This window comes from Capra hircus, chromosome 28 (genome assembly GCF_001704415.2).
Source record: "Capra hircus breed San Clemente chromosome 28, ASM170441v1, whole genome shotgun sequence".
Taxonomy (NCBI): domain Eukaryota; kingdom Metazoa; phylum Chordata; class Mammalia; order Artiodactyla; family Bovidae; genus Capra; species Capra hircus.
Window position 1 is genome coordinate 1,301,074 of NC_030835.1, and position 72,089 is coordinate 1,373,162.

General features: G+C 43.5%; 1 protein-coding gene and 2 pseudogenes across 1 annotated transcript; 1 reads left to right on the forward strand and 2 right to left on the reverse strand.

Moving 5' to 3' along the window:
• On the forward strand, window positions 28,519-31,519 carry LOC102168977 (annotated as a pseudogene).
• On the reverse strand, window positions 42,944-45,336 carry LOC102168697 (annotated as a pseudogene).
• LOC102185631 (olfactory receptor 13A1) lies at window positions 55,672-56,658 on the reverse strand. Its single transcript, XM_005699365.2, has one exon. The coding sequence runs from the start codon at window positions 56,656-56,658 to the stop codon at window positions 55,672-55,674; it is 987 nt and encodes a 328-aa protein (XP_005699422.2).

Sequence of the window (72,089 nt, forward strand, 5' to 3'; positions counted from 1 at the left end):
TTTGATCCAACAGGATATTCACAGTGCTGTGTGAGCGCAGGCATGCCTTCGAGTGCCGCAGTAAAGCGAAGAGCACGGTCAAGTGCGTTGCATGGACTTTCTTGGTTTCCCAGTGTGTAGTGAAGCTGTGTCTACGCCATATTGTAGTCTATTAACTGCAATACCATTATGTCCAAAAAACAATGTAATACTGTAATTAAAAATACTTTATTGCTAAAAATGCTAACCATCATCTGAGCTTTCGGTGAATCATAGCAGTAACATGAAACATCACCTATCATGTAACAAATATAATGAAAAAAACAAATATAATGAAAAAGTTTGAACTGTTGCAAGGATTGCCAAACTATGACACAGGAACACAGTGACTGCGTTCTGCTGGGAAAGCCGCACTGACAGGCACTCGGTGCAGGGCTGCCAGAAACCTGCCACAAACCTCAGTTCTTTTTTTAAAGGAATACAACAATAAAACAAGGTATGCCTTACAAAGTGATCACAGTTATCTTTTACAAAAAACATTGTTTAGATTTTACTGATTGACTTACTAGGTCTTTGGATGCAGAAAAGCTGTTGAATTAAATTTAAAATTGTCAGCAGCAAAAGTATTACTCAGATTTAAAGGTGAGTTCAATTTTATTTTGACTGAGTTAGTACTCTTGAAAGAAAGTTACACCTATAAAGGACAAGGACCATTTAGTAAGTTCCTAAGGGAAATTGAAGTATTTGTTTGGACTTCTGACAGTGGGAGTATGTCTTCAAAATAAAGATACACAGCTGCAAATGCTGTTTAGGCCCCGTGATAGGGAAGGAAAGTGCTGTCATTCTGTTGAGAAGATAAAATACTTATTGAGAACTGGCCGTGTGTGCTTCTACCAAAGACTGGTGGAACTGGTAAATTTTAAGTGAAAGTAAAAAACAGGTAATGACTATGCCGTCTGATTGCCATTCAGATTGGGAGGATTTTCATCAGGTGCAGGGAGGAGGGAAGGGCCCTTGGAGCAGATGGCATGTACACTGAAGGAGTCGAAACCCTGGAAGTCTGTGGAGGTCAGGCAGCTGGTGTGAATGAGCGAGGTGGGAAGAGCTGTACCCTGAAGCGCACTTGCCCGTCTAAAAGGGTCACCTGACTCGGTTTCAGTCGTGGCCGTCGGAGGATCAGGCCCAGATAGGCCACATCTTGACACTTTCCAGAGAAACCAGAAATCCAGATTTTAAAACCCACAGAACTTCTGAGAATTTACCACAGCTGAACTCTCTTTTCAAGGCCCTGTGTGTGGCTGGCTGTGGCGGAGGTGGAGAGCCTGGCGTGGTGAGAGGTAGGGGTGCGTGACGGAGTGGACGCTGCGCAGCACAGAAGGGTCTGCCCGGAGAACAGCAAGTGGCTGCCCTGTTGACGTGTGGTGTCCCTGAGGGTCAGGACAGTGATGCCGGGCTTGGCCCCTGAGCCGCGTTTTGGAGAGGGTGGGGTGGGGGCAGGTGGTGGATCTTTTCTGGCTGGTGGGGCTCTGGACCTCGCCAGTGGTAAAGAATCTGCCTGCCAAGGCAGGAGACGCACGAGACACGGGTTTGATCCCTGGGTCAGGAAGATCCCCCCAGAGAAAGAAATGGTACCCCACTCCAGTATTCTGGCCTGGGAAGCCTCATGGACAGAGCAGCCCGGTGGGCTACAGTCCATGCGGTCGCAAAAAGGGGGACGTGACCGGGCGCGCATGCACACGGCTCCGGGCCAGCGAGAGAGGCCGGGCCTGATACAGCAGTGGCCAGAGGCATCCCTTCCTCAGCCGGCTCCTCCAGACGATACACTCATCCAGGGAAGATGGTCCTGAACCCCATACATCGCTACGGCAACCTGAAACTCCAGGATTGCTGACGCCACCCCTGGAATTAGGAACTGGGTCCTGAGACCTGCACACTCTTCAGACACGGGAGAAAGGGCTGTGCGCCCCTCTTGCACGCAGAGTGTGTGTGTCAAGGCCGGTGCACAGCACGGTGCACAGCCACCCGGGGGCCCGCCTGTAAGGGCGAGACCCTTTATTGCACAGGGGATGGGCCTGCTCCCCCACCGTGACGTCAAAGCGATGAGTCAGCTTGGACAGTGAGCACCCTGACCACCGCCATGGCGAAGACTAGAGGACGCTCCTCTGAAGACCAGGTGCCACATGAGGCCCTAGGTTGTGGTGCAACTCGAGGCGCTGCTAGTGCTAAGTCACTTCAGTCGTGTCCGACTCTGTGACCCCACAGACGGCAGCCGACCAGGCTCCCCCGTCCCTGGGATTCTCCGGGCAAGAACACTGGAGTGGGTTGCCATTTCCTTCTCCAATGATGAAAGTGAAAAGTGAAAGTGAAGCCACTCAGTCGTGTTCAACTCACAGCGACCCCAGGGCCTGCAGCACCAGGCTCCTCCGTCCATGGGATTTTCCAGGCAAGAGCACTGAGGGGACTACAAAACCAGGATTGAGCCTGCGTTCTCCACCACCCTGGAGGTGAAAGGGGCTATCCATTCCCTTCCCTTTGTTTTTTTCCCTCAGGTAAAAATGTATTGAGCTGATTCTTAAACTCAGAGTTCTACGATAAAACTCATCACCCAGAAATGCTTTTCTGTCCGTTTTAGATACAGCACGGGCTTATCTGGTAAAATAATTAGTTTTCCTTCATTTTTCATAATAAGTGAAAACTAATCCGCTCCAGTTTGAAACATAAATTTTGCTACTGAAAGATGAGAAAAGATGTGAACTAGAGATACAATTCTTGGTCACATTCCTTGGAGGAAAAACCAGGTACACGTAGCAGTGTTGTCTAAATTTAAGTATAATAAGATGAAATCTTCTGTGATTATTTTAGGAGGGGATGATTGATATCTTTCTCCTTTGACCCATTTACTTGGCAATGTATTGAATAAGTTCTAGAAAGTATACCTACTAAGTAATAGGATTTTGTTGCTAGTGCTGTTTTATTATTAGCATTATAACATCTGATAGTGTTTTATTCGGAGTTTTATGCATCCGCATACGTGAAGTAACTGCTATAAGTTTTTTCTTATGTGTTATCTTTGTTGTAAAATACTTGGCTGTGACTCCACATCATAGTTTTCGAGAAAATGGGCCAAGATTGTAGTGGCTTGTTCATGTGCCATTCTGCCTCCCAGTTTTTCAAGAGACCTCTCAGGCACAGATTCTTAAAAATTCAGAAGTTGCGGATGGCGTGTTGACTTATAGCTTCTGAGATGAGGATCTTTCTCAGATCTCAGAGAACCCTCCCGGTCATATCTTTATGTTCAAGGCAGTCTTCTGGCACGTAAGAAACGCCTCTAAATTCAGTGAGATTAAAAGGCTAAGTGTCAAAGTTTGCCCAGGTAAGTCAGAGAGAGGTCAATATGATGATTTGGGGGCAGCAGTCATGGAGAGAAGTCAAGGTCAGTTGAAGGCCACAGTCACTCTATTTATTCCGAGTATGGAGAGTTTTAGTCTAGCTGATTTAGTTCACATTCATGCTCCATTTCCTCGTGCTTTCTTTTTGCGTTTTAGTCCAATTTTTGTTTAACATTTTACCTGCATTTAGTTTTCTGTATTAAAATTTGGTGTAGTTTTCTTTTCCTCATTGGACTTTGACTGAAACAACGGTCGAAACGGAAGCAAAGCCAGAAGTGCAAGGGGCTGTCGTTTTCTATCTGCCGGGTTGGTGTCAAAAAGTGTGAACGCTGCTCCGCTGGGAAAGCTAGGGAGAACCAGCCAAACTCACGCTTTGTTGGTGGGGATACAAGATATTGGAACCTCTACAGAGGAGAACTTGGCCATATCTAGCAGATTTGTATGTGGGTTTACTGTTTGGCCTTGGAGGAACTGGTCCCAAAGACACAGTAACAAAAGATACAATGCACATGCGTGGCAGCACGCTCTTATAGAAAAGGCCGGCCTCTCGCTGGAAGACGCTCAGCTTCAGTGCAATCGCACATGCATCTCTTCAGCGGTGGGCTTGTCTTTCGTGATGGCCTCGTGGCTATCTGCTTGCGCTTTAGTTGAATCCCACTTGTCATTTTCAGGGGTCTGCTTGCCTCGTAGAGGACCCAGAAACACGCTTAGTAAGTGCTCTGGAGGAGCTGAGTGTCACCACTGGTGCAAATCAGCAGATCAGATTCCGAGGCTCAATCAGAAACGCTCCAGGCCAATGGGGGCACTGCGCGGGCAAAGGACGCGGAATGTGCTCGGTTCCTGGAGTCTTCATTCTGGGATGCTGGCCGCCTTCATTTGTTTGCATTACCTGGAACAGTCTCTAGAGGGCAGCAGAGGACATGAAATGGAAACCAGCCTCCCTACATTGAACTTGTATTTTCCCTTGAAAATACCGTACTCAAAACGCTAACAAATTTGAGGCCACTCTTTACAGACAGCTAGGATTTAGGAAAATGTCTTTAAGGATACAAACTGGATTTTTTAATTTGAGCATACTTTAGGCAAATTACCTGGATGTCATCTCCATTTCCACCGTAACTTAGACATTAAGTATATACGAAGCACAGGGATATAAGCAAGTCCCTTTCTTATTTTGGTGGGAAAGCAAATCATGGAAAGTGTTTTTTTTTAATTATAGCCATTTTCTGTGCTCCCCTCTCTTTGTGCTCCTATACAGCCTCCTCCTTGATTTTATATTTCTCCCTTTACGTACCTGGCATTCTTTCCTTAGCCAATTCCTTGTTAAAATCCACCAGGCTTTCAATACTTCTCTGCTCAGAAAAACTGTTTCCAAGGATTCTCTGAAAATTCATTCAGAACAGTGGCTCAAGGCCACTAAGAGGAAGGCTCAAAGGTAAGGCCAGAACCCTTGCAGGGAAGAATGCGGTTGAAGAAACCAACGTTAGAGAACGTTTCAGAGTTGAACAGTTAGTTTGCGCTCCACAGTTTGAACCTTTGATTCAGTACAACTATTTTAACTTTTTGCCTTGTGAATGCATTATACTTACAATTTAAATATAAATGTGAAGCCAATTACACTCCATAGCGAGATGGAGACGGGGAACAGCTGGGGAATAGGCAGTGTGGTCCCAGAGCGGTGCCCCGGCACTGTATCACTAAGGGCTAAGCAGCATTCACTTCAGAAACTCACCACCTCATCTAGAACTTGCTGCTCTCATCCTTTCCCTGGTATTTTATTTTCCCCCACTTCTAAAAGGCTGAATTACGTCACAGAGCCTACATGTGGGAAAACTGGGTATTCAGTGGTCGTGTGCATCTGGGGCGGGGCAGGGAGAAAGGGGCTATTAAATACAAGAGGCGGTGAGGCAATGTGACAGAGAGAGATTTCTCGGCATTGGAGTGATCAGTCCTGAGCTCTAGATCCTTTTCTGTGGAAGACCCATGTGCCCTTGGGCAATTCAGTTTCCTCTCTGGCCCTAAATCTGCTCATCTATCAAAGACGAGTTTGGCAGTTAAGCCAGTTGTTTCGCTTATGATTCTATGCTTCTAAGTTGCTGAAACTGATTTTAGCCATCTAAAGAAAAATCCAGTGAAGTCAAGTTGGCCTTCGGGAGCGTTACTACAAACAAAGCTAGTGGAGGTGATGAAATTCCAGTGGAACTATTTCAAATCCTGAAAAATTATGCTGTTAAAGTTCAGCCCTCAATATGCCAGCAAATTTGGAAAACTCAGCAGTGGCCACAGGACTGGAAAATGTCCGTTTTCATTCCAATCCCCAAAAAGGGCAATGCCAAAAAATGTTCAAACTACCGCACAACAGCACACATTTCACATGCTAGCAAGGTAATGCTCAAAATCCTTCAAGCTAGGCTTCAGCAGTACACAAACCAAAAACTTCCACATGTAAAGCTGGATTTTAACAAGGCAGAGGGACCAGAGATCAAGTTGCCAGCATCTCTTGTATTATAGAAAAAACAAGGGAATTCCAGAAAAAACATCTGCTTCATTGACTGTGCTAAAGCCTTTGACTGTGTGGATCATGACAAACTGGAAAATTCTTAAAATGATGGGAATACCAGACCACCTGACCTGCCTCCTGAGAAATCTGTATGCAGGTCAAGAAGCAACAGTCAGAACTGGACATAGAACAACAGACTGGTTCCAAATTGGGAAAGGAGTGCCTCAAGGCTGTATATTGTCACCCTGCTTATTTAACTTCTATGCAGAGTACATCATGAGAAATGCCAGGCTGGATGAAGCTCAAGCTGAAATCAAGATTGCAGGGAGACATATCAATCACCTCAGATAGGCAGATGACACCACCCTTATGGCAGAAAGTGAAAAGGAACTAAAAAGCCTCTTGATGAAGGTGAAAGAGGAGAGTGAAAAAGCTGGCTTAACACTCAACATTCAAAAAATGAAGATCATGGCATCTGGTCCCATCACTTCGGGCAAATAGATGGGGAAACAATGGAAACAGTGAGAGACTTTATTTTCTTAGGCTCCAAAATCACTGCAGGTGGTGACTGCAGCCATGAAATTAAAAGACGCTTGCTCCTTGGAAGAAAAGCTATGACAAACCTAGCAGCGTATTAAGAAGCAGAGACACACTTTGCAAACAAAGTCAGTCCAGTCAGAGCTATGGTTTTTCCTGTGGTCATGTATGGATGTGAGAGTTGGACCATGAAGAATGTTGAGCACCGAAGAATTGATGCTTTTAAACTGTGGTGCTGGAGAAGACTCTTGAGAGTGCCTTGGGCTGCAAGGAGATCCAACCAGTCCATTCGAAAGGAAACCAACCTTGAATATTCATTGGGAGGACTGATGCTGAAGCTGAAGCTCCAATACTTTGGCCACCTGATTCAAAGAGCCAATTCATTGGAAAAGATGCTGGGAAAGATTGAGGGCAGGGGGAGAAAGGGACAACAGAGGATGAGATGGTTGGATGACATCATAGACACAATGGACATGAATTTGAGCAAACTCCAGGAGACAGTGAAAAACAGAGGAGCCTAGAGTGCTGCAGTTCGTGAGGCAGCGAAGGGTCGGACAGAACCTAGAGACTGACAAACAGCGACGCGTGCTCGACAGTGAGCTGCGGTCCCTGATATCAGTCTTTCTTTGCAATCTATTTTTGCGTCTGTTTTCCTTTCTAGTAAATCTATCAATGTTGCTATCTATGTTTCCTTTCTAGTAATCTATCAATGTTTCTATCTGGAAATGTGTCAGTTTTATTCATCTATCAAAAAAGTTAACTTTGGCTTGGTTAAATTTTTCAAATTAAGACTATGACTTTAGAACAATTGTGGGTTCACACAGCAAAACTACGGGGAATGTACTGAGATGCTCATATCAGCACGTGAATAGGCTATCCTGTTATCAATCTATTATTCAGATTGGTTTCTTTCACTTAGTAATATGCATTTAAAATTCCTCCATGGCTTGGTAACTCGTTTCTTTTTAGTGCTGAATAATATTCCCCTGGATATAATACAATTTATTTTCCACTCACCTATTAAATGACATCTTCGTTGCTTCCAGGTTTGGGCAATTATGAATAAAGCTGCTTCGAATATCTGCATGTAGGTTCTATTGTGTGTGCGTGCTAAGTTGCTTCAGTTATGTCTGACTCTTTGTGGCCCTGTGGACTGTAGCCTGCCAGGCTCCTCTGTCCGTGGGGATTCTCCAGGCAAGAATACTGGAGTGGATTGCCATGCCCTCCTCCAGGGGATCTTCCCGACAAAGTTGAAAATACATGTCTGTGTTTCTGTGTAGACATACATTTTCAGCTCCTTTGGGTAAATGCTCAGAAGTACAATTGCTGGATTACATAAGAGTGTTTGCTCAGACTGTCTTGCAAAGAATGCACCTGTTTTCCAGTAGTGTGGTGGGTATGCTCTAAGATGGCCAACATGACCCTCACCTCCTAGTGTTCAGGCCCTACGTGATCTAACTTTGAGTGCAGATGACCCTGACTTGCTTGTGACCAACAGAATATGGCAAAAATGATGGTTATCACTCTTGTGATTACATTACATTGTACAAGACCTTATCTTACTAGTACTTCCTCCTTTTCCATACTGACTTCTAAGAAGCAAACCGCCACATTGTGAGGGGACCTACAGAGAGAGCCACAGGTCAGAGAACTGCAAACAACCTTTAGGAGCTCAGAGTTCAGGTCAGTTCAGTCGCTCAGTCGTGTCCAACTCTGCAACCCCATGAATCGCAGCACGCCAGGCCTCCCTGGCCATCACCAACTCCCGGAGTTTACTCAAACTTATGCCCATCGAGTCGGAGATGCCATCCAGCCATCTCATCCTCAGTCGTCCCCTTCTCCTCCTGCCCCCAATCCCTCCCAGCATCAGAGTCTTCTCCAGTGAGTCAACTCTTCTCATGAGGTGGCCAAAGAATTGGAGTTTCAGCTTCAACATCAGTCCTTCAAATGAACACCCAGGACTGATCTCCTTTAGGATGGACTGGTTGGATCTCCTTGCAATCCAAGGGCCTCTCAAGAGTCTTCTCCAACACCACAGTTCAAAAGCATCAGTTTTTCAGTGCTCAGCTCTCTACACAGTCCAACTCTTACATCCATACGTGACCACTGGAAAAACCATAGTCTTGACTAGATGGACCTTTGTTGGCAAAGTAATGTCTCTGCTTTTGAATATACTATCTAGTTTGGTCATAACTTTCCTTCCAAGGAGTAAGCATCTTTTAATTTCATGGCTGCAGTCACCATCTGCAGTGATTTTGGAGCTCCCCAAAATAAAGTCTGACACTGTTGCCACTGTTTCCCCATCTATTTCCCATGAAGTGATGGGACTGGATGCCATGATCTTCGTTTTCTGAATGTTGAGCTTTAAGCCAACTTTTTCACTAATCTCTTTCACTTTCATCAAGAGGCTTTTTAGTTCCTCTTCACTTTCTGCCATAAGGGTGGTGTCATCTGCATATCTGAGGTGATTGATATTTCTCCCGGCAACCTTGATTCCAGCTTGTGCTTCTTCCAGCCCAGCGTTTCTCATGATGTACTGTGCATAGAAGTTAAATAAGCAGGGTGACAATATACAGCCTTGATGTACTCCTTTTCCTATTTGGAACCAGTCTGTTGTTCCATGTCCAGCTCTAACTGTTGCTTCCTGACCTGCATATAGGTTTCTCAAGAGGCAGATCAGGTGGTCTGGTATTCCCATCTCTCTCAGAATTTTCCACAGTTTATTGTGATCCACACAGTCAAAGGCTTTGGCATAGTCAATAAAGCAGAAATGGATGTTTCTCTGGAACTCTCTTACTTTTTCCATCATCCGGCAGGTGTTGGCAATTTGATCTCTGGTTCCTCTGCCTTTTCTAAAACCAGCTTGGACATCTGGAAGTTCATGGTTCACGTATTGCTGAAGCCTAGCTTGGAGAATTTTGAGCATTACTTTACTAGCATGTGAGATGAGTGCAATTGTGCGGTAGTTTGAGCATTCTTTTGCATTGCCTTTCTTTGGGATTGGAATGAAAACTGACCTTTTCCAGTCCTGTGGCCACTGCTGAGTTTTCCAAATTTGCTGGCGTATTGAGTGCAGCACTTTCACAGCATCATCTTTCAGGATTTGAAATAGCTCAACCGGAATTCCATCACCTCCATTAGCTTTGTTTGTAGTGATGCTTTCTAAGGCCCCCTTGACTTCACATTCCAGGGTGTCTGGCTCTAGATGAGTGATCACACCATCATGATTATCTGGTCAAATAACCTTTAGGAGCTCAGAGTGGCCTCTAGCTAAAAGCCAGCAAGAAGCCAGGCCTCAGTCTTAACAGTGACAAGGAAGTGAATTCTGCCAACACCTGACTGAGTCTGGGAGTGGACACATGACCAGTCAAGTCTCTGGATGAGAACCAAATCCGGGCCAACACCTTGAGTGGAATCTTACAGAGCATCTACCTAAGCCATCTATACTCAGACTCTTGACCCACCAAAAACAAAACAAAACAAAACAAAACAAAACACAACTTTAAGATAATTATTGTGTGTTGCTCTAAGTTTTTAACTTTGTGATAATTTGTTACTCAGCCATAGAAACTTAACACTAGTAATTAATTGAAAAAAACCGGCTTTGCTTGTTGAAAGGAGGAATTTCCTCTCAGTTCCTGATGCTTCTGTCCGTGCAAAGCTCCTACCATTGTAACACATTTGCTTTCTTCCAATCTCATTCACTCTTCTCCCACCGAGCCATGGGTTGGGAATGACCTATGTTATTGGTGAATTTTAACGGAAAAACTGAGCAGGTATGTCCCGGTCCTTTTCTTTCCCTTTCTGCTTAGAAGCGAGCTGCCCCATGATCCTTATTTCTCCAGGGGCAGTTCCCCTATTTCTCTAAAAGAAATGTGGTCAAAGGATAGGAGCAGATAATAACAAAAGAAATTCAAGTGATAGTACACAAGTGAAAAACTCACCTCATTGTACATCATTTAAAAGAGCAAGATCCAGACGTCGCCTACGCAATGGCAAAGGCCCAGATGTGCATTAACACATGCTTTAGAGTGCTTATATTTTACTTGCTGACTTGGATGATCCTTTACATATTAATAATATTAATTCTTTCTCTCCTATAGTCCCAATAGTTTTCAATATACAGAGGTTTGAATTTTTACATAGTTAAATCTATTATCTCACTAATTTTCCTTCTCCTTCTTCAGTTTGGTGCTTAAGTTATTTGCCACTAAGTGAAGTGAAGTGAAAGTCACTCAGCTGTGTCTGACTCTTTGCGACAGGTTCCTCTGTCCATGGAATTCTCCAGGCAGAGTACTGGAGTGGGTAGCCGTTCCTTTCCCCAGGGAATCTTCCCAACCCGGGGATGGAACCCAGGTCTCCCAATTGCAGGCAGATTGTTTACCGTCTGAGCTACCAGGGAAGCCCATTTGTCATTAAGAGATTAGTTAAATAGACATCATACCTTTCCATGGTTTCATTTTCCATGTTTAACTCTTTAATTCAAATAGAATTGATTTAATGTTACATTGTAAAGTGAGTACCTATTTTTATAAATATTTCGAACACCAACACTTACTTGTGAAGCTATATTTGCTGCATATTAATTTATTAAATATTTATAGTTTGTTTGAAGGCTACTTTTCTTTCTATTAGATTATAAGAATTTTATTTGGAAACCATCAGTTCAGTTCAGTCACTCAGTTGTGTCCGACTCTTTGTGACGCCATGGACTGCAGCGTGCCAGGCTTCTCTGCTCATCACCAACTCCTGGAGTTTACTCACAGTCATGTCCACTGAGTCGATGATACCATCCAACCATCTCATCTTCTGTCGTCCCCTTCTCCTCCTGCCTTCAGTCTTTCCCAGCATCAGGGTCTTTTCCAATGAGTCAGTTCTTCACATCAGGTGGCCATGGTGTTGGAGCTTCAGCTTCAGCATGAGTCCTTCCAATGAATATTCAGGACTGATTTCTTTTCGGATGGACCGGTTGGATCTCCTTGCTGTCCAAGGGACTCTCAAGAGTCTTCTCCAACACCACAGTTCAAAAGCATCAACTCTTCGGTGCTCAGCCTTCTTTATGACCCAGCCCGCACATCCACACATGACCCCTGGAAGGCATAGCCAGCTGATCATGTGTCTGTGCATGCTAAGCTGCTTCAGTCACGCCCAACCCTTGGCAACCCCATTCGCTGTAGCCTGCCAGGATCCTCTGTCCATAGAATTCTCCACCGAGAATACTGGAGGGGGTTGCCATGCCCTACTCCAAGGGGTCTTCCCAGCCAGAGAGCGAACCTGCATCTCTCAGCATCGCCTGCATTGACAGCCAAGTTCTTTGCCATTAGCACACCTGGAAAGCCTAACCCCCATCGTGCCAGCTTTCAAAAGCACAGCTTTTATTTCAAAAGGGGACAAATGCATGCTGGGCTCCTCTGCGGTTTCACGCCACTTCACAACAGAGAGGTTTCAGAGGCAAAGCCGCTTGTGACACACACATGGCAAGCAGTTAGAGAGGTGTTCTCCGTGGTCCTGCTTCATGTGCGCTGTGTCTTTCTGACTCTCTGTACAGACACAGGGTCTCATAAAGTTGATTCCAGCTGAGTTCCGTGGACCTCACCTCGTCACACTAGCTTCATAACATTTACTGTCTTTAAAGGGCCATGGCATTCTAATTGCCAGAGAGGTGGTAGAGAGACATGGGAGCTGGGCTGAGGGGAATACAGTTTAGGTGAGGGTCAAGGAGGAAGACCCTTATCAGCACTACACGTCTCCATTTAGTCAGCAGCGAGCATTCTAACCCCTGCAGATCAGGCGTTTGCAAAAGCCTGCTCACTAACTTGAGGCATCATTAGCACAAAGGTAAATGATTCCCCAAGCAAAGAGCCCTTTGGGGCCTCCATCTCTCCTGGCGTGCACTCACTCCAGCCTGTAGACTTTTCTCTTAACTATCGTAATTCCCCTGGAACCCACACGTCTCTGATCTACTAGAAGTTTAACAAAGGTTCACAGAGTCGTCTCTGGCCAGAAACGGTCCCTGAAAACTTGTCCCAGAGCCTCTGCGCTCCCTGGAAGCACCCACTGGGAGACCTGCTTCCGCGAGATAACAAAGCCCGCAGAGACAAGCAGATAATGGCTGGATCCCAGATCGCTGGAGGCATGGCCAGGACTCAGCCTCTGTCTCCAAGATCCAGAGACTTCTTTCTGGCCTCAACCCACACTTTCTGGGGGTGATTAATACTCAAGAGAAACATCAGTAAACTTCAGAGCCGGAGCTCCAGGGGGCAGGCCTCCAGGGTGAATCTGTTTCGGGCCGGGGGCACACAGGCTTCTCTCCACATTGGCGCGTTTGTGCCCGCTGTCCCTCCTGCTGCTTCACTGCGTGCTGGGCTCTGGGAAACGCAGAGTGCAGAGAGGGAGCTGCGAGCAATCGCAGCAGAAAAGCTGAGGTCCTCTTGCGGAAGTCTCACGGTGTTTCCACATTGCTGTGTTTTAATATCGATACCTAATTTGCAAAATGTATTTCCTATATATTAGCCTTCATCCTTGCAATGGCCTCAAGTACACGTCATCGTCAACAATTTGCTAGTGTGGAGGCTGTGTCTGGGATACAGATCTTTGCCCATAGATTTCTACTTACTGGGCCTTAAGCTTTATAGGATGGCTCTCCCGTTGTGATTACTGGATCATGTTCAAAAGGTCCTGCCAAGTTCTATTTCAAGAGATCCACGAAGGCTGTAGCAATTCACACATCCACAGCAGAGGAATGGGCCTTTGTCCAGTATCCTTTGCTTACACTTACTGTTACTGTTCTTTTAAGTGTTGGCCAATGTGAGATAAAATGCTATTTCAATATTATCTATTATTTACTTGGCATTTTTTGATTACAGTGTATTTCAGATGAATGTTGCCTCCTCTGAGCTGCATCCTTCCCATTTTGCCTCTAGCTCTTCGCCGCCAGAGATTCTCATCCCAGCTCTGAGTTTACAGTCAGCCTGGAAAATCCCATGGACGGAGGAGCCTGGAAGGCTGCAGTCTATGGGGTCGCTGAGGGTCAGACATGACTGAGCGACTTCACTTTCACTTTTCACTTTCATGCACTGGAGAAAGAAATGGCAACCCACTCCAGCGTTCTTGCCTGGAGAATCCCAGGGACTGGGGAGCCTGGTGGGCTGCCGTCTATGGGATCGCACAGAGTCGGACACGACTGAGCGACTTAGCAGTAGCAGCAGTAGTAGTGGCTATTTCTGAGACACGCTTTCTGTCTCAAGCATGGCTTATTACCCAACACTGTTGCACTTATTTCTTTGCTCAGATTGTTCCAGCATTGTTCTCTGAGAGCTCTTTCAGGTGGCTTCTCTTTCCCGTTGCCATATCCCTATCATTTGGGGACTTTTTAAAGCACGTCCTTTTTTCTTACACTGCAAGATGTTCTTTGCTTCTCTTGTATATTTCCTGTACCGACCTTAGAGTCAGCCATTTCTCCAAGGAGCCCTGGTGGCTTCTGTTGAAAATAGTGGTGGGAACCGTGGCCTGGGAACGCTGGCTCATTGCTCCTGGGGTGTCACTGCTGCTAAGCCTTCTCAGCTGACAGATTAAGGAAGCATGTTTAAAACCCCAAAACAAACAAACAAATCTTTCTACATGTAACCATATACATCTTCATTAAGCTAAACCTCAGTTCATATGGATCTCTTCCACATGAACTCTAATCCATAGCTACAAGGATCACCCTAGCTTTCTTCCCCTGGTTATCTGTATCTCCAGCTCCAACAACAGGTAACCTGGCTCCCGCCATCTGCCAATCACTCAGTTGTTCAGTCCCATTGTATATGTTCTGCTTTCAGGATTGCTGACCGTGCCCCCGAGGCAGACAACTTCACCACCCAGAGTGTGGTGATGCGTAGCGTCTTCAGCCTTTAGTCTCACGGATTATCTCACATCACACTTTCTCAGGTCAGCAGCTTCTCCCCTCTGTGAAGTTTTCATATACATTTGTATACAGTTAGACTCTTTAGTCACATTCTACATTCCGTTCTGGGATACTCTGACCTCCTAACGATTTTTAACTTGCGTACACCAAGATTTATTCTTTGTACTGTGAAGTGCTATGAGTTTTGACATATATGTGTCATGTAGCTGCATTTGTAGTATCATATAAAATAGTTTTACCATGCTAAGAAATCCTCTGAGCTTCACCTGGTAAACTGATCCCTCCCACTTTTCCCCTGAACTCCTTGCAACCACTGATCTGTTTATAATATTAATAGTTTCGTCTTATTCAGAGTGTCATATAACAAGAATCACACAATATGTAGCCTTTTCTGATGGGTTTAACTAAATAATATGCATTTAAGATTTATCCCTGTATTTTCATAGCTTGATGGCTCATTTTTTTTTTAATAGTGAGTAGTGTCCCATTGTATGGATATACCACAGTTTGTTTGCGCACTGACACACTCAAGGACATGTTGGTTGCTTCCAGTTTTTGCCAATATTGAATAAAGCTACTATAAACTTTTACGTGCTGGATTTTGTGTGGATATAGCTTTCAAACCATTAAATACCCAGGAGTGCAATTGCTGAATTTTATGGTGGTATTACAAACTGCAAAATATTCCCAAATTATCTTCCAAAGTGGCTGTACCATTTTCCATTTCCGGCAACACTGAATGAGAATTCCTGTTACTCTGCAGCCTCACCAGCAATTGGCATTATCAGTTTATGGTTTGGTCATTTCACATAACTCACTGCTGAGTTTTCAGTCCCCTAACGATGAATGATGTTGAACATCTTTTCACATGCTTTTTTGCTTCCTGAAAATCTTCAGTGAGATATCTGTTCAGATCTGTTGTCCAGTTTTAATCAGATTATTACTGTTGAGTTTTAGAAGTTCTTTGTAGATTTTGGATACAGGATTTTATAATGTATATTCTGCTCTTTAGCCAGGAAAAGCATTCTGTAATTGTCAATTGATCTATTTAGTTAATGGTGGTGTTCAGCTCTTTCACATACTTGCTGACTTTCTTTTTCCTAGCTGAATTCATTATAAATAGAGGAGTCTTGAAGTATCCAATTATATTTGTGGATTTATTTCTCATTAATTCTGCCCCTTTTGTTCTATGCATTTGAGGTTCTTTGATATGTTTAGGAATTTTGCATCTGGTGAATAAGTGTTTTTCAGTATATAACATTCCTCTTTATTCTTGGTAATTTTCCTGCTTTCCTAGTACACCTTTTTCTGATATTAATATAGCCACTCCAGCATTATTTTGATGAATGTCCACATACTACATTATTTTCTGTTCTTTTGCTTATAACAGCAGCAGCAGCATATGTGAAATTAGCGTCTTGTAAATCACATACAGTTTGGTCATGCTTTATTTGTGTATTTGTATTTTTAAAATTAATCTGATACTTTCAACTTTTTATTGTGGTAAAAAAATAACATATAATTTACCATCTTAACCATTTTAAGTGAACGAAAGTGTTAACTCTATGTACATTATTGTGTAATAGATCTCTAGAATTTTTAGTCTTATGAAACTCAAAGTCTATATCCATTAAAAAAACTCCCTTCTTTCCAGCTCCTGCTGCTGCTGCTAAGTCGCTTCAGTCGTGTCCAACTCTGTGAGACCCCATAGACTGCAGCCCACCAGGCTCCCCCGTCCCTGGGATTCTCCAGGCAAGAACACTGGAGTGGGTTGCCATTGCCTTCTCCAGTGCATGAAAGTGAAAAGTGGAAGTGACGTCGCTCAGTCGTGTCCGACCCTCAGCGACCTGGCACCCACTAGCTCACTTTGTTTTCCTAAGAGAGTGACTCCTCTAGGTTCCCCATGCAGAACCTTACAGTATTTGCTGTGACAATCTGTCTTTCCACTGGTGAGTGTAGGTCATTTCAATTTAATGTGATTATTGATCTGCTGGGATTTGGGTTTCACCATTTTATTTTATGATTAATGTGGTTTCCCTGTTTTCCCTTCCTTTGTTTCCCCAATTTTTGCCTTTATTTGAATTATTGGTATATTTTTATTAATCTACTTTACTTGACAAAGTGTGCTTTAGTGTATCTCTTTGTATAGATCGTTTTTGGTGAATACTTTGAAAATTACAATTGACATATTTAACTTCTCACAGCCTAATAGAATTAATACTTTACCTCTTAAGTGACATTTTGTCTTACAACTGATATTTTGTCTTACAACTTTTACCCCCTGTATGTTATGGTTGTCTTTTATTTAAATTTTTAAATTATTTTTTAAATTTTTTAAACTTGCAGGTGGTGTTTTACATTTTGCTTTCAATCATCAAATATATTTTAAAGAATTCAAGGATAGAATAACCTATTGTATGTACCATGATATTTACCGTTTCTCTCGCCTATTATCCCTGATGCACTGTTTTTTTTTTCTGGTATCATTCCCCTTCAATCTTCTTGAAGGGGAATTGTTAAACTTCCTTTAACAATTTCTTTACAACAGGTCTGCTGGCAGCAAGTTCTCTTAGTTTTCCTTCATCTGAAAACACCATTTCGCCTTCATTCCTAGGGCCCTTCTTACTAAATATAAATTTTTGAGCTAACAGTTCCTCTCTTTCAGCAGCTGAAAATGTCATGCCACTTCCTTCTGCAGTTTCTGGTTAAAATGAAGTCATTCAAATTGCTCTCCCCCTGCACACACTGTGCCATTTTTTCCCGTGATTTCAAGACTTTTGTTTGTCTTTCATTTCAATAGTTTATTTTGATTGATCTCAGCATGGAATTTCTTCGGGCTTATTCTGTTTCAGATTTGTTCAGCTTCGTGAATCTGTAGGTTTAGGTGGTTTGCCAAACTTAGGAAGTTTTCAGACGTTATACCTTGGAATATATTTTTTCAGCACTCATGCTGCAACTAAGACCCAGTGCAGCCAAATAAAATAAATAAATAAAATACATTCAGGGATTTCCCTGGTGGTCCCAGTGGCTAAGACTCCACGTTCCCAATGCAGGGGCCCCAGGTTCAATCCTGGTCAGAGAACTAGATCCCACATGCTGCAACTAAGACCCAGCACAGCCAAATAAAATAAATAAGTGTGTAAAATATTTTCCAGCACTGAAAGCTTTCTGCTGTCCTCAGACTCTGATGACAAGAATGTTATACCTTTTGTTGTTTTCCTACAGGTTGCTGAGGCTCTGTTAATTTGCTTTAAATATTTTTTGATTTTATTTTCCAGGTTAGATAATTTCTATTGATAAATTTTCAATTTTACCTATCTCCATTATGTTTTTAAGCTCATTCAATGAGTTTTATATTTCAGTTATTATATTTTTCTGTTCTAACATTTCCATTTGATTCTTCTTTACACATCATTTCTGAGTCCATTTATCTATTAATTTTAAAAGTGCTTGCAATTTCTTGATAGAATATTTTAAATAACCAATTTAAAATTGCTTGATAGAATATTTTAAATAACCAATTTAAAATCTTTGTCAGATAATTCTAACATCTATGTCCTGTCAGTACTGATGTCTGTTGATTGTCGTTTCTCATAAGAACTGAAATTTTCCAATTTCTTCATCTGCTAAGTAATTTTGGACTGAGATGTCATGTTTTCAGGCTCTTTAGGGTTTTTTTTTTAATCCTTTGAAAAATGTTGATATGTTTATTATGCCAAAAAATTGACCAGATTAAACTCAGGCCGTAAGTTCCCTCCCATCTCCTATAGGCTGTGGTTTCAGTGTCAGCTCAGTTTTAAAAGCCTTGCAGAGCCATTCAGAACTGTCCCACACGTGCATCCAACGGTGGTCTGGGTTCTTGCCAGACATTTTTCTGGAAATTCAGATTTCAAAATCTTTATTATACTGATTAGGATCATTCATATCTAGTCATGCACAGCTTGGGAGTAATTCTTGGAATTATTTAACAGTTTAACAGGATTTCTTTCCTGAGTTTCCCGGCTCATCATAATCGCTTCAGTATATTTCATTTCCTTGAAGTGCCTCTTAGGTTCCATACCCAGGAACATGGGGCTTTAGTTACTCTTCTCTGCTGCTCACATTTGTTGATTTCACCTGTGTCATAGAGTAAGCAGCAAGAGGACCAGGGGATAAAGAGAGGGCAGACTCACCACTGATCGGATGAGGCTTTACCCTGGTCTTCTCTCCAATCCCCCAGCTACTGCTAGCGCGAGTCGTCTGACAGCTGCCCCACCCATTCTGCTTCAGAGCTGCACAGCTGCCCCTCTAGAGATAGGGTGGAACATGTTTTCTCCAACTTACCTGGAATAATTCCTAGAGTTACTTATTTACTCTTTCTTTCTGCATATCACCTACATCCAATCCTGCCTCGCCAGTTGCTGAGCACCTCTGATCCTGGCTCATTTCCCTTCTCCCCCGGTCGAAGGACTCAGGCTCAGTGTCATTAAGTGACATGAATGCCTCTTACATTGTAACTGCTTGGTCTAATGCCTCTTACCTTGTAACTGCTTGGTCTAGCTTTGCTCCGAGTTCAAAGAGCAGACTGAGTATTGGCTGTGTGGGGGGAGGGGATGCCTGCTAACCACTTTCCTGTATTAATTAATTAGAACGTCAGCAGGAATGAAGTATTTTAGATTTCCCATAGGGGTATAAGTTTCACAGAAAACATTTCCAAGTTGAACTAAACAATGAAAAAAGTACTCCGTAACAAATTAACTCTCTGCTAATTTATCACCACTAGAGTGACTGGCAAGCTAGGAAATAAATTTATTACTTTCTGTCTTAAGTTCAAATATGTGGAGAAATTCCCTTTGGTGGCGCGTTACTCATGGTGTTCAAGGATGACAAGAGTCCTGTGGAGTCCAGGAGAATTCCCTGAAAATGCGTGCTGTGCTTAGTCACGCCCAAACTCTTTGCAGCCTCACGGACTGCAACCTGCCAGGCTCCTCTGTCCATGGGGTTCTCCAGGCAAGCACAGAGGAGTGGGTAGCCGTTTCCTACATCAGGATATCTTCCCTACCCAGGGATCAAACTTGCGTCTCCTGCGTTGGCAGGCGGATTCTTCCCCACTAGCGCCACTTGGGAAGCCCGTCCTTGAAAATATTCTGTCACAATTACCACTAACTGGTTTTGCTCATGGATCTGAGTCACTTGACACACAAAGTAGGCGAATATAAATAAAAAAGTAAAATTCATTTTTCTTTCTTTTGCCTCTTCATTCTTTCTGCCCCCACTTCCTACAAAGAGCTCAGTTTTAATAAGCCCCTGGTTTACGGCTTTAGGTAGGGCTTCTCTGGCGGCTCAGATGGTTAAGAATCTGCCTGCAATGCAGGAGACCCAGGTTCGATCTTAGGTCAAGAGGAAACCCTGGAGAAGGGAATGGCTACCCACTCCAGTAACCTTGCCTAGAGAATTCCACAGGCAGAGGAGCCTGGCGGGCTACAGTCCACGGGGTCACAGAGTCAGACCACATCTGAGCAACTAACACACTTGAGGCTTATTTTCCACTACACTGATTTGCTTACACTCCACTTTGTTCCTGGACATAAAACAGCTTATTTTTTCCTCAGTTTCACTTTTCTCACTGCTAATCTTCTTGAAAGTCTAACATACACTTACTAGAAGTGGGATGATGTCAAAGGAATGAAGTATTTCATTGGTTCTACACCAGGAGCAATATATCACTTGATAACTTGTTACAAATTCAAATTCTTGGGTCCCACCTACAGAGCCAGAAACCCTTGGGCTGTAGTCCAACAGTCTGTGTTTTAACAGGCCAAGTGGCACTGATGCGTGCAAAACTTGGGAACCATTGCAAAGTGCTGATCTGATCACTGCCTGGACTGGCAGAAGGAGGAGCAGTGTGCCCCTGATGTGAAGTTTCTGTCAAATTGTAAAGGCCGGTTGAACTGGTTACTCAACAATGCTTGGAAGAAGAAGACTTGTTGCTAGCAAGTGGCTGGGCAGAGTGGGGAGAGGAGACAGAGTGTAAATGTTGGACACGATGGGTTGACGATGCCAGAAGTCTTCATTCCGTCTTCCTGCTCCGTCTACTGGTTTCCACAGTGATCCCGGTGGCTGCTGGAAGCGCTTCGGCAGTCATCCCAGTGGCGCTTTTCTAATAGAAACCCACTCACTGTTCTGCCAGGTCTTCTCTCCTTCAAAGGTCCTGGGAGCACTCGACAGGCACATCTTTAATAATCAGAAGTCACAAATATGGCCTTATTCTCTTCTCCGTGTATTACTGCAAAAACCCACTGAGACTTCTTGTTGGCTTTTACAGTTATTAACATCACATAAATTTTTATTCAGCCAAACCTGGTTTTTGTTAACATAATACAATTATTTCAATATTATAAGTAATCTGAAATCTGAATCGCTATGTCTTGTGATGGACACAGAATTATATGCTGCACTAGAATTTATAATTGAACAAAATTTGTCCCTTTTTATGAAGCATTCCTCTACATCACTGTAATCTACAAGGGAAATAAGGACATGGTGACTGGTTAAACAAAACTTCTACTATAAGAAAAATCCTTTCTGCAGAGAAATTTTGAGCGAGTGGAATGTGTCCATGGCAATACTGGACTCGATCCTGGTGATCCCACATTGGCGTTTCCATCTAAACATCATGAAAATAAAGAGTGGGAAAGTATGTGCAGAGTGAACTCAGTGGCTTCAGTCGTGTCCAACGCTTTGTGACCCTTGGACTGTAGCCCATCAGGCTCCTCTGTCCACGGGATTCTCCAGGCAAGAGTACTGGGGTGGGTTGCCAGGCCCTCCTCCAGAGGATCTTCCCGACCCAGGGATCGAACGCACACCTCCTCTATTGCAGGCAGATTCTTTACTGCTGAGCCACTGGAGAAATAGGAAGGTGCACATATTTTTAAACACACTACAATTCACTATCAATAGAAACACTGGCACCTAAAAAAATCTCACATTTTTCTAAAAGTTCCCTCAAAGTCAGCACAAGATATGAATGGATGTGAACGTTAGAGTCAGGGGAAAGTTTGTTCTTTATGCATGAATACCATTAAAACTTTAATCATGAAAGCATTAGTCACTCAAATATCATTATAAATTAAAATCGGAAAGAGCTTTACAACACTTAATTTTTGCACAAAAATATACTCGCAGCTCAAAGATGACTATAGTTGGCCTCTGAAAAATGCAGGAGTTAGGGTGCTGACCCTCCTTGCAGTCAAAAATCTGTATATAACTTATAGTTGGCCCTCCATATGCTCATCTTCTCCATATACGTGGTTTTACATCCACAGATTCAACCAACTTTGAATCATTTTGTACTGTAGTGTTCACTGCTGGAAAACAAAATCCCTGAATAAGCGCAGCTGTGCAGTTAAAATCCATATTGTTCAAGGGTCAACTTTCTTTTAGAAGATTGTGTTTCTAAACAATAAACTTTTTAATTTTGGGGTTTTTTTGCTGTGCTCCTGCATAACAAAAGGAACTATCAGCAAAATGAAAAAGTAATCTAAGTAATGGGAGAAAAAAAAGCACGCATCTGACAAAGCATTGACCTCCAAACATAGAAGGAGCTCAGACGACCTGCTGCCAAAACAAGCAGCCCATTTCAAAAAGGAGGAAAGGCATTGGGCACATATTTCTCTAAAGAAGTAGCACAAATGCAAAACAGGTATACGAAAAGGTACTCTGCACAACCAGTCATCAGGAAAACGCAAAGGGAAACCGCAGTGGGCGATCACCGCCTACCCGCCGGAATGGCGATGATCCAAAAGACAAGACATAATGAGTGCTGGCAAAGATATGGAGAAAGGGGACACTTGTACATTGTTGATGGCGAAGCAAATCGGTCCAGCCGTGTGGAAAAGAGTGTGAGACTCTTCCAGGAATGATATATAGAACTACTACAGGGCTCAGCAATCCTGCTTCTAGGTATATGTCCAGTGAAAATGACATCACTAACTCCAAGATATGTCTGCATCATCATGTTCTTCACACCATTATTTACAATAGTGAAGACATGGAAACTTGTCCATCAGCAGATGAGTGGATGAAGATACGTGATAGACAAATATGATAGAACAGTGTTCAGCTATTTTAAAAGGCGTCCTGCCATGTAAGAACTCACGGATGGAGCTCGAGCACATTGTGGTGAGTGAAGTAGGTCAGACAGAGAAAGACACACCCTGCAGGATCTCATCTGTATGTGGAATCTAAACTAAAGCCAAAAACAGAAAGAATGCTTAGGTGCAGCAGCCCAGTTGGTGGTTGCCGAGCGTAGGGTGTGATGTTTGGGGCAGGCAAATGGGTGAAGGCGGCCAAAAGGCACAGAATCACTCACGTCTATAAAATAAATGGTCCTGGGGACGCATCTGAGAGCAGGGTGACGACCATGAATTCAAGAGGAAGAAGAAACTAAGATGTGACGGACGGAGCGGAGCAGAGCGGGATCTGCTTAGCCTTATGAAGGAGGAAATCTCTCATTTCAACAAGCTGAGTGGACCTTGAGGGCATTTTGCTAAACAAACCAAGTCAGACAGAGGATGACAAATACTGTTTGTTCTCAATCATATATGGAATCTGAAACACTGACCTCAGATTGGAATGGTGGTTGTCGGGGGCTGAGTAAGGGAAATGAAAAGAGATTGGTCAAATGGTCAGATTTTCCACTGTAATTTATTTATCTATAACTTACCCGTAAAAGATGAGAAGGTTCCTAGGACCTGAGGTGCAGCATGGTGACTGTCGTCAAAACCTGTACCACATGCTTGAAAGTTCCTGTGAGAGCGGATCTTTAACGTTATTACCATCAGAGCAACAAGACTGGTCCTGTGAGGCGAAGGGTGGGCTAACCAGCTTATTTCGGAAAACATTTTGTGATGTATACACATGTCAAATCGTTACTATGCATCCCTTAAACAGACACTGCGTGCAAATTGCATCTGCGTAGACCTGGCAGGGGGGAATGATAGTCTGCTGCATAGCGTATTTTGGAAATTTTATTAGATAAATTCTTTTCATACTTTTTGCAAGAGTGCTTAAGATTTACATTGCTTCTCCCCTAAATAAAGCACTGAGATGTACCGCAAGAAAGCATCATAGCTGCCATGGACCCTGTGTCACTGAAGTGTTAGAGAGATAAAAATTAAGAGTACAGAAATACCGTTGGTAGAAGGCCATAAAGAGGCAATCAAAGAATGTGGCTAGCGTGCTTTGCAGAGAGCGTTGGAAGACAATCCAAAAACACAGATGCTGCAATTCCTAGAACTGCCTTCAGCTTAGGATCTGTCTCCACCTTTACGTCCGTGAGGACCAAAGCTACCATGACATCTTTTTTAAATTCCTGTGAGTGAGATGCCACTCATGAAATAAAACCCCTTCAAACGACCAAGATTGATTAGATTTCCCTTCTTTTCAAAACAGAGTCAAACTAAAGTAGATACATGCAGAAGGCAGAGCTGTGCCCACCCAGCTCCTTCACGTCTGCCTGTATGTGTCTTTCTCCTCCTCTGACATGATGTGTGAAGGAGAGGCTCGCTGCCAGGAGGAGCCAGCCTCCTGGCGGTACAGCACATGCTTGCCCCGGAAGCGTGTCTCTCCGTGATCCTGAGCACAGGTTCCCCTGCTGTGCCAGCACGGGCCCTTTTCCGTCGCTGCTTTGTGGCTGGCCTCACCTCCCAAGTGATGGAGAAGAGGCAGATAGTTACCTTCACCCAAAGTGGAGCAGCCCAACCATCTTAGGATGTTGAAGAATCCTAGTGCGTCGCCTCTAGTTCCCGAGAGTTCTCTTCAGAAACTTTGCCTTTAAGCAATGACTAAATAAGACAGAACTTGATTATGTTATTGTTCTGGGGAATATCTCCCCAACATCGTTACAAACAACTCTAACCCTGAGGTCCACAGAGTTCCACATGTGGAAAGAGATCTGTCTGGCTTTCAGAATTTTAGAACCCGACTTTATGGCACACACCTATAATGTTAGTTGGTGAGGTGATGTCCCAAGCCCAGTCACAAGGACCACATATTCTAAAAGGGGTCACATAACTTCGTTTTCTCTCTCCATTGCACATCTTTCATCTTTTCCTCCTAGTAGGCTCCCCTCCCAAAATGGTAAAACTGTATATCATGTGATAAACTGTGAGGATCTTAGGAGACTCGTGAACTTACAAATGTGAACCTTGCCCCCATTTTAAAGGAATTTGTGCTTGAGAGTCCCTTGGACTGCAAGGAGATCCAACCAGTCCATCCTAAAGGAAATCAGTCCTGAATATTCGTTGGAAGGACTGGTGTTGAAGCTGAAACTTCAGTACTTCGGCCACCTGATGCAAAGAGCTGACTCACTGGAAAAGACCCTGATGCTGGGAAAGATTGAGGGCAAGAGGAGAAGGGGATGACAGAAGATGAAATGGTCGGATGGCATCACCGACTCAATGGACGTGAGTTTGAGTAATCTCTGGGAGTTGGTGGTGGAGAGGGAGACCTGGCGTGCTGCCGTCCACAGGGTTGCAAAATGTCGGACTCGACTGAGCGACTGAACTGAACTGGACTGGACTGGATCAGAACTGATGTATTCTGGGTCCCCCTTGGGGTTGGATTATTGGCTTATTCTAATGGAACCTCCATGAAGGAACAGCTTGGTTCTCAAAGTATTATTAGTATTTACCGAGTCCACCCTCAGACTGGGTTTCAGCCTGCTGATGGTGCTTTCTCCCATCCCAACCGCCGTTTCCTATTGAACACGTCATCCCCAGTCCCTCTCCTACAGCACCATAGTTGATGGGATTTACTTGTCTACAGTCCTCACGCAGCCTTCTTGTCTGTTGCTTAGCGGTAAGTGGTGTCTGACTTTGCACTGTTGCCCGCCAGGCTCCTCTGTCCATGGGATTCTCCAGGCACGAATACCAGCGTGGGTTGCCCTCACCCTCTCCAGGCATCTTCCTGACCCAGGGGTTGAACCTGCCCCTCCTGCTTGGCAGGTGGATTCTCTACCACTGAGCTACCTGGGAAGCCCAGGCAGACTTCTTACTCAGGGATAAACGCCTTGGAATCAAAACCTTTCTATGAATAGATTATATCAATCATATACATTTTAAACCAAAATCTTATTATCTAGATCCCAAATATTGGCGCAGCTTATTTTTTTCAAGACCGGCTCACAGACAGATTGAGAAACAAAACAATATTCTGTAAAGGAAAGTCCACACAGCAACGTCTACCTTACCCTTCCATGTTTAGATTATCACAAATACAGTTTTAAGAATTATCCCTTTCTTTACCCTACCTGGCTAATTAAATCCTCAAACAACAAGGAATTCAGAAAAACTTCACAGATAACATGAGACTCAAGGTGTCATTAAAAGCAAAAAATTACCGATTGTTGGAGGGCTATGAAGACACTATCCAGAAAAGAGAGACACAGAGCAAGAAACTTTCTGAAACATTTCTTGGTGCTAGGCTCTGCCCCTTAAGCTAGATGCACAGTGTAGTTAATTTTGTTGTTACTGTTTAGCCGCTGAGTCACCATCCCATGGACTGTAGCCCACCAGGCTCCTCTCTGTCTATGTGGTTCTTCAGGCAAGATTACTTGAGTGGACTGCCTTTCCTTCTCCAGGGGATCTTCCCAACCCAGGGACTGTCATCTCCTGCATACGGTTAGTCTACCCATTTCTATGAGTGTTACCTTTGTAAGCTTTTTTCAATCCAGCCACATGCTGGACCTCTTCCCACCTTCCCACCATCATGTTATCACTGGGACTTGCTCAGATGGGACAGGCACTCCTGAACCATGACTCTGGTGCCAAACAAAATTAAAACAACCACGTGCAAATAGGCCTTGCATGCTTAGCCGCTCGGTTGTGTTCGGCTCTATGTGACCCCATGGTCTGTAGCCCACCAGGCTCCTTTGCCCGTGGGATTCTCCAGGCAAGGCTACTGGAGTGGGTTTCCATGTCCTTCTCCAGGGGATCTTCCCAGGAGAATTGAGCCCAGGTCTCCTGCATTGCAGGCAGATTCTTTACCACTGGGAGCCACCAGGGAAGCTCGAATAAGCCTCAGGGCGTTGCTACGACTAGCCTCAGTTTGTTCCAGCTTCTGCTACTCGTCTATTATTCTGTATTTCCCTACCTTCTCACTGAAAATGTGAAAATGAAGTCCAGGTTTGGTTTGGCCTTGATTGAGAGCAAAGTGTATGGATGGATGGATGTTTCAAAAATGATTTTAACTATTTGTAGGAACATGGGACCTTGGGAATTTAGTTCCCTTCCTTAGCTTTCAACAGGAAGCCAGAGGCCACCAAACAATGGGCCAGTCTTAACCACAGCAAGCCAGCTAGGGTGCCGAGGAAGAGAAACAATCTTCCAAGCCACTGGTTGCTATGGCAGTAGTTTTTCTACCACGGGGCTCGCACCTCTTCCTTCCTGTTCTGCATTAGAAGTAATCTAGGGATCCACATTATATATTCTTTTATAGAGAGAAGCAGGCCAGGTTAGAGATGTCACAGAAAACACCCGCAGTTTCCTCCTTTTCTCTAAAGAAGAAGTGCATACTTCCCTTTTTCCAAGGGGGTTGGGGAAGGCAACAAAAATATTCTTCAGACAAATAAAGCCAATAAAAAAAATTCAAATGTTGGTGGAGGCCTGAAGAATAGCTGAGAGAAGAAGGTGGATTCCCCACATTTCCTTCCTCAGAAACGATCTTCCCCAAAGCCTGATGAAAGCCAGTAAGCCAGCTATTTTTCATGACAAAACATGTTGTTTTAACCTCTGTGATCTGGCTTCAGGGTACACATAACATGTAGAAAGTTGTAGTCTGGACTTTTACCTGGAATCAGTGGCAACATTCAAATTGGGATTTTAAAAACCCATGGGAAATTAAGTCATTTAATTTCTTTGAAGATCTTGGCAGAGAACACCGTGGAAACTTGGGAGCTGTCGTAACAACGAACAATGGAAGAATAAACGTAAGTATCGTGCCAGTAAATCTTATTCTCCACAGGGACCCATTAGCTGTCCCCAAGGCCCCAGCCCTGCCTTTACTTTCTGAACCTGTCCCTTTGGCTGCTAACGAGGTTTGAGAGCCTGCACTCTGCTCATCAGCTGGGTCCATCTTGCTTGGTACAATCCCAAACACAATCTTATGGGAAATCTATCACAGAGGCCCAGACCTGCCCATCTGGAGCTTCTCGTCATTGACTCAGTGGAAGAAGGATGCTTCTTCACATAGGAAGGTGAGGATGTCATGGAGGAGTGCAGGGCAATAGGAGGTGTCTTGGAGCAGAGGTGCCCATGACCGCAGTGTACTTCAGCAGAAGACTTGTCTCAGCGGCTCCCAGAGCTGGACTCAAAAGAAGCCACCTGTTCTCATTAGCTGGTGTAGGAGGTAGACGGCAGTGTTTGGTGTTAGGCTGGGCAATCACCAGCTCCGGGAAGCAGAGCCCGAACTTTGATCAGAATCCTAAGTGGTCCTAGACTCAAGCTCTCACGTGGGACTGGGGGCAGCAATGCGCGAGCGTCTCATTCCGCGTGCTCCTTTCTGGGGTTCCAGGGGCCAAGGCTGCCACGCGGCCTTGTTGTGGTGTAAACACTTATGGGCTACAGAAATCGGGTTTGCCAGCCCGGGACACAGAGAGCACGGGACGTGTGCTCCCCCCACACCGGAGCAGCAGGCTGTGCCGCTTCCTCTTCCTCTCCTTTTTCCTCAGCGCAGAGAACGTGCTGGATTTCTTGAAAGAGAATCACTGTAAGAGGAGGGACCCCCACCCCGCCCCCGGTGAGGTGGCTTCTGTGTTCCTGCATCAGGGGCCATGGTAGTTTCGAGGACTAGCTACTATAACTGAGACAGAAGCAGGGGCACCTCTAGGCTGCCCTGGGAGCGGAGTCACTCTGGGGTGAGCAAACAGTTTGCTTGCATGAGCGTCACTAAAGAGAACTTAGCCCCTCCGCCGGACGGAAACATTGACTCTGTGCTGCAGACCTCTGGGCTCCCCTGGTGGCTCAGTGGTAAAGAATCTGCTGCCGATGCGGGAGACATGGGCTCAACCCCTGGACTGGGAAGATCCCCTGGAGAAGGCAATGGCAACCCGCTGCGGTATCCTTTTTTTCTCTTCTTCAGTACTCCCAGCTGGGAAATCTCATGGACAGAGGAGCCTGGTGGCTACAGTCCATAGGGTCACCACAGAGTCAGACGTGACTGGGAGGATGGGTGACGCCAGGCCTTTAGCTCCTACGGAGGCGCCAGAGCCAAGCACCGTCACAGAGAGGTGGCTCACTGAGCAGACTGCGGGAGCGGGCTTCGAGGCGAAAGTGAGCGCAGCGCCACGCTCCCCGGCCACTTCCCCGGGGTGCCGATTCTGCAAGCTGCTGCCATTCCCCATCTCTCTGACCTGCCAGCACGGAGACTTAGAAGGGCAGAGCAGATCCTGGACTGACAATTTGTGCCACGTTGTTGAGCAGTTCCCCAACATCCCCGGTCTCCAATCTGTTCTGCGAAATGATTATACTAAACTAGACCTGGTTATACTAATCTAAGACCTGTCATACTGAGGGTCAGTAATTCATCAATGATATTGACTGAATGGTAAACAATTAAGATCAATAAAGCTAAACTTTCACTTAAGGTTGAGAGACCATCACCGAGAGATTTGTTTCTATTTTCATAGCATTTGGAAGTAGTAAGGGCTTTCGGACAGAAGTCGCTAAAGTCCCAGCTGTGCGACCTAACCTCTCCGGAACTTCTCTATGTCTCAAATTCCCCTTGTGTAGAAGAAGGAGTGAGGGAACCTGACACTCGTGATTATTGTGTAGAGCAAGAGAAACACCGGATTTCAGTGACCAGCAAAATACCACGCACTAGTAAAGTTTTCAACAATGCTGATGACTATAATTTGAACCATAGAATTTGTTGCATATTGTAAAAGGCATATTCAAAGGGAATATTATTGTACTACTGTGGTCTCTATTTAAATATAAATTGGTAATACTGTATTTTATAACTTGCAGATGTGAATAACACTGCCTACTCATCATGCCATATTTAAGAATACACTAGTGATTTCAATACTAAAATTAGACCTTGAGAAACACATAAGAATCATTGATATCACATGACAAGTGAATTACATCCTTTATTTCATTTAATTCTCACCAGTACGTGAGCTATAGATCCTGTCTTCCTTTTACACAAAGTGAAAATGAAGTTCACAAATGTCAACCATTAATAACTTTCCAAGAGAATCCATCTCTCAAAGGATTAGAACTCAGTATTGAACTAGTATTGAAGTCATGCCTTGTTGATCCAATAACCAGCAAACAGGACTGCTTTGCTCTCCATGTCGCTGCCTTCTTGGGTAGTTAAGGAGCTTGACCTTGTGCGCCTCTAAAAGCTTTGTTCTCGCTGTGATGTCTCTCTTGCAGGCTAAGACCCGCAGACGATGCCGCTGTGGAAAGAAATGTTGATGGAACTGAGAATGGGACAGCTGTCTAAGAGTCCGCCGTGGAGAGCTTCGCTGCTGCCCAGCACCTGGGCAGAGTCCTCTTCTTGGTGCTCTTGCCGGCATGCCTGGCCCCACTGCGGGCGATGCACTCAGTCACCATGACCTGGGCTGACTCCAGGCTACAAACACCTGTGTGTGTTGCTTCACAGGTACAGATGTTCCTAAACTGTTGGTCCTCTTTCTTTCAGGCAGACAAACAATTTCCTTTGCTGCCTGACTCACACAAGGCTTTGTGTTAGTATTTCTGGGAGCAGCAGGCTTCCTCCTCATAGCAGTGTTATCTTTGGACCAATACTTGGCCATTTACAGGCCTCTGTATTCCACAACCATCATGAACCCGAGCACTTGCTGCCTCCTGTTCACAGCCTGCTGTGCTTTGGGGTTCACCGTTATTTCTGGTCTGGTGGTGAAGGTGTCCCAGTTCTTTTTCTGCGGCCCCCAAGTCATCCCTTACCTCTTCTGCGCCCTTGGCCCCCTGATCCATCTCTCCTCCTCTGACACTAAACTTGAAATGTATGCCTTTACCCTCGCTCTGTGTGTCCTTTTGACATCCCTCGTCGAAAGCATCACTGTGTGAGCAACATAGTAGCCACAATCCTGCGGCTCCTTCAGCCAAGGAGCGACGGAAAGCTTTCTCCACCGGCTCCTCTCACCTCAGTGTCCTCTCCCTGACGTACAGCAGCTGTGTGTTTATATACGTGAAACCAAAGCAGGTGAGCAGGCTGGACTCCAACAAGGAGGCGGCCCTTGTGAACACAGTGGTGACCCCACAGCTGAACCCTGTCATCTACACCCTGAGGAACAAGCAGGTCCACCAGGCCCTGAGAAAAATGATGTTCAGGATGAAAATATCAAGCTAAAAAAAAATCTTATGGTCTTGGGGTAGAAGGCTTCAGAAAACCATTTGTCTTCATTCCAGACCTGTAGCAGTCCCCAGAGCTGTCGTGGGAAGTCTGTGGCAGACCTTACCTGATCTCTGTTAACTCATCCCCATCAGTGAAGATCTGTTTTCTCAAGGCCGCTTTTCACCGTGGTGTGCATGAATATTTTCTCCCTAAATATGCCGCATACTGATGACATTTGACTTTGACTGTAAAATCCTTTAATGCATTTTCATTCTTCCCTCTGATATAAACCATGTTTCGAAATTTCTGAGATTTAGTAACTTATGCTCTCTCTATTTTACTACCATCTGGCCCAAACGGCAACCCACTGCAGTGTTCCTGCCTGGAGAAAGCCATGGACAGAGGAGCCTGCTGGACTACAGTCCGTAGTGCCGCAGAGTCGGGCACGACTGGAATGACTGAGCATGCACGCGCCATCTGACCGTCAGCATCAGCCAGCCGAATTACAATCATTCGGGGCATCTCAGGCGGCTCCGCACGGGTGAGGAATCCACCCGCGACGCAGGATACGTAGGAGACGCCGGTCTGATCCTCAGGTCGGGAAGATTGCCTGGAGAAGGGCATGGCAACTCCCTCCAAGCACCCATATAATTAAAACAATAAAGGAAATGATAACCATAGTACCAGTGCTCAGGTCTGCATGCCCTTCATGCCTACCTCAAGGAAATAATGGTCCTAGTGCCCTTCATAATGGGATATAGATAGCTTGCGCCTGATGTGCTCGTAATTGCTGCTTTTAGATAGCTTAGCTACACATGTACGGATCACTTTCATGCTGAAGGAAATAGAACTGTGTTAGCTCTCAGACCATCCTCTGCTGCTGCTGCTAAGTCGCTTCAGTCGTGTCCGACTCTGTGCGACCCCATAGATGGCAGCCCACCAGGCTCCCCCGTGCCTGGGATTCTCCAGGCAAGACCACTGGAGTGGGTTGCCATTTCCTTCTCCAGGGCATGAAAGTGAAAAGTGAAAGTGAAGTCGCTCAGTCGTGTCCGACTCTTAGCGACCCCATGGACTGCGGCCCACCAGGCTCCTCCGTCCATGGGAGTTTCCAGGCAAGAGCACCGGAGTGGGCGCCATCGCCTTCTCCGGACCATCCTCTAAGGAGGGGGATTAGCCACAGCACTCCACAGCTGATCAGCGCTTCTATTTTCTAAACGATTCATTGCAACTGCAGTTGCAAGATGTGTACTTATGATGGCCCTTTTACCCTAAAATTGTTGCTGCAGAATGGGTGTGCTCGTCAGTGAAAAGGAGCACTTAATCCACACCTGTCTGATCGCTCCCAGAGTCACAAGGCAGTGAAATATAAGTTATTTGCTTATCAACCTACTTCGTGTTACTAATGAAAATAACTTAAACAGTTTTTTTCTGGTAGACTTGTGGTGCCAACTACAAGGCCATCTTCTGAATGACAACTTCTTTTAAATCCGACATCTCTGTTATCTCAATCCTCATGCTGCGTGTGCTTTTAGCTCTTATTTCCAGGATAGGAATGCGTCTGTTTCATTTCCAGAGGAAATACCTCTAGATTAATACCGTTTTTCTTCTCTCTTGTTTGCTTTTTAACCCAAATTCTGAGATTAAACAATCACAGATGAATTTTATGAAATATGTCCTACACCGTGGTTGAATCATACTTGGCCTTGAAGGTCATATTACAAAGTTTATATTCATCTTCCTGACAATGAAGAGGTATCAAGTGCATTCTAAAAATATCACAGGTATGTTCTGATTAGCTGTGTATTTAATTCATAGCTGTGGATGTTGTATGAAAAAGACATTGGAAAACCAAAGATCAAAGGAGGCGAGTGGATACAAAGACTGTTGCAGAAATCAAGAGAAAGAGAACAACGGCTTAGGGGGCTGGCGGTGGAGACGGAATGTGGAGGGCCCGCTCGTAGACTCTGAAGCAGTTTGCGTTGGAAGCCCTGAGTTCTGAGGCTTCTGCTGCCTTCCTCTAACTGGTCAATTTCCTAAAGTACTTCAGTCATGTTATCCATAGCATGTGGCAATTGAGCCAGACAACCTCAAGTCCACTTGAAAATGACTCAAGATGTCGTAGGAGCATGGAAATAATGTTCCACCCTGCAAGGTAAACTACTGAAAAGTGTACTGAAGTTGTTGATATTTAGTATTTTATTAATAAGTTGAGGAATCAAGAAATAACAGGAAGCCTTCTTAGGTTTAATCAAGACTTGATTATAATTTATTATACTTGAACTATTCAGATGTACTTTATGTTACTTCAGATAGAATATGATTGAGTGGTGGACTTGATGAATAGAAGAATGAACCCCAGGAAGCCAAAATTTAATGTATGAATCTAGCCTGGTCATTGCCAGCTACAGGTGGTGCCCAGTGAGGACACACGCTACCGTGCAGATTCATGTGCTAGGCTCTGGTGCTGTGAAACATTTTATAGAGACAAGTCCCCTAACCTGATTCTGCATGAAAGGTGTTTCCATTCATAACATTTAAGATGATTTTACTGAAGTATGACTGACAGAAAAACTGTAGATATTTAATGTACGTTATTTGATGTGTTTGGACAGACATAGACATCTGTGAAATCATCACTAACAAATCACCTCCACCAGCTTCTTCTTGCCTTCTTTGTTCATAGGCAATACCGTATTATATATCATAGGCCCTATGTCGCACGTATCTCCAGAAATTATTTATTTCATATAACCGAATCTTTGTATCCTTTGATCAATACCTCGCTATATCTCCCTCCCCCAAGCCCTGACCATCACCATTCTATTCTCAGCTTCTGTGGGTTTGATTAAACTCCACACACATGTGAAATCATACAGTGTTGCTCCTGCTTGTGTCTGGCTTATCTGACTTGGAACGGTGTCCCCAGGCACATCCATGTTGTCACAAATGCCAGGATTGTCTTCCTTTTATTCTAAGGCTGAATGAAATTTACTTAAGTGCTCATGCTGGTGTGCTCAGCCATGTCTGACTCTTTTCAGCCCCATGGACTGTAGCCTGCCAGGCTCTGCCCATGGAACTTTCCAGGCAAGAGTAGAGAAGCGGGTTGCCATTTCCTCGTACAGGGGATCGTCCAGACCCAGGGATCAAACCCACATCTCTTACACGGGCAGACGGATTCTTTAGCACTGCACCGCCTGGGAATAGTGTTCTCTCTTTCTCCCTTGTTTCTTTTTTTTTTTTTTCTCCCTTGTTTCAGTTCAGTTCAGTAGCTCAGAATCAGTCATGTCTGATTCTTTGCAACCCCATAGACTACAAACACGCCAGACTTCCCTTGTTTATCATTCAAAAAAAAAAAAAAAAATACCAGCTCTTAGTTTTGCTTAACTTTTTTCATCCCTTTTGTTTATTTCCTTCATTTCAGCTTTGGTCTTTGTTATTTCCTTCCTTCTATTGACTTTCAACTTGGTCTATTCACTTCTAGTTTCTTAAGCTGTAAAGTTGGGTTGATTACTTGATATCTTTCTCTTTTTCAACATAGTAATTCACCATCACACGTTTCCCTCTCGGAATTGCTTTTCCAACATGTCATAAGTTTTGGTACACTGTGTCTTCATTTCCATTTGTTTCAAAGTATTTTTTGTTTCTCCTTGGCTTCTCCTTGACTATAAGTGTTCCGGAATATGTTGGTTGTTTTCCACATATTTGTAGGTTTTCTAATTTTCCTCATGGTCTTGATTTCTAGTTTCAAACAATGGCGATCAGAAAATATACTTGAAATTATTTCAGCCTTTAACTTTGCTAAGCCCTGTTTTTTGATCTTATGGTGTGTCCTGGAGAATGATATGTGCATGCTTGAGAATAATATGCATTCTGCTGCTGCTGCCTGGCTGGATGGGATGTTTTTAAAATGTCTGTTAGGTTCATTTGATCTAGCACATGGTTCAAGTCATTTCCTGGTTGATTTTCAGTCTGCATGATTTGATGAAATCATCACAATGATGAGAGTGGGGTGCTGCAATCACTACTTGTATTATTGTCTATTTCTCCCTCAGTTCTGTTAGCATTTGCTCAATATGTTTAGGTGCTCCGATGTTGGGCACATATGTAGCATAGCTATGTATGATTGTTATACACACACACACACACACACACACACACAATTGTTACATCATCTGATGCACTGACTCCTTTATCATTATGGAATGACCTTCCTTGTCTCTTGTTACCAACCCAGCGCCCCCAGTGCCAACACGAGTGGCAGCAGTGCCACTTGCAGCTCCAAGGCACCAGAAACCCCCTCAAGCAGCATCAGTGAGGGCATGAGCAACACTCTGGCATAGACACTGAAAGGTAGAAAGTGCAGATTCTCAAATGTAGCCAGAGGCAGCACAGCTAGGAAAAACCAGAAACTTGCGCTATAATGCCACCTACTGAAAATCAAAAGAAAGGTCTCTAGTTACCAATCTGTTGACTTGTTAGAATCAAAGTAAACACATCTTTGCCTAAATGAGAATAGTGTTCATTACGTGATGTGGACTGGCTGAGGAACAACTCATTAAGCACCGTGAAAAACCACAGTAACACAGTATCGCAAAAAGAAGATGACAATCCTTCAGAAACCAAACTTGAAGTCATGGAAGGTTGTGATGTAGCTGATAGAGAATTCAAAATAGTGGTCATAAAAAACTCAATGAGCTGTAAGACAACTCAGAAAGGCAGTTCAGTGAGCTCAGGAATAAAATTAATGAAAGAAGAAAATGTTTACCAAAGAGACTGAAACTCTGAAAACAAGCAAACAGAATTTCTGGAGCTGAAGAACTTGGTAAATGGGATGAAGAGTTCATCAGGAAACTCTGAAAATAGAGCAGCCATCTGGAAGAGAGAGTCAGCAAGCTCAGAAACAGAAGTCTAGCAGACGGCGGGGGAGTGGGTGGACGTGCAGCACCTCTCTCCCCATGGATATATCAGGAGCACACCTTGAGACACAGAAGTGCATGCAGAACTCCAGCGGAGAGTGGACAGGAGTCCCTGACCAGTGGACAAGAATATATAGAACCACACAAAACTCAGTAGGATGAAGGAACTAGGGGGAAACACAAGTGTTAGTAGGATGGGACCAGCCCTCCATGGGTGGGGGAACTGAAGCAGGGGTCCCATCCCCACATCAGGGCAATTGTCTGAGTCAGAGGAGAAATATTTAAGACTGAGAGTGAAACAGCTGATCTGTGGCAGCCTAAACGGAATGAGAATCAGTCCTTGCTGGAACCATACACATCGCAGACAGGAACGCTGGTCTCCTGGAAGGCGCAGCGGCTGGGAGCTGGAGTTTAGGGATTGTGGAGCAATCCCAGGGTGAGGGCTGCTCTTGATTACAGACGGATGGATTGAGGGAATTTGAGGGAGGAGATCCTGGTGGGAAATGCCAGTGGAGGAAAGCCAGGCAGCCCCCGAAGCAAAGCGGTACTGCTGAGTCACGTGTGGGGGTAGAGCCATCACCATAGCCTCCCTCTCCCCACATGCCAGCATCAGCAGCTGAGCAATAGAGAGGCTGGCCCATCAGATGCCTGGCACACTGAAATGGAGAGTAGGACCCCACCCGGGGTGCCCCTTTAAGTGCCTGACATGCTGATCTACAGAGTAGGACCCCAGTCAGGGGGGCCCCTCTATGTGCCTGAGGTGCTGAACAACAGAGAAGGACCCCAGGCAAGGGAGCCCACCAAGTGCCTGAATGGGCGGAGCAATAGAGAAAGACTGGTTAAAGAGGCATTCTGATCACCAGCTGCTGCTGCTGCTGCTGCTGCTAAGCTGCTTCAGTCGTGTCTGACTCTGTGCAACCCCATGGACTGCAGCCCACCAGGCTCCTCCACCCATGGGATTCTCCAGGCAAGAGCACTGGCGTGGGGTGCCATCGCCTTCTCCGTCAAATAAGCTAATCCTCTTCAAATCCTTGCTTACAGGTCTACTTCTGACTAATTCAAATCAGACACTGAATTTTCTTCTACAACCTAGTTCATTTCTTCAAAAATTCACAACTTTTTTTCTGGTTTCAAAACAGAGCTTTAATAATTATAACATGTGGTATGGTCAGAAATTGACAACTTTTGTCCATGTTTATATACACAGGTATATACCCCAGGTGGCTCAGTGATAAAGAATCTGCTTGTCAATGTAGGAGACTCAGGAGACACGTGTTCGATCCCTGGGTTGGGAAGATCCCCTGGAGGAGGGAATGGCAACCCACTCCAGTATTCCTGCCTGGAAAAATCCCATGGACAGAGGAGTCTGGTGGACTACAGTCCACGGGGTCACAAAGGGTGAGAAACAACTGTGCGACCAAGCATGCCCCACGTAGTAATAATGTGGCCTCCTGGCGGCTCAGCGGTAAGGAACCCAGCGGCCAATGCAGGCGGCTCGAGACTCGAGTTCCGTCCCTGGGTCGGGAAGATCCCCTGGGGAAGGGAATGGCAAGCCATTCCGGTAATCTTGCCTGGGAAATCCCGTGAACAGCGGAGCCTGGCGGGCTACAGTCAAGGGGGTCACAAAGGGTTGGACATGGCTGAGCAACAGAGTGCTCGCGCGCACGCACACACGCGCACCCACACACACACAATAATATGAAGGTTCTTCTGTGAATCAATCCTTTATCTAAATTTACATGGGTTTCTGCATGAAGAATGTCTTTCACATCAGAAAACCTGATTTATAAGAAGTTTATCAAGGACTTTTGAACCAGGGTAAAGTCACCCATTTCTCCCAGGTCCTCCTTCTTTAATTAAAATACCCTGGACATAACACAGCAAAGAATCATGGAAAGATTCTGGAAGAGTAGAAAGAAGCAGTGGACTGCCTAGGGGCAGTCCTGAAGAACAGCATGCCAGTCCTTTCCCTGAGTTTCCTTATTGCCTCTCATATTTCCCAGGCAGGGTGCAGCCGAATCCTCCAGCATAGAATCGCCAGTAGGTTCATTTTTAAAAATATTTCAAGAAAAAAAAAAATCTGTGCCCCCTAGCCAAAGGACTGAGAAGACAGTGGCCTAATAGAAAATGAATTTTTATCAGTACCAATCTTACTCCAACTTCATGCCAACCTGAAAAACCACACCGTCTTCATCAAGGTTGAGCAGTGATTTGTGCTTCCCCACATATTCATGATAAAAAATAAACATAAATAAATTCGCAGCGAGCTAGGAGCAGAGAGAAACCATCTCAACTTGACAAAAAAAAAAATCTACGAAAAAGAGGTAACATCATCAGTTCAGTTCAGTTCAGTCACTCAGTTGTGTCTTTGCGACCCCATGAATCGCAGCACGCCAGGCCTCCCTGTCCATCACCAATTCCCGGAGTTCACTCAGACTCACATCCATCCAGTCACTGATGCCATCCAGCCATCTCATCCTCTGTTGTCCCCTTCTCCTCCTGCCCCCAATCCCTCCCAGCATCAGAGTCTTTTCCAATGAGTCAACGCTTCGCATGAGGTGGCCAAAGTACTGGAGTCTCAGCTTCAGCAACAGTCCTTCCAAAAAACATCCAGGACTGATCTCCTTTAGGATGTACTGGTTGGATCTCCTTGCAGTCCAAGGGACTCTCAAAAGTCTTCTCCAACACTGCAGTTCAAAAACATCAGTTCTCTGTGCTCAGCTTTCTTCACAGTCCAACTCTCACATCCATATGTGACCACTGGAAAAAACATAGCCTTGACTAGATGGACCTTTGTTGGCAAAGTAATGTCTCTGTTTTTGAATATGCTATCTAGGTTGGTCATAAATTTCCTTCCAAGGAGTAAGCATCTTTTAATTTCATGGCTGCAGTCACCATCTGCAGTGATTCTGGAGCCCAAAAAATAAAGTCTGACACTGTTTCCACTGTTTCCCCATCTATTTCCCATGAAGTGATGGGACCGGATGCCATGATCTTCGTTTTCTGAATGCTGAGCTTTAAGCCAACTTTTTCGCTCTTCTCTTTCACTTTCATCAACAGGATTTTAGCTACTCTTCACTTTGTGCCATAAGGGTGGTATCATGTGCATATCTGAGGTTATTGATATTTCTCCCAGCAATCTTGATTCCAGCTTGTGCTTCTTCCAGCCCAGTGTTTCTCATTATGTACTCTGCATATAAGTTAAATAAGCAGGGTGACAATATACAGCCTTGACGTACTCCTTTTCCTATTTGGAACCAGTCTGTTGTTCCATGTCCAGTTCTAACTGTTGCTTCCTGACTTGCATATAGGTTTCTCAAGAGGCAGGTCAGGTATAGTCTGGTATTCCCATCTCTTTCAGAATTTCCCACAGTTTATTGTGATCCACACACTCAAAGGTTTTGGCATAGTCAATAAAGCAGAAATAGATGTTTTTCTGGAACTCTCTTGCTTTTTCCATGATCCCGTGGATGTTGGCAATTTGATCTCTGGTTCCTCTGCCTTTTCTAAAACCAGCTTGAACATCTAGAAGTTGACGGTTCACGAATTGCTGAAGCCTGGCTTGGAGAATTTTGAGCATTACTTTACTAGCGTGTGAGATGAGTGCAATTGTGTGGTAGTGTGAGCATTCTTTGGCATTGCATTTCTTTGGGATTGAAATGAAAACTGACCTTTTCCAGTCCTGTGGCCACTGCTGAGTTTTCCAAATGTGCTGGCATATTGAGTGCAGCACTTTCACAGCATCATCTTTCAGGATTTGAGAAAGCTCAACTGGAATTCCATCACCTCCACTTGCTTTGTTTGTAGCGATGCTTTCCAAGGCCCACTTGACTTCACATTCCAGGATGTCTGGCTCTAGGTGAGTAATCACACCATCGTGATTATCTGGGTCATGAAGGTCTTTTTTGTACAGATGTTCTGTGTATTCTTACCACCTCTTCTTAATATCTTCTGTTTCTGTTAGGTCCATACCATTTCTGTCCTTTATCGAGCCCATCTTTGCATGAAATATTCCCTTGGTATCTCTAATTTTCTTGAAGACATCTTTAGTCTTTCCCATTCTGTTGTTTTCCTCTAGTTCTTTGCACTGATTGCTGAAGAAGGCTTTCTTATCTCTTCTTGCTATTCTTTGGAACTCTGTATTCAGATGCTTATATCTTTCCTTTTCTCCTTTGCTTTTCACTTCTCTTCTTTTCACAGCTATTTGTAAGGCCTGCTCAGACAGCCATTTTGCTTTTTTGCATTTCTTTTCCATGGGGATGGTCTTGATCCCTGTCTCCTGTACAATGTCATGTACCTCCATCCATAGTTCATCAGGCACTTTGTCTATCAGATCTTGTCCCTTAAATCTATTTCTCACTTCCACTGTATAATCATAAGGGATTTGATTTAGGTCATACCTGAATGGTCTAGTGGTTTTCCCTACTTTCTTCAACTTAAGTCTGAATTTGGCAATAAGGGGTTCATGATCTGAGCCACAGTCAGCTCCTGGTCTTGTTTTTGCTGACTGTATAGAGCTTCTCCATATTTGGCTGTAAAGAATATAATCAATCTGATATTGGTGTTGACCATCTGGTGATATCCTTGTGTAGAGTCTTCTCTTGTGTTGTTGGAAGAGGGTGTTTGCTATGACCAGTGTGTTCTCTTGGCAAAACTCTATTAGCCTTTGCCCTGCTTCATTCCGTACTAGGCCAAATTTGCCTGGCACTCCAGGTGTTTCTTGACTTCCTACTTTTGCATTCCAGTCCCCTATAATGAAAAAGACATCTTTTTGGGGTGTTAGTTAGGAATCAAAGAAGCCTAAATAAGTGAGGAAACTTACAGTGTTCGTGAATTGGGAGATTCAACAGATTAATGCTGTAGGATCTCTCCAAACTGATCAACAGGTTTTAGGCAGTTTTTCAGCAAAATCTCAGAAAAGTTTTTCTAAACATAGACAAACTTACTCTAAAAATTATATTGATCAGCCTGGGCCATATAATGTTTTTTTAATCTTGAAAAATAAATAAAATAGGAGTGATTTCTATTCAGTATTAATTTTTATTGTGTAGGTACAGGAATCAAGACAGTGTGATATTGGTGGAGACATAAACACACAGATTGGTAGAACAGAATAGAAAAACCAGAAATAGACCTTTAACGATAAGCCCAACTGATTTTTGACAAAGATACATATATAGTTCAATAGAGGAAGGATAATTTTTTAACAAATGGTAATGGATCAATTAGACATTCACAGGCAAAAGAAAACTTCAGTCTAAGCCTGACAGCTTATACAAATTTAACTCAAAATGGATTACAGACAAACTTAAAACAGACAAAAAATTTTTAGGAAATATAAGGGGAAATTTTTGGAATCTAGGACTAAGTAGCTCTTGAGCTTGATATCAATGTATGATCTATAAGATGAAAAGCTGGTGAATTAGACCACATCACATCTGTGAAGACTGGTAGAAATGGCTCTTTTATCTAATGCACAGAAACTGATACAGAGAACTCTCGGGAGTTCCCTACCTTTAGATCAGGCTCAAAAATTACCCACCTTATTTCTGCTTTGGAGAAGGGAGTGACACAGACGTGCCTGTCCTTGGAAAACCGTAAACCCAGGACTGCTCGCAATCAAACCGTTTCCTACTTAAAAACCTAAATCACCGAACACTCTTTTGACAGTCTAAAATTCTTCCTAATGAGATTATACCTTAAATATAATTTACTTTCTCAGAACAAGCTAAAAGGAAGATATGCCCTCAAGTCAGACATACTAGAATTCCACTACAGATCATTCACACGCAGATGTGACTGAACCTGATTTCCACTAGGGCTAGCTGTCTTCTGATGGGAGTCACTTCCTCAGCGAACCTGTAAACATGATAACTGGCTCCATTTAAATCCACTTTTCCATTATTAATGCACTCATTTTCCTTTGAAAGTTTTCTTAGTGTGAGTTCTATTAGCTTTTGCTACCTAGAATGTCAACCAGAATTTCCCTTAACAGGGAAGACATGTTAAGGGAAGCAGCTCCCACACCTTAAGGTCACACTAAGGAGAAAACACCACTTAGATGGGAGAAAGCGTTTCCTACTGGCATCACCTGGCTTTCAACAAACGGTTGAATCCAGAACTTGGCAACATCAGTTAGGGAAAAAGGCGCACAGGTTTAAACTTGCTTACCTTATTGTCCTATCTCTCCTTAACAGGGCAGGGGACCACCCAGGATTGCAGACCAAAGGTTCCCGCCAGAGAACACAGTTTCATGCATTTTCTCGATTGTTCCCCTTTGATCGTCAGGTTTTTAAACAGTTTTGCCAACCATATGAACTTGAGTTATTTAGTAATTATATATGTCATTAACATTACCATTTTTTAATTTCCTTTTCATCCAGAGTAGATTTTAACCAAACATCCAGAATTATTATGCTAGGAAATCCTATAAAACACTCTCTCCATTGCCGTTGTAAGTAATAAAGTTACAGAAATATGAAAAACAATGTGCTTTTGTCTGTGTTTTAAGAAGTTAAAGAAAATTTTATTAATAATGCTTGATACCGCCAAAGATGATACAGTAAAGAGCTCATCGTAACCACCTGGAGATGCACCGAATTGTCACTACACTAACATCAACAGACCCAGAGAGAGCCGGTGAGCATGCAGCAGATTTACATAAACAAATTCAGTTAATGAAACATTAATTTGTACTATGACTTTTCATAGTCTTCAGAAACAAATTTGTTTCTTAAAATTCAAACCTGACTATCTAATGGTAAAGAACAGTTCTGTCTATTTTTCATAGGTCTCAGAAAATTAAAGCATCGGAATGTAGCGTGAACGACATTTATTAAATCTGATTGGCAACACTTGAATTATTACCTTAAAGATATAGTACTTGTGATTTACGTAGAATAGTTGCTCCATAAATGTTGGTTGAATTCCTATAAGGCCCATCAGAGAGTCAAGGAAGAAATCATCAGCACAACACAGAGAACAAGTGAAATTTTCAAATAAAGGAACAAGGCTTCACAGGTGGCCCAGTGGGAGAGACTCTGCACGCCAGTACGGGAGGCTCGGGAGACACAGGTCTGACCCCTGGGTTGGGAGGCCACGCGGGAGGAAATGGCAGCTTACTCCAGGATTCTTGCCCAGGAAGTCCCATGGACAGACGAGCCTGGTGGGCTACAGTAACGGGGTCACAAACAGCGTGACTGAGCGACTGAGCGCAAACACGAGATCGAACTGCAGAATAAAGACGGTGCCATCCAGCCGAAGAGCAGCGCAGGCTGGACCGCCAGACGGGGAGCTGCTCGAGGACGGACCTTGCCAATGGGGGGGAGCTGAGCTAGAGGGCCAAGAGGATCCACAAAGATCCAAAGATCTATTTCTGCAACCTCACCCTAGACAGTGTGTCCCTCAGGGCCTGGTGGACCTGCTTGTTCCTCAGGGTGTAGATGACAGGGTTCAGCAGTGGGGTCACCACTGCGTTCACAAGGGCAGCCTCCTTGTTGGAGTCCAGCCTGCTCACCTGCTTTGGTTTCAGGTAAATAAACACGCAGCTGCCGTACATCAGAGAGAGGACACTGCGGTGAGAGGAGCAGGTGGAGAAGGCTTCCTGTCGCTCCTTGGCTGACGGGAGTCGCAGGATTGCGGCTACCATGTTGCTGTATGCACGGTTACAATGAGGGGTGTCGAAAGGATAAACAAAGCAAGGCCAAAGGCCAACATTTCAATAGACCTGATGTCAGAACAAGGGAGATTAATCAAGGGCCCCAAATCACAGAAGAAGTGAGGAATGACATGGGAGCCACAGACGGATAACTGAGAAAGCTTTGTAACTGGAACCACCATGAGGGAGAACCCAAAAACTAGGCAGGCAGTGGCCAGAAGGGAACATATCCTTGGGTTCATGGTGGTTGCATAATAAAGAGGCTTGCAAATGGCCATGTATCGATCCAAGGATAATACGGCCATTAGGAAGAAAACAGCTGCTCCCAGGAAAAGAAAGACAAAGGCTCGTGTGATGCAGGCAGCAAAGGAAATTTTTTGCCTCCCCAACGGAAAGATGGCGAGCAATTTAGGAATAACGGTGGTTGTAAAGCAGCATTCTAAAAAGGAAAAACTGCTGGGGAAGAAGTACATGGGTGTCTGGAGGTGATGGTCAGCCCAGGTGATGGTGATGACGAGCGTGTTTCCTGTGACGGAGGCCAGATACGTCAGCAGGTGCACCGGGAAGAGGGCCTTCCCCAGGGGCTGGACGGCAGGAAACCCCTCGAGCGTGAGTTCCGGAGCTGCTGTCCTGCTTCTCTCATCCCCCACTCATGACTTTTCCATTTCTTCAATAAACTCTCTGCGTTATGCAGTGTCATGACTAAGGAATGAGGAACCTTGTTTTATTACATAAGTAAAGTAAGGTAGGCATGGTGACTAGATGTGTTTATTATTTAAAACATGATATTTCATGTATAGTTTTTGTCTGTTAATAAGCATATATAAGTGATTCCTATCTTTGACTATGTTTACAGAGACACAGCCTAAAATCTTGGATAAGCGAGAACTGCATGTAGCTACAAGTTTTCATAAAATCATTTTAACAGTGCTAGTCATTCTCCTAAATAGTCTGTTGCCAAGCGGAAAGAAAGTCCTTTTGGTTGTGTATCTACTTACGCAGCATATTCCTGGTGAGATCTCTCTCGTACTGTGCATCTCAAGGTGAATATGGCAAAAGGGCAACTATAGCCTTAAAAACTCATGGTGATGGAGTCTGTCACTGCACACAAAAAATCCCCCTTGACGTACTCAGAATTTGACATCTGTATTTACAGCATCACTCGCAGGAGAATTTCTGGTGGTCGGAGTCTCAGCTTTCTCAAGTGAGCCAGGTTAGAAGAGTTAACAGACAGACTCTGATCAGATTGTTGGCCAGTTTCCTACAAACTCTGAGACTAGCTAGTAAAAGAGGAGAATTTTTCCTCTGCCCTGCACAGGCTTCCCAGGTGACGCTATGGGAAAGAACTCGCCTGCCAATGCAGGCAGTGTAAGAGGCGCAGGTTTCCTGAATCCCTGAATCAGGAAGACCCTCTGGAGGAGGGCATGGCAACCCTAGAGAATCCCATGGACAGTGAAACCTTGCAGGCTACAGTATGTAGGGTCGCAAAGAGTCAGACACAACTGAAGTGACTTCACACTGACAGTGCTCAGTCTAGGGGAGAATCAATATCTCCTGACCCTTTCAGTTTATATATTTGGGGAAACTTGGGGTTCCTTGGTGGCTAATATGGTAATAAATAAATAAATAAATAAATCTGCCTGCAATGCAGACCCAGATTTGATCCCTGGGTTGGGAAGATCTCTACAGAAGGACATGGCAACCCACTGCAGTATTCTTGCTTGAAGAATTCCATGGATAGAGGAGTCTGGCAGGCTACAGTCCGTGGGGATCACAAAGAATCAAACACGACTGAGTGACTAACACTTTCACTCAGGATGAGGACAAAAAGGGAGTGCTTGCTTTGACTCCCTCAATTATTTTCTAATTCATTTTCTCTCCAATTGTCTACCTAAATAAAATAACACCTTTCACTCTTTACTCCATAAATTTCTCTTATGTGAGCCTTTCTCATGCAATTAATGTTCATCTTTGATCTCTGAACTAGCCATCTGATACAGCCCAGTATGTAAGATCAGCTTAAATAGAAGCAGACTTTGCTTTGGTTTAAAATAAATAAATTACAAAATCATCCAGTCACACTCAGGTCATGTACTCACCAACATGCAACGAACAGTAACCAGAGACTCGTCCTCTACTCTTGTAACAAAGGAAGGTGCTGGTTTAGGCAGAAGGAAGGGAGGAAAGAAAAAGAAAGAGGCATAAAGGAAGGAAGGAAAGAGGGAGAGAGAAGAGAGGAAGGAAGGAGGGAAGAAGAGAGGGAAACACCTGTATTTGAAATAACCCTAGTTTGCCCCAGAGAAAATTTCAACATGTGTATCATGTCTGCTAAGCATTCTTCTTCATATGAATCCAGAGTTTTCCAAAATTGGGATAAACCAAAGTGACAGTTCCATGGCAATCTTTCCTGAAGAAATTCTGGGAAAGAAAGAAGAGCACATATTGCCGTTGAGACTCTACTGGAATCTGGGAGTGAGTTCTCCAGGGATTTCAAAAAGCTAGCACACTCTCCTTGCAGGCTCCCAGTTTCCTGGACTCCCGTTCTGCTCCTACCTCAGCCACCGCCAGCAGGAGATGCCGCTTGCTGGGAAACTTTACGGGGCATTGTGGGAGACAGCAGCCTCCTCTCAAACTGGTCCCTGGCACACACACTTCTCTGAAATTCTCAAAAATGACTTGCAGGACAGGTAAAATGCATTACCACGCCCCACCTCTCCAGTTTGGGGAAATGCACATGTCTCTGGGAGCAGCGCTGAAAGTGAAATGAATTTTCCCATCTGTATTTTAGCACTGGACTGTCTCTTGACACCACTTAGGATCCACCAGGACCAGTGGGCACACCCGACCTCATTAGAAGAGGACAGAACAAAACCTTCTAGAAATCAAGGTTGCTCCAGGATCCCAGGTGACTGCTAATTGGGCACTGTTGGAAATATAAAATTATAGCACACACATTATAGTTAGTCTTTCATTATATATGCAAAATAACAATATTGACTCACAAAGGTCTGGATCTTCCTCCATGAAAATCTCCAGGGGTGGACTACATATAATCTTCCTGGAGTTTATAAGTCCCATTGCATTATGTTACTAAGGTGGAGTTGTAAAGTCAAATGGAGAATTTGGATCCATACGTGGCCGTAATAAGGTAAAATTCTCCCTTATTCTGTCATAGCAGTGTCCAAGACACCAAATAAAACAAAACATTTCAATAAGAGCTAGGGTCTCATAACTTAATACCAAAAAATGTCCAGGTTTCAGTTGATAGTAACTAGTCATAACAAGAACAAGGACAATTTCAACTCAAAAGAAAAAAAGACAATAAAGTTAGCACCAATATCAAGATGACAGAGATACTCAAATTACATGACAGAGACTCTAAAGCGACATTATGAAAAATGCTTCAACAACAAATTAAAAACATGCTTGAAACAATTTTTTATCAAATTTCAGTCAGGAAATGGAAGGCGTAAAGAGTAACCCAATGAAAATTTTGGAACTGAAAAATTCAGTAGCTAAAATTTAAAAAAATTCAATGAATGGGCTCAACAGCTCAATGGGAGGGAAAGAGGCAGGGAATCAGTGAAACGATAGGACAGTAGAAATTACTCAGTAGGAGCGACAGAAAGAAAATAGACTGAAAAAAATCTACATACAGCCACATGGGCCTGTGGAACTATTTTTAAAAGATCTAACGATTTTATCTTTGAAGTCTACAAAGATGAGAAAAGGAGTGAGGAATTTCTGTACACCAGCAAGGAGCATGTGGGCATCGAACTCGAAGTGCAAAGCACTTACAGTCACTCAGGAGAAACGAAACGCTTGTGTGTGAATCTAACAGAACATGTGTAGAACTGATATCATGAAAACTACAAGCTGCTGAAAAGAAAGGTCAAAGTGATAAAGAGATACACTGCGTTCGTGCATTTGAAAACGAGAGGAAAGAGCAAGGTGGCGGAATAAGAATGCATGGAGCTCGGTTCCCTCCACAACACATCAAGAATACATCTATGTGCACAATAATTCTCGGTGAGAAGTAACTGGAAACTAGCAAAGGACTCCTCTACAACCAAAACTGAAAGAAAGATACACACATCACTGGGCAGGAGAAGAAAAGTGACAGCTGGGGCCTCTGTTCCCGGGAGGGGGCTCGGAAGAAAAGCGAGATTGTGCCTGCACTGGGGATGCAGCAGGTCAAGCGCCAGGCTGCGCGTCCCAGTCCTGGGGCCCCCACGGACGAGACAGACCCTCCCGGCTGCTTGGAGGACCACTGGGACAGGTGGAGAAGCTAGAGAGGCCCAGACTCAGCTCACAAGGAGTGTGTGCACCTAGTGGTGGGGTGGAGAGACATCTGCCCGAGCGGTCCCTCACCACACGACCCAGCCCGAGCTGAGGAAACCCTGGCCAAGCTCACCCCATGTACTGAATCTGAGGTGGCCAGCGCCAGGGGGAGGGCTTAGCCTTAGAAGGCAGAGGTGATCCATTCCCAGAAAAGAGCCTGGGTGACAGTGATCGTGGGTAGTGCTTTCTCAAGCTGGGTAACCAGTAACCACTAGTTTTGTTTTCTTTGGTGGCTGCACCAATGTACATTTCCACCAACAGTGTACAAAGGTCCCCTTTTCTCCACATCCTTACCAACATTTCTTATTTGTGTTCTTTTTGATGATAGCCATTTTGACAGTGTGAGATGATATCTCGTTGTGGTTTTGATTTGCATTTGATGATTAGCAGGGTGGCCCATCTTTCCATGAGCCTATTTGTCACCAGCATTTCCCCTTTGGAAAAATGTCTACTCAGTTCTGCCAGTTTATTAATCAGGCTTTTTCTAATGTTGAGTTGCATGAGCTGGTTATATATGTGGGATATCAGTTTTATCATTTGCAAATATCTTCTATTTGGTAGGTTGTCTTTTCAATTGTTTCCTCCACTATGCAAAAGTTTCTGAGTTATTTAGGTCCCATATGTTTATTTTTGTTTCCTTTACTTTTGGAGATGGATCAAAAAATATTGCTATTTATGTCAGAAGAGTGTTTTGCCTATGTTTTCCTCTAAGAGTTACATAGTTTTCAGTCTTACATTTAGGTCTTTAATTCATTTGGGGTTTATTTTTGTATACAGTGTTAGAGAATGTTCCGATTTTCCTTCTTTTATGTTTAGCTGTCCCACTTTCTCAGCCACACTTATTGAAAAAAACGGTCTTTTCTCCATTATAAATTCCCTCTTTTGTTGCAGACTCTTGTTCAGTTGCTAAGTTATGTCCAACTCTTCTCGACCCTATAAACTGCAGCACGCCAGGCTTCCCTGTCCTTCACTATCTCCCAGAGTTTGCTTAAACTCATGTTCATTGAGTCAGTGATGCTATCCAACTATCTTATCCTCAGTCACCCCCTTCTCCTCCTGCCCTCACTCTTTCCCAGCATTAGGGTCTTTTCTAATGAGTTAGCTCTTCACATCTGATGGCCAAAGTATTAGAGCTTCAGCTTCAGCTTCCAATGAATATTCAGGGTTTATTTCCTTTAGGGTTGACTGCTTTGATGTCCTTGCTGCCCAAGGGACTCTTAAGAGTCTTCTCCAGCACCACAATTCAAAAGCATCAGTTTTCTGGTGCTCAGCCTTCTTTATGGTCCAACTCTCACATCTGTACATGACTACTGGAAAAGCCATAGCTTTGACTACAGGGAACTTTGTCAGCAAAGTGATGCCTCTGCTTTCTAATATGCTGTCTAGATCGGTCATAGCTTTTCCTCCAAGGAGAAACAGCCTTTTAATTTTGTGGCTGCAGTCACCATCTGCAGTGATTTTGGAGCCCAAGAAAATAAAATCTGCCACTGTTTCCACTTTTTCCCTATTTGCCATGAAATGATGGAACTGGAAGCCATAATCTTAGTTTTCTGAATGTTGAGTGTTGAGCCAGCTTTTTCACTCTCCTCTTTCACTCTCACCAAGAGACTCTAGTTCCTCTTTGATTTCTGTCATTGGAATAGTATCATCTGTGACTCTGAGGTTGCTGATATTTCTCCCAGGAATCTTGATTCCAGCTTGTGAGTCATCCAGCCCTGAATTTTACATGATGTACCATGCATATCAGTTAGAGGAGCAGGGTGACAATATGCAGCCTTGACGCACTCCTTTCCCAACTCTGAACCAGTCTGTTGTTCCATGTCTGGTTCTAACTGTTGTAGATTAAGTGACCATAAGTGCGTGGATTTAGTTATGGTTTCTCTATCATATTACATGATCGGTATGTCTGTTTTTGTGTCAGTACCATACTCTTCTGATTATTATGGCTTTGTAGAACAGCCTGAGGTTAGGAAGCATGATTTCTCCAGCTCTATTCTTCCTTCTTAAGATTTTTTTTTGGCTAATCTGGATCTTCGTGTTTCCATACAAAATTTAAAATTCTTTTTTATAGGTCTATGAAAAATGCCATTGGTATTTTGAGAAAGATTGCATGAATCTGTAGATTGCCTTAGGTTGTATGGCCATTTTAACAGTACTGATTCTTCCAGTCCAAGAACATGATCTATCTTTCCGTTTGTGTTGTATTCAATTTCTCTCATCAGTGTCTTCTAGTTTTCAGAGTACAGGTCTTTTGCCTCCTTAGAGAGGTTCATTCCTAGGTATTTTATTATTTTTGATGTGATGGTAAACATAATCATTTCCTTAATTTTTCTGTCTGATATTTCATTGTTAGTGTATAGAAATGCAACAGATTTCTGTATATTGATTTTGTATCCTGCAAATCTATAGATTTCATTGATAAGCTCTCATTTTCTGTTGGTGTCTTCAGGATTTTCTATGTATAGTATCATGTCATCTGCAAACAGTGACAATTTTACTTTTTCCTTTCCAATTTGGATTTATTTTATTTCTTTTTCTTCTCTGATTGCTATGTTATGGATTTCCAAGACTATATTAAAAATAGTGCCAAGTGAAAAAAGAAATGAGAAAAATAAAACAATATCATTTATACAAATTAATAATATATACATATAAAACAAATATAGCTTTTCACAAGAACACAAATTTTTTAAATCTATATTAAAATGGTTGTATATGGAAGAGAGAAAGGACTTACTAAAAGGGGATAAAACTTAATATATTGATAAAAAAAATGTAACAGAGTTTTTGCATGGAGGAATAATGATAATGCATCATGAACTGAAGAAGGTGTTAACTCTCTGCATTCAAGGAAGAGAAAGAAATAAGGGAAGGAAAGAAAGAGAAGAAAGTTTCTGTTGATTATAATTCATTACAATTCAGGAAAATGAAGCATTCTAATAGTCCTCAATTTTCTGACTAGTCGATCATAGTCTGAGTACAAGTGTTTAAACAGGAAAAGAGCATATAGGAGCACACAAAGGCAGATCAACTCGGTGTCATACCACCAACATTTCGAGACTCAGATGCATGGAATAACAGCATGCCAAAAGCAGGAGGCTTGCTCATCCCTCGAAAGGAACAACGCAAGACAGAATCACGACTTAGTTCTTGAATGTGACATGGAGCCAGTGTAAAGAAACATTGTTCTCAGGAGCCCAAATCCCCTCCTCCAAGTATGATTCTCTAGAAAATACCAGGAGCACTCTAGCCAGGCTGCCAGGATAGTACAGTCCAGCTGTGGTGGCTGGCTGGTGGCTAGAGCTCTCCTCTGAGGAGAGTGCTGGGCTCACCCTAGCTGGCAGTGGTGGACTAAGGCCTAGCCATTCTTCTGGGTTATGTCCTCTTCCAGAAGGAGTGGGCCAAATACCTTTTGCTTGCCTTTGATAAAAGTAATCCCTCCAGCCTCCTTTTCCAAGAGAAGAGGGGTTCTCAGAGTAAATTGAAAAGATAAACTAAGAATCTGTTTCATGCAATGAAACTGTGATAGGACTTCTCCAGCCTTGTGGAGTGCCCTTTCTCTGTAAACAAATGTCTGCTCCTGCTGCAGAGAGCTCTGAGAAATCCACATTTGGGAAAGTGGCTCAGGTATGCTGTCTCTGTTAATTGAGTGGCAGACAGCACTGTACCAATTCAATACATCTGACAAAAGCTGCTGCTACTGCTGCTGCTAAGTTGCTTCAGTTGTGTCCGGCTCTGTGCGACCCCATAGACGGCAGCCCACCAGGCTCCCCCATCCCTGGGATTCTCCAGGCAAGAGTACTGGAGGGGGTTGCCATTTCCTTCTCCAATGCATGAAAGTGAAAAGTGAAAGTGAAGTCGCTGGTAGGATCTACATCTTGTGTCCTTTGCAGAGGCTAGTGCAGTAGCATTCTTCAAAAACTTTCCAAAAGGTTGCTCTTCCAGGACCATTGGTCAGGTTGGCCAGGAGCTTCAACAGGTTTGCCACTTATTAACACCTTATTGTCACAATCAAGGACAGTACCAGAAGCTGGAGTCCATGATAAGCTAGAATATATGTTGGTGGTTTGGAGCTTATGCTCTTAATTCATGGAGTTCCTTTCAAATCCTATCTCCAACACTCATTCATTTTGTGACTTGGCCATGTTATAGCACTGCTGGAAAACCAGGGACAAGTTGTGGGAGTGCTTCATCCCAGGTCAGACTACAGAGACTCTCATACGAGCTGGCTGCAGTCGTCACAGCGGCAAAAGCAGCAGAGCAGCGGCCGCGAATCTGTCCAGTGTGAGAGAGGACCTCTCGGGTTGGCTGTAGTTCAGTGGCTCTCACCCAGGGACAACTTTTCTTCCTCCCTGCTCACCTCCCAAGGAGATCTGGCATCTCTAAAGACACTCTTGATTGTCTTAACCTGGGGTTTGTCTTACTGGCATCTAGGTGGTAGAGGCCGTGTGTTGCTAAATATCCTACAATGCAGGACAGCCACCACAGCAATGATCCAGCTCAAATGCCCACAGTGTTGAGGCTGACAAACCCCAAAGAAAAACAAAAGCCAGCCTAGACGAAAGCCAGCCACGCACCTAGCATACTGTCTTGGCTCAGAGGCCAGGAATGTGGCCAAGACTGGAGTTCGCGAAGCAGCCTCCACAGAGAGGGAGCTGGACGCACCACAGGCCCAAAGCTTATTTTCATCAGCAGACCCTTCTTTTGCGGTTGCTCGTGCTGGTAGACCAGTCCAATTCCTATCACTTGCAGGAGGTTTGCTTGAGTCGGGGAAACCAAAAAGGCAAGGGCTCATGGTTGGTGAATCATTTTAAAGAAGGAAGTGATCTCCTTTTCCCCTGACTGATATTTATTATCAAAGACAAAAAGCAGAGAAAAGGAAAGAAGTGAAATGTCTATTAATTCCTCTCTGTGACTCTTCAAAGGACTGATAACATGAATTCATAGAAAGAGCTGCCTGCTTGATGCCTGTGGGATCATGAGTTTATCTGCATCAAATCACGAAGACTTAATAATTTTAAGAGATAACACATGAAAGCAAGAACCACTTCTCTGTATCAGCTAAGTGAGGTACATTGGTGCTGTGCACACATGCTAAGTTGCTTCAGTCGTGTCTGACTCTTTGCGACCCTGTGGACCAGAGCCAGACGGGCTCCTCTGTCCACGGGATTCTCCGGGCAAGGATGCTGGAGTGGGTTGTGATGGCCTCCTTCAGGGGACCTTCCTGACTCAGGGATTGAACCCATGTCTCCTGCCTTGGCAGGTGGGTCCTTTACCACTGGCGCCACCTGGGAAGCCCTCACATTGGTGCCAGTCTCACAAAAAGGACAGCCTCAGTTGCAAGGTCAGTTAAAAAAAAAGAAGAAGAAGAATCATTTGTTTTGAGAAGGCAAACTCCAAGCAAGACAACACTCAGCAGGGAGGGATGCGCTACCTGTACCAGAAGGGCTACAGAGAGAAGGATCAGTTGCTCAGACAGATAAGATAACAGAACCTAAGACAGAGGACTCAACTCAACAGGAAAGTGAAAAGTTTGCCTGAAAACAAAAAATAGACAGTTTGAATTTAAAGAGCAGGAAAAAAATTGGGTCTGAAAGAAGATGGGCTTTGGGAGCTGGGAGAGAATCTAGGACTAAAGAAATGTTGCTCATCTATCTCCATCAAGGAACTCCATTTTTTGGCCTTTCCCGAGTAGGGGTGGTGTCCTCAGGAGCCTGAGGCTTCCTGAGATAAACAGGGTCCACTTTACATCAGGGGCCACCGAATGGTTTCTCATTCATCCATCCCAGCTGCTTCTCCTCACCAGGTCATTTTCACAGTCAAATCCTCTGCAGGCCCAGTGGCCCCTTTCTCTGTGGTCCCATGCCACTTAGCCCCCACTCACCCTTTCCAGCTAACCACTGCAAACATCACTCTGAGATAGGCAGGGGTGAGGAGCTGCGAGATCCAGACTTCTTTGGCCGCTCCTATCCTTGGTGATCACTCACCAATAGCAACTCACATAGCACTTAATACCTTTGCTTAAGTTCTCTCATTCAGACTTGGCTGCATCTCTAGGTTGACTTATTGTCCTCATTATTCTTACAAGTAAACTAGAGCTCAGATGGACTGAGTGATCTGCAAGAGCCTGAATATGAACCCAAATCTTCCTCCTCCCAGGTCAGGGCTCTTTCTACATTACACACGTCTCCGCATCTACAGCACCACTAGGCTACACCCTGTAATGCGGCTCTCTCCACGCTTTTCTTTTTACGTTCATCAATATGGGTACTAGTGTCTTCTTAATTAGGTTACCAGTTTCCTAAGGATATAAGTCAAGTCTCATATTTCTCTTTTGTCAAATGAGTAATGCTCTGTTAAACACTCAATAAGCGTCTAAGCATTTAATTTGCTTTTTAACCCATTACAAAATGTAGAAAATAAGCAACCAAGGTGAAAAACACAACATATGTTCTTTGATGCGTGTTGAAAATCAGTAAACACACTGAGGCATTAGTGGCAATTTTCAAGGCCCAATTCATTGCAAAGTCTCTGAAACCACTGAAGGCTTGAACATGCTATTTGGGTGTCAGAATTCCATTAGAGGTGATTAGACTCAGTCCCTACCAACCTATGTACCAATGCCTTAGTCGGCCTGCTGCTGCTGCTGCTGCTGCGTCGCTTCGGTCGTGTCCAACTCTGTGCAACCCCATAGATGGCAGTCCACCAGGCTCCCCCTTCCCTGGGATTCTCCAGGCAAGAACACTGGAGTGGGTTGCCATTTCCTTCTCCAATGCATGAAAGTAAACAGTGAAAGTAAAGTCGCTCAGTCATGTCCGACTCTTAGTGACCCCATGGACTTTAGTCGGCCTATGGTTCATCAGATTCTTGAATTTCTTGCCCCAAGTCACTGTGCTTCTGTTGAATGCCAATGAGAATACTAGATAAAGAATCATGGACAACTCATTCCTTATAAATCAACATCAAATTCTACTCTCAGCCTCCATATACAATAGCAAAAAATATGTGTTTTTCTTCAGTCCCAAAGATTCAGCTAAATAGTCATGACTTGCTCCTATCATTTTTAATGGGTCATAAAAAAGAGAATCAGGCATTCAGTCCCATTAGACACAGAGGATCTGTCCACCCGGTAGTTTTCTGCAACAATAGGAGGGTAGCATTGCCTTCTTGCAAAGCTGTGTAACTTCTAAAGCTAAACCATAGCAGTAGTCCCCACTCCAGGTCAATGAGGTAGGTCAGGTACTCATGATTTGAGAACAAAGAAAAGAAAGAATAAGAAATCACAGGCATCTTTCTAAATGCTTAGCCCAGATTTTAAAGCTGAAATTTTTACGTTCAAAACAAAGTAGTGATTGTACATGCCATACTCATCAGGCGTTACAGAATGCACAGTTTTTGTATATAAATTATACCTCAACAAAGCTGTTGAGACAAAGTGACGATCCTAACAGCATGTTTCACTTTGAGTGTTACTGAGAAGAAAAGAGAGAAACAAAAACAACAGCAACCATTTTCATTAGAATCAGAAACAATTCTTAAAGTCTAATTGGCTCCGGAGGAAATACTTGGGCTAAGAGAGCAGGAGTAGTTTTCTTAGGAGCGGGTGGTCACCTTAAAGTAGTCCTTCAGTCCGGCAGTTCTCTGCGTGCTGTGCGGCCACGCAGGCTGCCTGCCTCCTCTGTTAAGGTGCCTCTGTTAAGGTCCACGCACCTAAATGTTTGGTGTCATTGCCAGATTGACAGTCTGAACATGGTACAAACAAAAGAAAAAGAAAATAGGAAAACATTTCCATACAGCTGTCATTCTACAAGACAAGGCGCCTTCTCTTCTCCCGGAGATCTTTTTTTCCCTGCCAACTTAGTAACGACATTACTTCGGGGTCAGACCATGAGACCCCACATACTGGAGGCTCACATGCAACCACAGTCTTCATGTCAGCCAGCCTAAGGGCCCCAGAATTTGAAGCTCATCCATTCTTTTGGGTAGAAGAGACAAATTTACTTACTTTCCAGGCCAGAAGCTCACTCATCAGACCCTTCATAGAAAGGTCAATTCTCACTTAAACTGCAGTCTCAAAGGAGAGCTTCAAAAGACACAGGTTAATTTCTGAAGAAGGGGAAAAGCTTCCTGAGAGCTGCTTTGACCTCCGCGTTTCTCAAAGTATAGATGAGGGGGTTGAGAGTAGGGCTCAACATGGTGTATAATACGCCAGCCAACTTGCTCTTCTCCGTGCTGTAGCTGGAGACGGGGCTTATGTAGGCGTAGAACACGGCAGTATAGTACATGCCCACCACAATAAGGTGGGAAGAGCAGATGGAAAAGGCTTTCTTCTTCCCCTCCGCAGTCCGCATCTTTAGGATGCTGGAGATGATGAAGCCGTATGACACGATGGTCATCAGGAAGTTCAATATACCGTAAAAGGCATCAGCCAGGACAAGCATGATGCTGTTCACATAGGTGGAGCTACAGGAGAGAAGTAACAGAGGAGGGACCTCACAGAAGAAATGGGTGATAACATCGGGGCCACAGAAGTCCAAGCGCAGCATCAGCCCAGCGCGGACGGCCGTGTTGAAGGCACACAGTGCCCACACACCTGCGGCCAGCGTGCCACAGAATGCCTTGCTCATCGCGGTGCTATAGTGCAGCGGGTGGCAGATGGCTGCATACCGGTCATAGGCCATGACCGTGAGGAGGAGCAGCTCGGAAGATGCAGCCCAGGTGAGGAAGTAAAGCTGGGCCATGCAGCCCCCATAGGAGATGGAGTTCTCCTCTAATACTAGACCCTCCAGGGCCTTGGGCATGACGGAAGATGCACAGATAATATCCATAGTTGCCAAGTTGAAGAGGAAAAAGTACATGGGGGTATGGAGCCCGGAGTTGAGGGCGATAGCCAAAATGATAAGAGTATTTCCTGTGAGTGCCACAGAGCAGAGGGAGAGGAAGCAGCTGAATAAGAGCGCGTGGTGTTCTGGGTGCTCTGAGAAACCCTGCAGGACAAACTTTGTTACCAGAGTCTGGTTACTCATGGTCCCCAGGCTGAAAGGGGTTTCTGGGACTATGAGGTGAATCTCCAACCACAGCTTCATGCGATTTCAGGGCTAGAGACAGAAGCAAGAGGTGTCCTAAGGAAAGCTGCTGCCCCGTTTCATTCACACCCAACATGATGCACAAGCCACATTAAACAGATGTATTAAGACTCAGTCAAGATAAACACAAAAATATAGCAATAGGAAAAGGGTAAGACATTCAATTCATAAAAATCAGGTTAAAATGTCCAACTGAACTCATGAAGCATCACTCAACCTCAAAGAAATGCATGTTAAATAAATAATCCACTCTTTAGCAGCCATGATTTGGCAAACATAGAAACGCATGGTATTAACTAACATTAGCACAGGTGCCAAGATATAGGCCTCTTACAATTCATATTTCATTTGAGCCACAACGTTCACTTCTGGAAATTTATCCTAAAGAAATAAGAGGATCTTCAAGTTGTCATTGCAGCATTATTTATAATAGCGAAAATTCTAAAGTAACCTATATCCTTAAAGGGAAAAGGCAATGGCACCCTGCTCCAGTACTCTTGCCTGGAGAATCCCAGGGACAGAGGAGCCTGGTAGGAGGCTGTCTATGTGGTCGCACAGAGTCAGACACGACTGAAGCGATTTAGCAGCAGCAGCAGCAGCAGCATACTCTTAAAGATGAGTCTGTATGATACATTGATATAATATATTGCAGTGTACTTATCAGAATGAAGCTTTAGAATGCTTATGGAATGCTGATGCTTGTGAAAATAAATGAAAAAGGTTCAAAGTAAGTGTGCACCACTTTTGATCACTTTGAGTTTTGAAAAAGCATGTCTGCATATGTGCCTGTAGGAAAAAGCTACTGGTGAGTGATGGACTAGAATCTGAACATTGAGGGTGGGTTGCAGCTGATTTCCTGTCCTTGTTTTTGCTGCTCTCTCTTTTCTGATTTTCCCATTTACTAACCTTTCTTAAAGGCATATGTATCATGGAATTCTCTTTCTGACAATTCTTCCGTAGCTCCCCATCACTGACGGATGGAAGGCTCCCACCTGCTGCTCCTGGATCCACCTCCTCTTCAGCCAGTGTCTTCCCAGTGGCCTCACCCCTCAAAGCCAAAGCTCCAACCACACCCACAACTCCTAGTCTTGTCAAGGCATGAACCATATCAGGCTTTTGTGGCTTCATTCTTGCAACCCACTCAGCCAGGAATGCCCTCCTTCTCATGAACCAGTTTTTTTACCAGCACCCCACACTTTTCAAATATCCCTTCCCTAGAAACAAAGGACCATTTTCTCCTTTGCAGCCCTTCAGGATCCTGAACTCACTTCTACTGTAGAACCCATTACAAGTCACTTCGTGATCAAGGTATCCAAATATCTGCCCTGTGGTAGCTATATCTGCCTCCTTTCTCTCTGGGCATCCTTTTGGGGCACTCAACCCAATGCCTGGCATGGAACAGGTGGGCCCTCTGATATGTTTGTTGAAATAACATTGAAGAATAGTCTAGTATGGAGAAGGAAATGGCAACCCAGTCCAGTATTCTTGCCTGGAAAATCCTATGGACAGGGAAGCCTGGCAGGCTACAGAGCCTGCAAAGTGTCAGCCACGACTGAGCTACTGAGCACATAGCCAAGTATAAATAAAAGCAGAGTCCTTTCTATTCTCAACACAAGGTACATTCTGTATTGTTTAACATGAAATGTATAACCACATTGGTTTCTTCCTTGTTTTCAACTTTTTATTCATTAAAATAGTTAATTAAACGAAGATTCTATTCAGCATTCTGTTTTTTATCAAAATTCAATGAATGCAATTATCTCTGAAGCATTAAAAGGTTTACACGAAATGACTAGATTTCACCTACAATTGAATCATATCACCATCTTTGTAAGGTGAAAACTGCCTTTTTTTTTTTTTTTTTTTTTTTTTCAAGAAAAGCATGAAATTCCTCTGACTCGGAGTAATAGGCTATGTTAGTGTGGAGTCTGCTCAAAGCAGATGCAAATGATGGAGCGCCACCTGCTTCTTCTCTGCAGCAAAGTATCCTGTCAGGTAACCAGCTTGGTGGATATAATAAACACCATGTGATTCAGCTTATTTCATTTTTGCTTGGGACAAAAAAAATAATATATACTACTTTTGCCCCGTTTGTGTTGAGGATCTGGAGATAATATTTGCTTCTCTGAAACTGTTTTCGCTCCGCACCAATCTGGTGAGCGATTCCTGTTTAAGTCCAGGGACTCCTGCGAGCCTGAAAAGCCGAGGCAGGATGAAAAGGAACAGCACTGGGTTTGCCCCCATGGATGTCGCTAGACAAGGTTTCTGCACTTCCCACCAGTGTCCCCGCTAGAATTCTAACCATCTGATGCCTCCAGTTATCACTCTCAGTCACTCCACAGTACAGACCACAAACCAGAGACTCACGATGCTGCGGCCACACCTAGAGGGGAGACACGGAGCGGCCGTGCGCAGGCGCGTCACAGCATCGGCGGAGCGCGAGAGATGCTCAGGCTGAAACTCGGGGACTTTGGCCCCGACACGCGAAGAGCTGACTCATTGGAAAAGACCCTGATGCTGGGAGAGATTGGGGGCAGGAGGAGAAGAGGACGACCGAGGATGAGATGGCTGGATGGCATCACCGACTCGATGGACGTGAGTCTGAGTGAACTCCGGGAGATGGTGATGGACAGGGAGGCCTGGCGTGCTGCGATTCATGGGGTCGCAAAGAGTCAGATACGACTGAGCGACTGAACTGAACTGAACTGAACTGAAGAGAGCCGACCACGGAGGAAACTGTAAACCCGTTCCTTCTCTGAACTCAGCTCCAGAATCAAGATTTTAAAATTTTAAATAAACTACAATATAAATGGAAGTTTTCAACAGGTACTGAGTACAAGGAAGTTTCAAAAAACTGATTCACATCCAAGGAACAAATGACCTCTCAGATAACTGCCCTCTTACTGCAATTTCCGAGGCAGGTGGACAGCTCTCCCTCCAACTGATCAACAGAAAGACCAAAGAGTCAGGCACCAAGACTCTACGTGAGAATAACTTTAAAATCTCTGCTGGACCTCAGCCGGTCATTTCCTCTCCTGGAAACTTTTCTCTCCTGAGGTTCAGCGGGCACTGGCTTTAATTCTCATCAAGCATCACAAGATTATTACAAAGGTGCAAGGGGGAAGACAGATTTCAGGTACCACCAGTCAAGTTTTAACACATTCTACATTCAGACAACATGGCTCCCCAAATGCAAGGTGATAGGGCATTTAGACAGTGGTTATTTTCCACGCTCACCAGGCCACTTGGCACTCCATTTTCAGTGAAAATATAAATGCATCTTGGATGATTTAATCACTTTAAAGAAACAGTATGCAGCGTCCTCAGAATTCCTGAAATTAAAAACTTATTTCATTGAAAGTTTTTCGTGTGTGTGTGGGTGGGGGGTTGACAAAAAGGTAGATTGAATTTTCGGTGGAAGGCAATTTATTTTCAGTGAATTTTTATCTTAATTTCAGTTTACTATTTTTAATTTTATCAGTGGAGAATTATTACTATTTTAAGATATTTAACTAACAATGAGTAAATTGACTATTTCCATCATTTTCATCTCTGAAGGAGTTTAAAGATGTTCACAGACACCATATAATTAATCCAATGTCTGATTACATATGAAGGTAAACATTCTTATTATAAACATAATCCAAGAACAGAAAACTAAAAATCAGAAAATGTCAAAATCTCATATGTTCAGGTTTAAATCTGAAGGATAGTTTGAAGATGACCCAGTTCAACCTATTTATTATAAAATCACAAAGGCATCTAAGTGACTTATCCTAGTCACACAGAGTAGTGGTGATGAAGTTGATATCCAGTACAGGGCTTTGGAATTCTAGCCTAGAATTTTTTGCTATGTAATTTGTTAGTTGCCCTGCTGAATCAAATCTTGCCAAATGTCAAAAAAAAAAAAAAAAAAAGTCAAGAAAAATCAACCAACCACATATATGACAATTTATTATGAGCAAGGCATGGAAATGCAAACCCTAAATGCTCAGCCAGTTTTTTCAACCTATTTGCTCCATTATTTCACTTATTGATTCAGTGGCAATTATACACAGTGAGAAATCCACAAATGTTGCTGACTCTGGATCAGCTAAACAAAATTTAGATCTTTTATATAGTTAATGATCCAAACTAAGCAGACTTACTATAAGCAGAATGATCCACCCAATATTGTTAATTATTGTGAGAAAATTCTTTCAGCTTTGAGGATTTTAAGTACAGGCGTCCCTTCTCTGTCAACTGCAATCAAGGCTGGAAACCCGGTAACCCTGAGGCAGTGTGTAATCTAAGTCGAGGGCAGTCTGGACAGGATGAAAGCTTTCTTTCCCTACTTAAGCTGTTATTGGCAAAATTTTGTGACTCATTAGTAAAGTTTGTCACTGCCTGTGGGAGATGCTGAAGAGAGATGCTCCCAGTCATTTCTCTAAGTGGACCCTGAGGGAGCAATTACATTAAGTGACTCTTTGCTGGGTACTTGGCTGTCATCACTGTTCATACAAGGGCCAATTCACACTTCTGATGCGACTGTTCAAAAAGATAATAATAATAATAATAAAGATGTATAAACAAAGAATCCCTTTTCTATGATGTTACTGATATACTACTAATCGGGAATAAATGTGTATTCAGTTCAGTTCAGTTGCTCAGTCGTGTTCGACAATTTGCGACCCCATGAACTGCAGCACGTCAGGCCTCCCTGTCCATCGCCAACTCCCGGATTCACTCAAACTCATGTCAATCGAGTCAGTGATGCCATCCAGCCATCTCGTCCTCTGTCGTCCCCTTCTCCTCCTGCCCCCAATCCCTCCCAGCATCAGAGTCTTTTCCAATGAGTCAACTCTTCGCATGAGGTGGCCAAAGTACTGGAGTCTCAGTTTCAGCATCAGTCCTTCCAAAAAACATCCAGGAATGATCTACTTTAGGATGGGCTGGTTGGATTTCCTTGCAGTCCAAGGGACTCTCAAGAGTCTTCCAATACCACAGTTCAAAAGCATCAATTATTCAGTGCTCAGCTTTCTACACAGTCCAAAACTCACATCCATACATGACCACTGGAAAAACCATAGCCTTGACTAGATGGAACTTTGTTGTCAAAGTATTGTCTTGGCTTTTGAAAATGCTATCTAGGTTGGTCATAACTTTCCTTCCAAGGAGTAAGCGTCTTTTAATTTCATGGCTTCAATCACCATCTGCAGTGATTTGGAGCCTAAAAAAATAAAGTCTGATACTATTTCCACTATTTCCCCATCTATTTGCCATGAAGTGATGGGACCAGATGCCATGATCTTCGTTTTCTGAATGTTGAGCTTTAAGCCAACTTTTTCAATAATCTCTTTCACTTTCATCAAGAGGCTTTTGAGTTCCTCTTCACTTTCTGCCATAAGGGTGGTGTCATCTGCATATCTGAGGTGATTGATATTTCTCCCGGCAATCTTGATTCCAGCTTGTGTTTCTTCCAGCCCAGCGTTTCTCATGATATACTCTGCATATAAGTTAAATAAGTAGGGTGACAATATACAGCCTTAACATACTCCTTTTCCTATTTGGAACCAGTCTGTTGTTCCATGTCCAGTTCTAACTGTTGCTTCCTGACCTGCACATAGGTTTCTCAAGAGGCAGGTCAGGTGTTCTGGTATTCCCATCTCTTTCAGAATTTTCCACAGTATATTGTGATCCACACAGTCAAAGGCTTTGGCATAGTCCATAAAGCAGAAATCGATATTTTTCTAGAACTCTCTTGCTTTTTCCATGATCCAGCAGATGTTGGCAATTTGATCTCTGGTTTCTCTGCCTTTTCTAAAACCAGCTTGAACATCTGGAAGTTCACAGTTCGCGTATTGCTGAAGCCTGGCTTGGAGAATTTTGAGCATTACTTTACTAGCGTGTGAGTTAAGTGTAATTGTACGGTAGTTTGAGCATTCTTTGGCATTTCCTTTCTTTGGGATTGGAAGGAAAATTGACCTTTTCCAGTCCTGTGGCCACTGCTGAGTTTTCCAAATTTGCTGGCATATTGAGTGCAGCACTTTCACAGCATCATCTTTCAGGATTTGAAACAACTCAACTGGAATTCCATCACCTCCACTAGCTTTGTTGGTAGTGATGCTTTCTAAGGCCCACTTGACTTCACATTCCAGGATGTCTGGCTCTAGGTGAGTGATCACACCATCGTGATTATCTTGGTTGTGAAGATCTTTTTTGTACAGTTCTTCTGTGTATTCTTGCCACCTTTTCTTAATATCTTATGCTTCTGTTAGGTCCATACCATTTCTGTCGTTTATTGAGCGCATCTTTGCATGAAATGTTCCCTTGGTATCTCTAATTTTCTTGAAGAGGTCCTTAGTCTTTCCCATTCTGTTCTTTTCCTCATTCTTTGCATTGATCGCTGAAGAAGGCTTTCTTATCTCTTCTTGCTGTTCTTTGGAACTCTGTATTCAGATGCTTATATCTTTCCTTTTCTCCTTTGCTTTTCGCTTCTCTTCTTTTCACAGCTATTTGTAAGGCCTCCTCAGACAGCCATTTTGCTTTTTTGCATTTCTTTTCTATGGGGATGGTCTTGATCCCTGTCTCCTGTACAATGTCATGAACCTCATTCCATAGTTCATCAGGCACTCTGTTTATCAGATCTTGTCCCTTAAATCTATTTCTCACTTCCACTGTATAATCATAAGGGGGATTTTATTTAGGTCATACCTGAATGACCTAGTGGTTTTCCCTACTTTCTTCAATTTAAGTCTGAATTTGGTGATAAGGAGTTCATGATCTGAGCCACAGTCAGCTCCTGGTCTTGTTTTTGTTGACTGTATAGAGCGTCTCCATCTTTGGCTGCAAAGAATATAATCAATCTGATCTCGGTGTTGACCATCTGGTGATGTCCATGTGTAGAGTCTTCTCTTGTGTTGTTGGAAGAGGGTATTTGCTATGACCAGTGCGTTCTCTTGGCAAAACTCTACTAGTCTTTGCCCTGCTTCATTCCGAATTCCAAGGCCAAATTTTCCTGTTACTCCAGGTGTTTCTTGATTTCCTACTTTTGCATTCCAGTCCCCTATAATGAAAAGGACATCTTTTTTGGGTGTTAGTTCTAAAAGGTCTTGTAGGTCTTCATAGAACCATTCAGCTTCAGCTTCTTCAGCGTTACTTGTTGGGGCATAGGCTTGGATTACCGTGATATTGAATGGTTTGCCTCAGAAATGAACAGAGATCATTCTGTTGTTTTTGAGATTGCATCCAAGTACTGCATTTCGGACTCTTTTGTTGACCATGATGGCTACCCCATTTCTTCTAAGGGATTCCTGCCCACAGTAGTAGATGTAATGGTCATCTGAGTTAAATTCACGCATTCTAGTCCATTTTAGTTCACTGATTCCTAGAATGTCGACGTTCACTCTTGCCATCCCCTGTTTGACCACTTCCAATTTGCCTTGATTCATGGACCTGACATTCCAGGTTCCTATGCAATATTGCTCTTTACAGCATCAGACCTTGCTTCTATCACCAGTCACATCCACAGCTGGGTATTGTTTTTGCTTTGGCTCCATCCCTTCATTCTTTCTGGAGTTATTTCTCCACTGATCTCCAGTAGCATACTGGGCACCTACTGGCCCGGGCAGTTCCTCTTTTGGTATCTTATCTTTTTGCCTTTTCATACTGTTCATGGAGTTGTCAAGGCAAGAATACTGAAGTGGCTTGCCATTCCCTTTTCCAGTGGACCACGCTCTGTCAGACCTCTCCACCATGACCTGCCCATCTTGAGTGGCCCCACAGGGCATGGCTTAGTTTCATTGAGTTAGACAAGGCTGTGGTCCTTGTGTGATCAGATTGGCTAGTTTTCTGTGAGTATGGTTTCAGTGTATCTGCCCTCTGATGCCCTCTTGCAACACCTACCGTCTTACTTGGGTTTCTCTTACCTTGTACGAGGGGTATCTCCTCACCACCACCCCTCGTGACCTTGAATGTAGAGTAGCTCCTCTCAGCCCTCCTTCGCTGGCACAGAACTAAAATTCTATGACAAAGAATTTTGATACATATTGCCTAATTGCCAATCAAGGAAATGTTTTTACAACTACACCCATAGTATTTTGTTAGTTCATCTTTGCTAAATGAAAAAATGTGTTCTTGCTTTATATTCAATTTCTTTGATTAGAAAGGTTGAACAGCTTTTCATACATTTTAAATTTGCGTAGCTATTATTTTCCCCAATTATTTGCGTGGAGTCTTGCTATATTTAGAAGTTATTATCTACCACATCAGAGAAGGCAATGGCACCCCACTCCAGTACTCTTGCCTGGAAAATCCCATGGATGCAGGAGCCTGGTGGGCTGCAGTCCACGGGGTCGCGAAGAGTCAGACACGACTGAGCAACATCACTTTCACTTTTCACTTTCATGCATTGGAGAAGGAAATAGCAACCCACTCCAGTGTTCTTGCCTGGAGAATCCCAGGGACGGGGGAGCCTGGTGGGCTGCCATCTATGGGGTCGCACAGAGTCGGACACGACTGAAGCGACTTAGCAGCAGCAGCAGCAGCATCTACCACATATTACAAATAGCTTTTGTTTAGTGTTTGTATGTCTATGTGTATATCTGTGTGTATAGGAATTTTGAACTTTTCATGTAGTCAAATTAAAAAATATTTCCTGTTGTGAGTTTTGGCTTTTCTCTGTTGCTGGGAAAAGCATTCTTTACTCTAGAATGTTAAAAAATAGCGTTTCTACTTAACAATTTTGAGGTCTACTATTTTATGCCTAAAACTATAAGTCAGCAGTTCCTCAAAACTTTAGCATAGAATTATCATGTGGTTCAGCAATTCCGCTTCTGGGTATTTACTCAAAAGAAGCAAAAGCAGATGTCCAACAGATGCTTGTACACACGTGATCATAGCAACATTATTCACAGCAGCCCAAAGAGGAAAGCCTCCCAAGTGTCGTTTATAGATGAATGGATAAGCATTTGATGCATATACACATGGATATTATTAGTTCTAGCAATGAAGGCGACTCTGGCACATGCTGCAACATGAATGAACTTTAAAGACATTATGCTGAGTGAAGTAAACCAGTCCCAGAAGGACAAATAGTCTATGAGTCCCCTTATATAAAGTACCTAGAGTAGCCACCTCCATAAAAACAGAAAGGAAAACTGTGGTAAGCAAGTTCTAGGAGAAGGGAATGGAGAGCTATTGTTTAATGGGCATGAAGTTTCAGATTGGGAAGGCAAAAACGTTCTGGACATGGATGGTGACAATGGCTGCATACAATGTTAATGAACTTAATGTGACTGAATGATATAGTCACAAATGGCTGAGACGGTATACATGTACATAATGTGTATTTTACCAACATTTTTTAAAAATTGTGATTCATCCAAGTATTAAGATGGGAAGATGGTAGCCATTATTCTAACCATTTATTGAAAAAAAAAATCATCTTTTCACCTCTGCTTTGAAATGCAGTATTTATTTTCCTTCAAGTTTCCACCGTTATATTGAAATTCTCAATTCTTATCTGCCTATTTCTCCTTTATTATCAAACCGTTTTATTTATTGTATCGAAATGATATGTACTAACGTAGTATCCAGAATGTTTTTGACTCTTGCCTTATCTTTACCCAGCAGGAACTTTAAAATCTCCTTGTGTAGTTTCAAATATAACCTTGGTAGCTTTACCGATGTTACACTGACTTATGAATCAATTTTAAAAGATTAGACGTTTTCACAATATTGATCCTCTTCTCTAAGAGTTAATCATTAACCATGTCTTTCCATTTTAATCTCCTGTTTCATATTTCTTAGTAAAAGATTAAAGGTTTTTGACGTATAAATCTTGAACACGTGTTACCAGGTGTATTTCTAGTTATTTTATCTTTTTTGTAACTTTTATAAACAGGTTTTTCCTCTATCATCAGTCTTACTTAATTTTGCAAAATTTTATATTTCTTGATTCATTTAGCCTTTCTAAAAGAAAAGAGTTGAATTTATCTGTTTGTGCTTATATTTCCTGTAGTTTTATCATACGAAATTTGGTGTTATATCAGTATATTGTATTATTCAGCTATGGCTGTCATATAAAATACCATAGATTGGGCAGCTTAAAGAACAGAAATGAAAAATCTTCTCACAGATCTGGAGTCTGGAAAATCCAAGATCAAATACCAGTCAATTCCATTTCTAGTGAGAACTCTTCCATCATGACTGCCTCATGGGATAGACTTACAGGGGAAGTCCCTTCACCCTTCTGAACTTCTCCCCAGTTGTCAGCAGAGAATAACAACTAGAAGTCACCCCTGCCGCCTCTCAAAGCCATCATGAGAAGCACAATAAAGTCCTGTTATATGAAAATGCTCTGTATTATATGAAGTGTTATGCAAATGTTAGTTGAAACTATTATTAGTCTTGTGGATCAAAAAAATTTAAACTCTAAATCTAATCCTTTGAACGAAAATATTATTTTTCATTCATTTTACAAATCACATCTACCTTCTCACCCACATCTTTGGTTAAGAGTTAGGATCCTGTGGTTAGACTGCCAAGATTCAGATTCCAGCTCCATCACTTACTAGCTATGAGACCCCAGGAACGCTCTTTGGTCCCTCTTTACCTCAGTTTTGCCATCTGTAAAATGAGGGTCAGAATAGTACCTGCCCAAATAAGATGCTCAGCGCAGTGCCTGGCAGCATGCAACCCCAAGTAAAGGTTAGCTAACATCACACACACATGATTGACACTTTCAGGTACTGGGTTTTTAATCATGCAGGATGATTTTTCTTCTTTAAGATTTCTTAGAACTTTCTTGAATACTGATTGCACTTCTCCCATACTTGAGAAGTTTAAATCACACACATCCATATATATACAAACATACACACACTGCCATTCAGGGGATATTTTAATTTGGGCTCCTTTCTCTGTAAAACTGAGTGATTTATTTACTTACTAGGGGGTTAAAAGAATACATGAGCTAGAGTATGTAAAATTTCTTAGCACAGAGTACCTAAAAAATTATTAGTTCCCTTTTTCCCTACCTACTTATCACTACAAGTCGTCATGGGGATCACAAGTATGAAAGTGAACAGATTTGCTAAGATCCCACATTGCTCAGCCTCTAGCAAGCAATGGAGATACAGGTGATGAACAAGGAGAAACAGAAGACAATGTTAAGTAAGTGCAATGAAGAAAGTTCATAAGGGTGTTAAGAGATGAAGACAGCCTGTGGTCCTTTCAGATGGCATTAGGGCAGGACTCCGAGGAAAGAGAGAGATGCTCAGATTTTTGGAGTAAATTATTTCTCTTATGCTTGTTAATCTGAGCTCATAGACATAGTCTTCTGTGGTTACCTAATCTTGGGATTTAAAAAAAAATTAGAAACATTTCAGTCTGAGAATTTGACTTGTTCTCTTTTTTGAAAAACACGCTAATCACAAATTCTATTTGAATCTTTTCTTTCATGGGTCAAAAAGTATCTTTGTACTTAGTCGAGAAGTTCCAAAGGAAGAAACCTTCATTAGCTTCTCCTTCCGAGTATATAAATAGAGCAGCTAAACTGAGCTGCAGATAGTAAACCTACCCTGGTCTTACGAAAGGAGAGCATAAGGCAAGATAATGCAGTGTGGGTTTCCCCACCCTGCTTCTTACTTAACAGCCTGGAGGAAGAGGAGAGGGACCGATCAGCTAGAGTCTGGTCCTATTCTGAAAAGCACAAAGAGGGAGAAAGTGAAGGAGGGGGAGGCTCTCATCAAAAGTGTCTGAGCTCCCATCACAGACTGAAGAAGGTCAAATAGACATTTCATTGTTATCCTTTCAGCAGGCTCCTTACAAAGAAAGACACTCATGCTTCTTAAGACTTAGTTTTATCCCTCTTATTCTTCCTGGGATAGAACAAATGGCAACAAATAAACAATAACAAATAAACAGTGAGGCTTCCCTCAGGGGAAGTCTGTCAGAATTATGAAGACATCTATCGTACGACTCTGGTGCGGGGATTGATGTCTGGACAAGACTTCTTTTTTTTCTTTCTCTAAATCCCCAGTGAATGAGCATTTCTTTTTAGCGCTCAGTGGTAGACAATGTTTAATTTTGTTTAACTATTCTGTTTAACAGCAAATGTGTCAGGAGGAATTGAAATGAGCTATAAACATTTGGAGCCAGAAGACAGAGTGGCCCTACAAAACGTCCTCCAGAGAGAAAGGGCTGCTCAAAGGGCCCTTGCCCAGTGGAGCGCTTGGCCAGCTAGAGCACCAGGGCTGTTGCCCTGCCGGAGTGACACCCTGGCCCTGCCGCAGCGAGGAACGCCCTCACTGCGGGGCTTCCTGTGGACGTGTCACCGGCTCCACCCCATGACTCATGGCATCATGTGACCAGCTAGAGGGGAAGTTAGTCTCTTGAGTTTAGGCTCATGCTGCCTGTCTGCTCTGCCAACCACCAAAACCATACTTTCCAAAACTTTCCTGTGGTCCAGTGGTTAAGACTTCACACTTCCAACACAGGGGACGCAGGTTCAATCCCTGGTTGGGGAACTAAGATCCCACATGCTGCACATCATTGGGGGAAAAAAAAAACATACTTTCTTAGCAAATTTCAGGCTCTCCAGTAAGAGCCTACCTAGGAATTATTTACAGCTTCTTTATGACTGGCATTGTGCTGGAGATCGAGACATGAATAAGACAATCCCTGCCCTCAAGTACTTCAGAATATGTTAAAGGAGATGGAGACAGTAGCAAATACTGACAATATGGAGAGGCAATACGCCAAGTTATAGCAAGAGCCAAAGGCGTGAGGACTCAGAATACATGCAATTAACTGCCTGGGGAAGTCAAGCAGGGATCCGTGGAAAAAGCAACATTAGTGCAGGTTTTTGGAGGAGGAAATCCAGAGACAAAGAATAGGAGTATTTCCTGCCAAGGGAAGGAAATGTGCCAGAATTTCATGGGGTGAGAAAATGTAGAGTGTTCAAGAAAGGTGAAGAATAGGTGAAGCAGAATAGGTCAGCTTTATTCATCAACGTGGCCAGGCTACAGTACTTAGTTACTCAACCAAACTCTGATCTAGGTGTTTCTATGAAGATATTTTGAAGATATAATTAAAATCTAAAATCAGTTGACTTTATGTCAGAAAACATTATCCTAGATTATCTGGATGGAACTGATTCAGTCCTTTGAAAGGCTTTAAGTACAGAAATGAGTTTTCCCTAAGAAAGCAGAAAATCCAGCAGCATCATCACCTGCCTGAGAGTTTCTAGCCTGCCTTCCTGATAGCGTGACCCACAAGAGTCAGGCTTACCCAGCCCTTAGAATCACATAAGCCAATCTTTGTAATAAACCTCTTCATTTGTACACATATCCTTCTGGCTCTGTTTCTCTGAAGAAACTCCTTCAGATACACGTGGAAATGTAAAGCGGTGAGTGGATGAGGGCAGGTAGGCAGAGACAGTGAAGGCCAGTGCACAAAGTAGATACTTTATCTTAAAGGCAGGTGATTCTCAAAGTGTTTCCACTGGCATAAATGACCTAGAGGACAGGGTGAGGGGAAGGGAGGAAATAAGAGAAAAGCCGAGAACACTAGTTCACTTTATATTCAACCAGAGCGTCTCCTCTTTTATCTGTTTCCTTACAGGATTTCATTTGGGAAAAAAAAGAAAGGGATTCACTCTTCAGGTTATGGGAGTAAGGATGCAAGAAATATTTCCAGAACAATGACATGAAGAGCTCCACAAACCTTTCCAGAGTGAAACAATCATAACTGGTGAAAGTTAAAACAAAACAAAAAATATTAAAGTGAGTGGAAACGGTCCTAAAGGCATGCAGCAAATGAAGACACATTTACCCAAGAAAATCTATTGATCTCACTAAGAGGAGTGAGAGTCTGGCATTTAAGCCTTGACCTGCTTTCTCCCTCCTTCCCACCCAGCCCAGTGAAACCAAAGTTCTGCTCTGACAACGTGTGGCCAAGAAGATAGGGCTGCCCTGCCACCTGGTTCCCAGACTAGAGCTGTAGTTTCACCCTGAGGGGCAATCACCATTTCTCATCTCATCTGGCTCTACGTTGCAAAAGGTCTATTCCAGGCAAGCTTGGCAGAAAAGCCGTGAAGCTCCTTTCTTCCACTCAACCTCTACTCTTAGAACACAAACTCTCTCCCAGGTGCAGCAAGTGAGAAGAATGGACCTTGAATGATCTCACCCTGGATCACTCATAGAGTGGAAATTCCCTGCCAGAAGAAATGGTCCACACCTGGAGACGCAGAAGAACAAGGGCTACTTCCTTACTCATAAATGCGGAAATCCACCTGAGAAGAGTACGCCACTGCCTCCAACCCAGGTCAAGAGCAGCGGCCTGCAGGATCTGCTCACGGAGAGAGAGGTAAGACAACAAAGACTTCCGTGCGTCTCCCTGGGGGACTAACTTTATTCGGAAGAGAGCGTGGGGAAGTTCAACCCTATTCTGTTCAAAAACAGGGGAGATTTTGGTGGTAAGCAATTAAGAGGATGGCCGTTTTATGAGAACAACAGTCTAAACCATAAACCAACTAGACATGCGTAAGAGAAACTAAGTAAGGAGACAGTTAAGGAGAGACTTCCTAGGTTTAAACAAAATTCAAAAGCAGGTTTCAAAGATTACTTCTGTATGTTCAGCTCAGTTCATTCACTCAGCCATGTCCGACTCTTCACGATCCCATGGACCACAGCATGCCAGGCCTCCCTGTCCATCACCAACTCCCAGAGTCTACTCAGACTCATCTCCAGTGAGTCAGTGATGCCATCCAATCATCTCATCCTCTGTCATGCCCTTCCCCTCCTGCCCTCAATCTTTCCCAGCGTCAGGGTCTTTTCAAATGAGTCAGCTCTTCGCATCAGGTGGCCAATGTATTGGAGTTTCAGCTTCAACATCAGTCCTTCCAATGAACACTCAGGACTGATCTCCTTTAGGATGGACTGGTTGGATCTCCTTGCAGCCAAGGGACTCTCAAGAGTCTTCTCCAACACCACAGCTCAAAAGCATCAATTCATCGGTGCTCAGCTTTCTTTATAGTCCAACTCTCACATGACTACTGAAAAAACCATAGCCTTGACTAGACGGACCTTTGTTGGCAAAGTAATATCTCTGCTTTTTAACATGCCATCTAGGTTGGTCATAACTTTCCTTCCAAAGAGTAAGCATCTTTTAACTTCATGACTGCAGTCACCATCTACAGTGATTTTGATGCCCAAGAAAATAAAGTCTGACACTGTTTCCACTGTTTCCCCATCTATTTGCCATGAAGTGATGGGACCAGATGCCATGATCTTTGTTTTCTGAATGTTGAGCTTTAAGCCAACTTTTTCACTCTCCTCTTTCACTTTCATCAAGAGGCTCTTTAGTTCTTCACTATTCAGGTCAGACTGTGGAGCAATTTATGCCTCAGAGAGCAATTAAACAGCATTTAGTGGAGCTTAATAGTGGGG

What these genes read in the sequence shown, in the direction of transcription:
- LOC102185631 (XM_005699365.2), bottom strand. Translation starts at nt 56,658, where the DNA reads ATGAAGCTGTGGTTGGAGATTCACCTCATAGTCCCAGAAACCCCTTTC.